Genomic DNA, 72089 nt, shown 5'->3' on the forward strand with positions numbered 1-72089 from the left:
TCCAAAACTATGTTGAATAATAGGGGTGAGAGTGGACATCCTTGTCTTGTTCCTGATCTTAGAGGAAATGCTTTGAGTTTTTCACTATTGAGAATGATGTTTGCTGTGGGTTTGTCATATATGGCCTCTATTACGTTGAGATAGGTACCCTCTATCCTCACTTTCTGGAGAGTTTTTATCATAAATGCGTATTGAATTTTGTCAGAAGCTTCTTCTGCATCTATTGAGATGATCATATGGTTTTTATTCTTCAATTTGTTAATATGATGCATCATATTGATTGATTTTCATATATTGAAGAATCCCTGTATCCATGGGACAAATCCCACTTGATCATGGTGCATGATCCTTCTAATGTGTTGTTGGATTCTGTTTGCTAGTATTTTGTTGAGGATTTTTGCATCTATATTCATCAGTGATATTGGTCTGTAATTTTCTGTTTTTGTAGTATCTTTGTCTGGTTTTGGTATCAGGGTGATGGTGGCCTGATAGAATGAGTTTGGCAGTGTTCCTTCCTCCGCAAAGTTCTGGAAGAGTTTGAGAAGGATGGCTGTTAGCTCTTCTCTAAATGTTTGATAGAATTCACCTCTGAAGCCATCTGGTCTTGGACTTTTGTTTGGTGTAAGATTTTTAATCACAGTTTCAATTTCATTACTTGTGATTGGTCTGTTCATATTTTCTATTTCTTCCTGGTTCAGTCTTGGAAGGTTATACCTTTCTAAGAATTTGTCCACTTCTTCCAGTGTGTCCATTTTATTGGCATACAATTGCTTGTAGTAGTCTCTTAGGATGCTTTGTATTTCTGCAAAGTGTGTCTGTTGTAACTTCTCCTTTTTCATTTCTAATTTTATTGATTTGAGTCCTCTCCCTCTTTTTCTTGATGAGTCTGGCTAATGGTTTATCAATTTTGTTTATCTTCTCAAAGAACCAGCTTTTAGTTTTATTGATCTTTGCTATTGTTTTCTTTGTTTCTGTTTCATTTATTTCTGCTCTGATCTTTATGATTTCTTTCCTTCTGCTGACTTTGGGATTTGTTTGTTCTTCTTTCTCTAGTTCCTTTAGGTGTAAGGTTAGATTGTTTATTTGAGATTTTTCTTGTTTCTTGAGGTAGGCTTGCATAGCTATAAAATTCCCTCTTAGAACTGCTTTTGCTGCATCCCATAGTTTTGGATCGTCGTGTTTTCATTGTCATTTGTCTCTAGGTATTTTTTGATTTCTTCAGTGATCTGTTGGTTATTTAGTAACGTATTGTTTAGCCTCCATGTGTTGGTGTCTTACATTTTTTCCCCTGTAATTCATTTCTAATCTCATAGCATTGTGGTCACAAAAGATGCTTGGTATGATTTCAATTTTCTTAAATTTGCCAAGGCTTGATTTGTGACCCATGATGTGATCTATCCTGGAGAATGTTCCATGCGCACTTGAGAAGAAAGTGTAATCTGCTGTTTTTGGATGGAATGTCCTATTAATATCAATTAAATCTATCTGGTCTATTGTGTCATTTAAAGCTTGTGTTTCCTTATTAATTTTCTGTCTGGATGATCTGTCCATTGGTGTAAGTGAGGTGTTAAAGTCCCCCACTATTATTGTGTTACTGTCGATTTCCTCTTTTATACCTGTTAGCAGTTGCCTTATGTATTGAGGTGCTCCGATGTTGGGTGCATATATATTTATAATTGTTATATCTTCTTCTTGGATTGATCCCTTGATCATTATGCAGTGTCCTTCCTTGTCTCTTGTAACATTCTTTATTTTAAAGTCTATTTCATCTGATATGAGTATTGCTACTCCAGCTTTCTTTTGATTTCCGTTTGCATGGAATATCTCTTTCCATCCCCTCACTTTCAGTCTGTATGTGTCCCTAGGTCTGAAATGGGTCTCTTGTAGACAGCATATAGATGGGTCTTGTTTTTGTATCCATTCAGCAAGCCTGTGTCTTCTGCTTGGAGCATGTAATCCATTGACGTTTAAGGTAATTATCAATATGTATGTTCCTATGACCACTTTCTTAACTGTTTTGGGTTTGTTTTTGTAGGTCCTTTTTTCTCTTGTGTTTCCCAGTTAGAGAAGTTCCTCTAGCATTTGTTGTAGAGCTGGTTCGGTGGTGCTGAATTCTCTTTGCTTTTGCTTGCCTGTAATGCTTTTGATTTCTCCATCGAATCTGAATGAGATCCTTGCCAGGTAGAGTAATCTTGGTTATAGGTTCTTCCCTTTCATCACTTTAAGGATATCATGCCACTCCCTTCTGGCTTGTAGAGTTTCTGCTGAGAAATCAGCTGTTAACCTTATGGGAGTTCCCTTGTATGTTATTTGTCGTTTTTCCCTTGCTGCTTTCAATAATTTTTCTTTGTCTTTAATTTATGCCAATTTGATTACTATGTGTCTCAGCGTGTTTCTCCTTGGGTTTATCCTATGTGGGACTCGCTGTACTTCCTGGACTTGGGTGGCTTTTTCCTTTCCCATGTTAGGGAAATTTTCGACTATAATCTCTTCAAGTATTTTCTTGGGTCCTTTCTCTCTCTCTTCTCCTTCTGGGACCCCTATAATGTGAATATTGTTGCATTTAATGTTGTCCCAGAGGTCTCTTAGGCTGTCTTCATTTCTTTTCATTCTTTTTTCTTTATTCTGTTCCACAGCAGTGAATTGCACCATTCTGTCTTCCAGGTCACTTATCCGTTCTTCTGCTTCAGTTATTCTGCTATTGATTCCTTCTAGTGTAGTTTTCATTTCAGTTATTGTATTGTTCATCTCTGTTTGTTCTTTAATTCTTCTAGGTCTTTGTTAAATGTTTCTTGCATCTCCTCGATTTTTGCCTCCATTCTTTTTTTTTTTTTTTTGCGGTACGCGGGCCTCTCACTGTGTGGCCTCTCCTGTTGCTGAGCACAGGCTACAGACGCGCAGGCTCAGCAGCCATGGCTCACGGGCCCAGCCACTCCACGGCATGTGGGATCTTCCTGGACCGGGGCACAAACCCATGTCCCCTGCATCGGCAGGCGGACTCTCAACCACTGCACCACCAGGGAAGCCCTTGCCTCCATTCTTTTTCTGAGGTCCTGGATCATCTTCACTATCATTATTCTGAATTCTTTTTCTGGAAGGTTGCCTATCTCCACTTCATTTAGCTGTTTTTCTGGGGTTTTATCTTGTTCCTTCATCTGGTACATAGCCCTCTGCCTTTTCATCTTGTCTATCTTTCTGTGAATGTGGTTTTTAATCCACAGGCTGCAGGACTGTAGTTCTTCTTGCTTCTGCTGTCTGCCTTCTGGTGGGTGAGGCTATCTAAGAGGCTTGTGCAAGTTTCCTGATGGGAGGGACTGGTGGTGGGTAGAGCTGGCTGTTGCTCTGGTTGGCAGAGCTCAGTAAAACTTTAATCCACTTGACTGCTGATGGGTGGGGCCAGGTTCCCTCCCTGTTGGTTGTTTGGTCCGAGGCAACCCAACACTGGAGCCTACCTGGTCTTTTTGGTGGGGCTAATAGACTCTGGGAGGGCTCACACCAAGGAGTACTTCCCAGAACTTCTGCTGCCAGTGTTTTTGTCCCCATGGTGAGCCACAGCCACCCCCCGCCTCTGCAGGAGACCCTCCAACACTGGCAGGTAGGTCTGGTTCAGTCTCTCCTGGGGTCACTGCTCCTTCCTCTGGGTCCCAGTGCACACACTACTTTGTGTGTGCCCTTCAAGAGTGGAGTCTCTGTTCCCCCCAGTCCTGTTGAAGTCCTGCAATCAAATCCCGCTAGCCTTCAAAGTGTGATTCTCTAGGAATTCCTCCTCCCATTGCCGACCCCCAGGTTGGGAAGCCTGATGTGGGGCTCAGAACCTTCACTCCAGTGGGTGGACTTCTGTGGTATAATTGTTCTCCAGTCTGTGAGTCATCCATCCAGCATTTATGGGATTTGATTTTACTGTGATTGTGCCTCTCCTACCATCTCATTGTGGCTTCTCCTTTGTCTTTGGATGTGGGGTATCTTTTTTGGTGAGTTCCAGTGTCTTCCTTTCGAAGATTGTCCAGCAGCTAGTTGTGAATCTGGTGTTCTCACAAGAGGGAGTGAGAGCACATCCTTGTACTCTGCCATCTTGGTTCAGCAGTTGGGGCCTTTTAGATGTAACTATCAGCCTAGGTATGGAGGTCAGAGTCTGAAATCAAGGTGTTAGTGGGGTTGAATCCTTCTGGAGTCTGCTCCACTTGGTTTTATACCCCTCTGAAATTAGCCACAATTATGGTTTTATGCAGCCCATGCCTAAATTCCTTGCATATTTATAACTTTGTTAGTTACCATTGCTTTATTTTTTATAATTTTATTTATTTATTTATTGGCTATGTTGGGTCTTCATTGCTGTGCGCCAGCTTTCTCTAGTTGCGGCTAGTGGGGGCTACTCTTCATTTTGGTGTGTGATCTTCTCATTGTAGTGGCTTCTCTTGTGGAGCAGGGGCTCTAGGCACGTGGACTTCAGTAGTTGTGGCACGTGGGCTCAGTAGTTGTGGCTTATGGGCTCTAGAGCACAGTCTCAATAGTTGTGGCGAACAGGCTTAGTTGCTTCATGGCATGTGGACTCAGTAGTTGTGGCTTATGGGCTCTAGAGCGCAGTCTCAGTAGTTGTGGTGCACAGGCTTAGTTGCTCCTTGGCATGTGGGATCTTCCCGGACCAGGGATGGAACCCTTGTCCCCTGCACTGGCAAGTGGATTCTTAACCACTGCACCACCAGGGAAGTCCCACCATTCCTTTTTAAATCTCACTCCTTTCTTCCGAGTTCAATTTCTATCATTTTGAAGTAGTTCCATTAATAGTTGTTTCAGTGAATTTCTATGGCTAGTGAACTCTCAGTCTTTATTTATTTGAAAAATATGTTCATCTTTACCTTACAAATTAGCTATAGAACACTAGATTGACAATTGTGTTGTTCCATTATCTGAGGTAATGATTTTATTGTTTTCTGGCTTCTATCACTGCTTTTGAGAAGCTTTAGCCTGTCTAATGGTCTGTAATTTCTTTACAGGCAGTCTTCCCTCCTCTGGTTACAAGATATTTCCTTTGTTGTTAGTCTGCAATTTCCTATTATATGTCTACAAGTAGTCTCAGTTTTATCTATCTTCTGGTGATTGATTATACTTCCAGTGACTGAGGATTCATATTCATAAATTCTAGAAAAATATTTGACTATTGCCTCATTGCTATTCTATTTTCTCTTTCTGGAACTTCTATTGTATATTGAAATGTCTCATTCTATCCTTCATGTCTCCTAATATCTCTTTCACATTTTCTACTTCTTTATCTCTCTGAAATGAACTCTCGATAATATTTAAAAATCTTCTAGTTCACACTTTCTATATAGATTATATACAGTTGTGCCCAATATTGTGATTTAAACTCAAAGACCATTTCTGGAAGTGCTACTTGGTTCTTTCAGATATACTCATTCATTTTCTTTTTTATTTGTCTTGTTATCTCATGAGTTTTATTCCAACTAGATCTTAATTATCATAAACATTTATTTTATAGTCTATCAGATTATTTTAAGATGTACTGAGTGGAATGAGGGAAGGGTATGAAGCTTCCATTTTGCTGTGTCTGCTGTTCTCACTCAGGATGGATCATTTCCTTCTGTGTTTTTAAATTTTGGATTGTGAGTTATTTTCTGTACAACTGTGTATGAAGGAATTGTGGATCACCTGGCCTGGAGGCATATCTCTTCAGGATGATTTTGTGTTTGCCAATGTCCAGGGGCAAAAGGAGCTTATCCCCAATCTTATGCTGATTTCTTGGCTTGGAACTTCTTGCATCACACAGGTGGAGGGGACCTGTTAACCCAAATCCACATGTGTTGCAGACCTAGCATTTTGAATTGTTAAGAGAGATATTTTGAAAATTTTCTACCCAGAGACACAGAGACAAAAATTCTTCCTGGGCTTTGGGAATCTTGATTTGTTTTGTGTCTTTTTTCCCCCCATAATTCATCCTTTAGCCCAAACTGTAGCTTTTCCATGGTCCTATCTTTAGATCACCATCTTAACTTCAAATTGTTTCCCTTGTGTGAGCCCAAGGCCTAATCTCCTCTCCTTAGATAAATGTTAAAAACCCTAACCCTTAGATTATTGACACTCATAACCCCTTATCATTCCTATCCCTATAATAGTTACAGCATTAAGTCATGTACTTTCTGCTCTGGTTATCAGGTTTCTCTTCATTTCTGATACCAGAAACTATGATCTCAACTATGTACATAAAAGAATTCTGTTATATCCAATTAAGCATTACTAGGTATTCATTACAGGAGTATTTTCATTTTTCTTTACCATTCTGCTGCAATCAGAAGAGTAATTGTTTATTTTGGCTGTCTGTCTTTCACAGTAGATGGAGAGTTTCTCTATGATACAACTAGAGTCAAGACCTCATGGAATCTGTGTCAGGGGCATTCATGGAATGATAAGAGAATGTTCAAAAGCATGGAATTTAAAAGTCTAAGCTGTTTTCTGAGAATAGTCCAGTGTGGTTTATATTTTGGTTATGTGAGGATAGGCATAAGAAGCTATGACAGGTGACAATGATGATGTTCATTTCATTCCATAATAAAAAATTTGAATTTCTCTACCAATAAAATTGAAGCCATTAAACAGATTTAAACAGTGAAATGTCATAATCTTATTTGTTACAGGCTGATCACTTTAATTTCTCTGGGGCTGGATTGAGTGTGAGAAAAAGTGGATGTGGAGAGACCAATGAGATTACCACCATAGTCCAGGAAAGAGTGAATTTTTAATCAGCCAATTTTCAGTACCACAGTTTGATCTCTAGGTTTCTGGAGAATAGAAGAGGTACTTCATAGAAATGTACTGTGCACACATATACCACCATTTCCCCCAAACTTTAAATAAAACTTGGAATGTTTATGTGCTCAATAAGTCATTAATTAATGCCTAATTGATTTGACAAAACAGTGTACTATTCCATAGCCTCACCCTAGCTACAACATCAAGTCTTTATGAATCATATTAATCTTCCCAATGACATGAAAAGAAACTGACGTTTAAAATAAATAAAAAATAATGAAATCCTCAAGATAGCCTAAGTCAGAAAAGTGGTTATGTGTTTGTCTGTGGGAATGGTACTCTCTCTTTTCTGGTGACTTTCAGCTAAGCTGCAGAGCTATTTTGGCATACTGTGTCACTAAATCAATTGCCTGTGTGGACAGTTAACACCATCTATCAGTGAATTAACAAGGGTGTGAGAGTTCTCCCCCCTATTAAATTACCCTAAGACCTAAAATAAAATCCCCCCTTATATAAAACTTACTGTCTTCCCTAAGTAACCCACGATGAGTGACTTCTGTAGGAGAGAGGTTGGCTGTCGAGATAAGTCTGTTTTCTGAAACGCCTATCTACCCTCCAGTGAATACCTTTTAGCACACACTCAGGTTTGACTTTCTCAACCAATTCCCTAGATTGTCTGATGGCATGGAGATCTAGTGGTGTCTAACCTGTTTTAGTCTCTTCAAACAGCTACTGAAGACAGGTGGAGTTCACATCAGTAGGCTCAGAAGGAACAAAGATATATAAAAATATACCCAGATGGGCACAACATAACATTTCCTTTCAAATATTCTGCACTCGTGGCCTGCCAAACATTTCAAGAATATTTTTCTACCGTCTTTGGACAAAGTTCTTCTGAGTAAATGAGCCTCATACAAAACAATGAATAGGATAAGAGAATGATAAGATATTAAGAATTATATGCGTAAGCAGGCTACTCATAACACTGTAATATATAAATCGCATACTGTTGCTTCAACTAAGAGTAGTGTGATGATTTTTTAAAATTTTCTGAGAAGAAAAATACCCTTTCCATCTCTCATCCTTATTTATTCCTTTCATTATTTTTAAGGTTCATGAACAATGCATTTTTCTTTTTCTGATTTACAATGATGGCCTTGTTACTTTCAAATAAGGATACTATGTCAGGAACAGGAAGGTTTCCTTAAGAATACTCTGCTAGTAATGTAAGCAGTGCTTCCAGGAAAGAAGAATATGGAACACCCAGCTAGTTGCGACGATCATGGAGAAAAATCAGGTGTCTATGGGTCACCCTTGCGTTTTCAGTGGGTGCAGAGTCATTGCCTACTGGCACAGGGGTCTTTTTAGCCTCTCTTGACAGATTGTCTTCCGTAAGTGCCATCCACTAAGCCTACATGTGCCCTAACCTCTGCATTCATTTAGAAAACCTGTATTGCAGTCTTAACATTTATCTTGCTCCAGAGGCAGTACAATATGTTGGTTTGGAGCAAGAGCTCTGGAGCTGGGCAGTCAGGCTAGGTTCAAATTCTGGCTCAAGCAATTATTCTTTGTGATCTTGGGCAATTTGCTTAATCTCTGTGCCTTGTTCTTTTCATCTGTAAATTGGGGAGTAATATTACCTGTTCAAGTGACTTGTTAGGATTAATCACTTAATATATAGTCAGTGCTTAGAAAAGTACACAAACACTAAAACACTGCTTATTATTTCCAGACACTGTGTTAATCACTGAGGATATGGCTCTCAGGTTCCCTGTTCTCAGGAACCTCGAAATCCACTTACGGAAACAAATACCTAAACTGACATAACAATAAATTATGGCAAACGTTTGACATGGAAGTTCAGGGGGTTATGGGAACCCCTAGGAGGGGGATCTAACACATTCTCAGATGAATCACTGCTCATAAGTGTCATTGGAATGAATGAAAAAGCCCTGAGGCAGACGTGTGCCTTGCATAGTAGTATGAAAACTAAGTAAAAGAGAAGGCAGTAAGCTAGGAGGGGTAGTAGGAGATGAAACTCAGAGATAACAAGGGGCTGTGGGACCTTTGTAAGCCATTGTAATGCTTTGAAGATATGCTTTGAAGACATGAAGAACCTTTGAAGGGTTTTGAATATGGGAATGATTCAATCTGACTACATTTCAGCAGTCATCCTGACTACAGTGTTAAGAATAGATGGTGTGATGGCATGTAGCAGGGAAAACAGTGAGAAGACTATTGCAATAATTCAGATGAGACCTGAGGGTAGCTTTGAACTGGGTGGAAGCAGTATTGGACAGGCCCACCCCTAAAATATGTGGTGCTAAGAAAAAAGTTTAAATAGAAGCCCACATATGTTAAATACGATATATTTTACCTCGGTATTTTACCTTCATGTTGAGAATTTTTTTAATGTATAAATATATGCTTTTTATATTACTAAAAGCAGGGAAAATATCAAATGTGACAGAATTAATATATTATTATACATGTCCAGATGTTCTGTTGGTGGGCTGACAATATATGCATGATTAATAATATAAAATAATTTATAGTTTATTGTATATCTGTTCTATAATTTTTTCTTGCCTTTATTTCAGTGAAATTATTGTTATTATAGTCAAGATTTTCACATAATACTTATTCTAGTCATGATAATGCCAGGCTGGATATCCCTTCTTTTCTTTGTTTTTCAGGTTTTATTGAATATTTTGCTCCCTATACAGTGGCTTTTATCTTTTTTTAATTCTTTAAACATCTTTATTGGAGTATAATTGCTTTACAAGGGTGTGTTAGTTTCTGCTTTATGACAAAGTGAATCAGCTATACATACACAAATATCCCTATATATCCCCCCTCTTGCGTCTCCCTCCCACTCTCCCTATCCCACCCCTCTAGGTGGTCACAAAGCACCCAGCTGATCTCCCTGTGCTATGTGGCTGCTTCCCACTAGCTATCTATTTTACATTTGGTAGTGTATATATATCCATGCCACTCTCTCACTTCATCCCAGCTTACCCTTACCCCTCCCCGTGTCCTCAAGTCCATTCTCTACGTCTGCGTCTTTATTCCTGTCCTGCCCCTAGGTTCTTCAAAACAATATTTTTTTTAGATTTCATATATATGTGTTAGCATACGGTATTTGTTTTTCTCTTTCTGACTTACTTCACTAAGTATGACAGTCTCTAGGTCCATCCACGTCACTAGAAATAACTCAATTTCACTTCTTTATATGGCTGAGCAATACTCTGTTGTACATATGTGCTACATCTTCTCTATCCATTCATCTGTCAATTCATCTTAGGCTGCTTCCATGTCCTGGGTATTATAAATAGAGCTGAAATGAATATTGTGGCACATGACTCTATTTGAATTATGGTTTTCTCAGGGTATATGCCCAGTAGTAGGATTGCTGGGTCATATGGTAGTTCTATTTTTAGATTTTTAAGGAACCTCCATACTGTTCTCCAAAGTGGCTGTATCAATTTACATTCCCACCAACAGTGCAAGAGGGTTCACTTTTCTCCACACCCTCTGCAGCATTTACAGTTTGTAGATTTTTTGATGATGGCCATTCTGACTGGAGTGAGGTGATACCTCATTGTAGTTTTGATTTACATTTCTCTAATGATTAGTGATGTTGAGCCTCCTTTCATATGTTTGTTGGCAATCTGTATATCTTCTTTGGGGAAATGTCTATTTAGGTCTTCTGCCCATTTTTGGATTGGGTTGTTTGTTTTTTTGTTATTAAGCTGCATGAGCTCCTTGTAAATTTTGGAGATTAATCTTTGTCAGTTGCTTCGTTGGCAAATATTTTCTCCTATTCTGAGGGTTGTCTTTTCATCTTGTTTATGGTTTCCTTTGCTGTGCAAAAGCTTTGAAGTTTCATTAGGTCCCATTTGTTTATTTTTGTTTTTATTTCCATTTCTCTAGGAGGTGGGTCAAAAAGGATCTTGCTGTGATTTATGTCATAGACTGTTCTGCCTATGTTTCCTCTAAGAGATTTATAGTGTCTGGTCTTACATTTAGGTCTTTAATACACTTTGAATTTATTTTTGTGTATGGTGGTAGAGAGTGTTCAAATTTCAGTATTTTACATGTAGCTGTCCAGTATTACCAACACCACTTCTTGATGGGGCTATCTTTCCTCCATTGTATATTCTAGCCTCTTTTATCAAACAAAAGGTAACCTTATGTGCATGGGTATATCTTTGGGCTTTCTATCCTGTTCCATTGATCTACATTTCTCTTTTTCTGCCAGTACCATACTGTCTTGATTACTATAACTTTGTAGTATAGTCTGAAGTCAGGGAGCCTGATTCCTCCAGCTCCATTTTTCTTTCTCAAGATTGTTTTTGCTATTCAGGGTCTGTTGTGTTTCCATACAAATTGTGCAATTTTTTTGTTCTATGTCTGTGAAAAATGCCATTGGTAGTTCGATACGGATTCTATTGAATCTGTAGATTGCTTTGGGTAGTAGAGTCATTTTCATAATGTTGATTATTCCAATCCAAGAACATGGTATATCTCTCCATCTGTTTCTATCATCCTTAATTTCTTTCATCAGTTTCTTATAGTTTTCTGCATACAGGTCTTTTGTCTCCTTAGGTAGGTTTATTCCTAGGTATTTTATTCTTTTTGTTACAATGGTAAATGGGAGTGTTTCCTTAATTTCTCTTTCAGATTTTTCATCATTAGTGTATAGGAATGCAAGAGATTTCTGTGCATTAATTTTGTATCCTGCAACTTTACCAAATTCATTGATTAGCTCTAGTGGTTTTCTGGTAGCATTTTTAGGATTCTCCATGTATAGTATCACGTCATCTGCAAACAGTGACAGCTTTACTTCTTCTTTTCAGATTTGGATTCCTTTTATTTCTTTTACTTCTCCTATTGCTGTGGCTAAAACTTCCAAGACTATGTTGAATAAGAGTGGTGATAGTGGACAACCTTGTCTGGTTCCTGATCTTAAAGGAAATGGTTTCAGGTTTTCACCATTGAGAACGATGTTGGCTGTGGGTTTGTAATATATGGCCTTTATTATGTTGAGGTAAGTTCCCTCTATGCCTACTTTCTGGAGGGTTTTTATCATAAATGGGTGTTGAATTTTGTTGAACGCTTTTTCTGCATCTATTGAGATGATCTTATGGTTTTTCTCCTTCAATTTGTTAATATGGTGTATCACATTGATTGATTTGCATATATTGAAGAATCCTTGCATTTCTGGGATAAACCCCACTTGATCATGGTGTATGATCCTTTTAATGTGCTGTTAGATTCTGTTCCCTAGTATTTCGTTGAGGATTTTTGCATGTATGTTCATCAGTGATATTGGCCTGTAGTTTTCTTCCTTTGTGACATCTTTGTCTGGTTTTGGTATCAGGGTGATGGTGGCCTCATAGAATGAGTTTGGGAGTGTTCCTCTCTCTGATATATTTTGGAAGAGTTTTAGAAGGATAGGTGTTATCTCTTCTCTAAATGTTTGATAGAATTCACCTGGGAAGCCATCTGGTCCTGGGCTTTTGTTTGTTGGAAGATTTTTAATCACAGTCTCAATTTCAGTGCATGTGATTGGTCTGTTTATATTTTCTATTTCTTCCTGGTTCAGTATCGGAAGCTGTGCTTTTCTAAGAATTTGTCCATTTTTTCCAGGTTGTCCATTTTATTGGGATATATTTGCTTGTAGTAATTTCTTAAGATCCTTTGTATTTCTACAGTGTCATTTTTTACTTCTCCATTTCCATTTCTATTCTATTGATTTGAGTCTTCTCCCTTTTTTTCTTGATGAGTCTGGCTAATGGTTTATCAATTTTGTTTATCTTTCCAAAGAACCAGCTTTTATTTTTATTGAACTTTGCTACTATTTCCTTCATTTCTTTTTCATTTATTTCTGATCTGACCATTATGATTTCTTTCCTTCTGCTAACTTGAGGGTCTTTTTGTTCTTCTTTATCTAATTGCTTTAGGTGTAAGGTTAGGTTGCTTATTTGAGATGTTTCTTGTTTCTCGAGGTAGGATTGTATTGCTATAAACTTCCCCCTTAGAACTATTTAGGCTGCATCCCATAGGTTTTGGGTCGTCGTGTTTTCATTGTCATTTGTTGTTAAGTACTTTTTGGTTTTCTTTTTGACTTCTTCAGGGATATCTTGGCTATTAAGTAGTGTATGGTTTAGGCTCCATGTGTGTGTATTTTTTACACATTTTTTCCTGTAATTTATATCTAGTCTTATAGCATTGTGGTCGAAAAGATACTTGATACGATTTAAATTTTCTTAAATTTACCAAGGCTTGATTTGTGACCCAAGATATGATCTATCCTGGAGAATGTTCCATGAGCACTTGAGAAGAAAGTATATTCTGTTGTTTTTGGATGGAATGTCCTATAAATATCAATATAAGTCCGTCTTGTTTAATGTATCTTTTAAAGCTTGTGTTTTCTTATTTATTTTCATTTTGGATGATCTGTCCATTGGTGAAAGTGGGGTGTTAAAGTCCCCTACTATGACTGTGTTACTGTCGTTTTCCCCTTTTATGGCTGTTGGCATTTGCCTTACGTATTGAGGTGCTCCTATGTTGGGTGCATAAATATTTACAATTGTTATATCTTTTTCTTGGATTGATCCCTTGATCATTATGTAGTGTCCTTCTTTGCCTCTTGTAATAGTGTTTATTTTAAAGTCTATTTTGTCTGATATGAGAATTGCTACTCCAGATTTCTTTTGATTTCCATTTACATGGCATATCTTTTTCCATCACCTCACTTTCAGTCTGTATGGGTCCCTAGGTCTGAAGTGAGTCTCTTGTACACAGCATATATACGGGTCTTTTTTTGGTATCCATTCAGCCAGTCTATGTCTTTTGGTGGGAACATTTAATCCATTTATATTTAAGGTAATTATCGATATGTATGTTCCTATTCCCATTTTCTTAATTGTTTTGGTTTTTGTTATTGTAGGTCTTTTCCTTCTCTTGTGTTTCCTGCTTAGAGAAGTTCCTTTAGCATTTGTTGTAAAGCTGGTTTGGTGGAGCTGAATTCTCTTAGCATTTGCTTGTCTGTAAAGGTTTTAATTTCTCCATCGAAACTGAATGAGATCCTTGCTGGGTAGAGTAATCTTGGTTGTAGGCTTTTCCCTTTCATCACTTTAAATATGTCTTGCCACTTCCTTCTGGCTTGCAGAGTTTCTGCTGAAAAACCACCTCTTATCCTTATGGTGATTCCCTTGTATGTTATTTGTTGTTTTTCCCTTGCTGTTTTTAATATGTTTTCTTTGTATTTAATTTTTGATAGTTTGATTAATATGTTTCTTCGTGTGTTTCTCCTTGGATTTATCCTGTATGGGACGCTCTGTGCTTCCTGGACTTGATTGACTATTTCCTTTCCCATATCAGGGAAGCTTTCAACTATAATCTCTTCAAATATTTTCTCAGTCCCCTTCTTTTTCTCTTCTTCTTCTAGGACCCCTATAATTCTAATGTTGGTGTGTTTAATGTTGTCCCAGAGGTCTCTGAGACTGTCCTCAATTCTTTTCATTTTTTTTCTTTATTGTCCTCTGTGGTAGTTTTTTCCAGTATTTTATCTTCCAGGTCACTTATCCGTTCTTCTGACTCAGGTATTCTGCTATTGATTCCTTCTAGAGAATTTTTAATTTCATTAATTGTGCTGTTCATCGTTTGTTTGCTCTTTAGTTGTTCTAGGTCCTTGTTAAAAGTCTCTGGTATATTGTCCATTCTATATCCAAGATTTTGAATCATCTCTACTATCATTACTCTGAATTCTTTTCCAGGTAGACTGCTTATATCCTCTTCATTTGTTTGGTTTGGTGGGGTTTTACCTTGTTATGTCATCTGCTGTGTCTTTCTCTGTCTTCTCATTTTGCTTAACTTACTGTGTTTGGGGTCTCCTTTTCGCAGGCTGCTGGTTCGTAGTTCCCATTGTTTTTGGTGTCTGCCCCCAGTGGCTAAGGTTGGTTCAGTGGGTTGTGTAGGCTTCCTGGTGGAGGGAACTAGTGCCTGTGTTCTGGTGGATGAGGCTAGATATTGTCTTTCTGGTGGGAAGGACTTCATCCGGTGGTGTGTTTTGGGGTGTCTGTGACCTTATTATGATTTTAGGCAGCCTCTCTGCTAATAGGTGTGGTTCTGTTCCTGTCTTCCTAGTTGTTTGGCATAGGGTGTCCAGCACTGTAGCTTGCTGGTCATTGATTGGAGCTGGGTCTTAGCGTTGAGATGGAGATCTCTGGGAGAGCTTTTACCGTTTGATATTACATGGAGCCACGAGGTCTCTGGTGGACCAGTGTCCCGAATTGTGCTCTCCCACCTCAGAGGCACCCATCCTCTGTGTGGGAATCTCTCCGCCCTGCCCTCTGCACCCCTGTTTCTGTGCTCTCCTCCATAGCTCTGAAGCTTCCCCTCCACCCACCCCCTGTCTCTGCCAGTGAAGGGTCTTCCTAGTGTATGGAAACTTTTCCTCCTTCACAGCTCCCTCCCAGAGGTGCAGATCCCGTCCCTATTTTTTGTCTCTATTTTTTCTTTTTTCTTTTGCCCTACCCAGGTACGTGGGGAGTTTCTTGCCTTTTGGGAAGTGTGAGGTCTTCTGCCAGCCTTCAGTAGATGTTCTGTAGGAGTTGTTCCACATGTAGCTGTATTTATGATGTATTTATGGGAAGGAAGATGATCTCCACGTCTTACTCCTCTGCCATTTTGAAGGTCTCTCTGGATTGATTTCTTTATTACCAATTCTTACTCTACAGAAAATTAAAGTGTGAGTTACCCTCCAACATGTGTGAAAACAAAAGAAAAATATTATCCTCAATATGTCTTAAATGTTATTGGATTGATTGTTCTTTCCCAGCTGCATGGTGAGCATATTAGGGGTGACATCTCTGTGTTTATACAATATATTTCAAATCCCCATTTGGAATGCAGTGACAGTCCTAGTGCTATAAAAGTATTATACTACTAAATAATTAACTAAGAAATTATGAAAAACAAAATGGAGAATAAAAGACAACTGCAGAGCATCTATCACAACAAAATAGTTGTCTTTTATAGTTGATTCTGTTTATTTTTTTGTGACTGAAGAACAAATATCAATTATGGGCAGATGGCCATTAGCATAATCCATAATGCCAGAAGACAAAACAATGCTTTGTATCTATCACCTTTGATTAGTAGCATAATGTTTTATTAGGCTCTGTAAAAATAACACAGAGTAACAGAATATGTGCTTTGACAAAGCAACAGTTTGTTTTCAATAGCAGCATCTCTGTTAGGAAATAAAAGAAATGAAGAAAATATCATCCAAATCTTCAAACATGGATCAAAGTGTGGGATGTTCCTGATTTGCTCAAAGCCAGGGTACAAACTCAGTATATAGCAATCCAGTTAATGATTAACATTTCCATGACAATCTTCTTTAACAAGATAAAACAATTTGGGCTTTCTAACATAAAAACAAATGGCTTAAGTAACATACCTATATTCTAAGTGTTTGAGTGAAAGTTTACAGTTTCAAACTTGGTGAGCTTTGGGATTCCTATCTTAGATTTCACCTAATGGGCCTTTGACAGCCTCTACTCTATGAGGTTTCTTTAACCTTCAGTGCCCTCCGATCTATTTCCACCAGGAGGGAAAGAAATCAAAGGCCACAGACAACAAAATCTAAGGAGCCTCCATCCCCAGGATTTAAGATGCTCCCATGCTTAGATTGGCTGACTTACAGCTAATAGCAAATTTAGGTGAACATCTTTCCTAAATAAAATCTCTGTAGGAGGAGTGGGCAAAGGCTATAAAGGATGAGACTGAAAGTTATTTAATTCTACTCAAGTACAAAAGTTACAACCACTTTTATAACCTGCATGAAATAGAGTAAAGTACCAGTGAACCTGCAAAGGGACCAATTTTAAATGGAACTATGTCAGCTAAGGGGATGACTTATGGTAGAAAAAGCAGAACAGGATCTCTAGGGGGGAACAGACTCTCAGTAATGGAGGAAAGTCTTCTAGGCAGTGCTCAGCAAAGATTGCTTCTTTTCTCTACCTATATCCAATGAGATAGCCATTTTGCCGCAGATGTGTTTTGCAGATGGCATTGGCAGAGCCAGTTTGCACTAAAGGAGAGTTGCAATGCCAGCATTCCACAAAGCTACGAAGATAGTAACTAGCGTCATAGAAATATAAAGACAGGATATTGTGCAACTTCCATTATATTAAAAACTCTTTGCAGTTAATATTTTGGAATTTAATGACTAGAACTTGCAGACCAAGTAAGAAGCTCCTCTCGCTGTCTGGTAGCAGTACCCCTAAAAAACCTCTATCTTGCTCTTTATAACATTTATGGTTTTATTCTGATCACAAGAACTATATTTGCTCATTATGTAAATTGTAAAATACCTAAAAATATAAAGAAAAGGAAAAATTCTATCATTGCATAATTATACAGTCTATATTGACATATAGTCACCTCGGATTTTTTTTTCATTTTGAATTTCATTTTGAATGTGATAGTGTATGTGCCTGTGTGTATGTGTCTCTGTGTGTGTCTGTGTTTTAAAACTAGATCATATTCCAAAAACAATTCTGTATTTTTTTAAATTAATGTGTGACTAGTATTTCCCATGTCATTAAGTATTCTCCAATAAGGTCATTTTTAACGGCTGCATAGTATTCAGATGATCTCTAAAACTATTGAGCATTAGTATAAAAAATATTTTCCTCTATCTGTTTGGAGTAGTAGGTAATGAAATAAGATAGCAAAGTTAAATATGTGGTATACATTTTAGAACGTGAGACAAAATTAATATTATTTAAGACGTTATAATTGTATACCTAGAAAATCCAAAATCTTACTTGGGTAAATCAACTATTAGGATAAGAAAATTTAGGAAGTTGGCTAGAAATAAGATAAGTTTTGTTTTATGCTAACAGTATACAATTAGAAATTGAAATTCAAGAAAGAAAAAGAAAATCTACTCAAAATTGCTGTAAAATCTATAAAATACCAAGGAGTAAGTGTTATAATGAAAAAATGTAAGAACTGATCAAAGCCATATAAAAGTACCTGAATATATGGATAGATATACCATGATTCTTGGAAATGAAGACAATACTTTAAACTTGTAATAAATTTCTAAATCCCAATTAAGTTTCTGTTGTTTGGATTGGATTCTGAAAAATATCATAGAGGATATTTAATACGGCATGAGATAAAATGTAGACCATGTGGCTTAGAGGAAACTTATTTTGGAGGGTTCAGGGGCTTACCTCCAGGAATAAAGCAAGTGTCCTCCACAGCAGTTGGCACAAGCACAAAATAGCCATGTGAGTACTCATCAGTAATGACATGTAGGAGGCTACAGATACAGAAAACATACGAGCAGCAAATCACAGGATCAGACATCATGAATTGCAAATTTTGATTTGCAATCAAGATGATTTTCCCACCTGAATAGCAGTCTCTATGGTTAAAGAGCTAAGAGTTATTTATTTAATGTTAGTTGATAATAGCAATGCTGAGCAATAGAGTTAGTTAGCATATTAACTTATTTTCAATCAAAATTTAAGTGGACTTTTTTGCAATTATAAAAAATTTAAAATTCTTATGATAGAAGAAATGTACAAGCGCCAAGACATTTTTGAAGAATAATATGGGAGGACTTGACCTATCAGATCTCAAAATATATTGTAAAGCCACTGTAATCAAAGGACTACGGTATTGACAAAAGAACAGACAAATGGACAAGTGGAACAGAAAAGAGAGTCAAGGGACAGATCCGTGTATATATAGGAATGAAACATATTAAAATGGGGGCAATCAGAGAGGTGAGGGAACAAAGGATTATTCAGTAAATCTAATTAAATCCATTGGAATACACATCTTTGGAAGAAAATTAATTTAGATTCTTACCTACATATATTTTAGAATGATTAAAAATTAAACTGGAAAAAAACCAGAAGTAGTAAGAGGATAATATTTTGTAAATTTAGTATGGGTAAGGATTTCCCATCAAGATAAAAAATCTAGAAGGGATAAAATAAAAAACGTGATCACTTTAACCACATAAATATTAAAATTTTCTATGCATCAAAAGATTCTATAAATTCAGATGACAATAAAGAGGATAAAGCATTTAAAAATATAATAACAAGCAAAACATTCACTTCTAATACACAAAAACCCTGCAAACAATAATTATTTATTATAGAAAATATAATTATACAATACAAAATAGGCAAAGCATGTGAATATAATGTTCACAGAATTAAAAAATAATAAACATACTAAAATATGTGCAACCTCAGTAGTTGTCAAGGAAATGAAAATTGAAATATCAAAGGGATATGATTTTTTGAAAATTAGAGTGGAAAAATTAGAAGATCTAATGATAGCTACTGCTAGAGAGGGTACAGGAAAAGGGCAATAGCTCAACGATGTTGGCAGGAGTATAAATTTGCTCTAACCATTTTGGAAAGTAATTTGGCAGTAACTATGAACTTTTTAAGAGTGCATACCTTTTGATCTATCAATTTTATTTGTAGAAATCTACCTCAACAATATAAATGGATGTATGTACACGGATGTTCATTATGGCACCCCTGAGTTTCCTAGACATTGCAAGGATTATTCATTGTCCCAAAACCCTTGAAATAATTTGCCTTTCTGAGCCAATAATTGACCTGTAACGTTTTACTGAAAAAGCAGGCATCCAAATAATGCTATCAGAGTTGCATATTCAACTTATTTGACCAAGGCAATTAATCGTTTTGTAAAATTTATTGAAGTGCACTGAACTTCATAGAAACACTTTCTTAAAATCCCAGCAGTAGACATGGGCTTTAGGGGTAGACAAAAAATGTTCAGTCTGGTCTGTACTATTGTTAGGTCTTTTATCCAGCTTCATCCTTTTAATTCTCTCCCTATGTATATATCTTTAGATGTGGAATCAAAATCTATGATACTGCATGATATAGTGTGATTCTGGTCTTCCACCAATTTTCTTACTGCCCAGTTAACAAAGATATAAGATGAGCTCAACTATTAAAGAAGTTCTGTTTTGTAATGCTTTTAATAAGTTAGTTTGGATAATTATTTATATCATAATATCACTAGTATACATTAGACCCTTGATAAATATTGATTGAAAGAATGGAAAATATCTTTTATTGTGGGGAGGAAAATGTGGAACATGAGAAGGGGAAAGACATAAATCATACATGCAAGTATTTGCTATATGTCTTAAATTCTTATTTTTCTCCAAATATTTATGAAGCGCACTTTGTGTTAGACACCATTCATTTATACAACAAATCTTTCTTGAGCACCTATGATAAGCTAGTGCTGCTCCAGGAACTGAGGACCTGACAATGAATAATATAGTTGATGGAGCTTGCACTGTATCAGAAAATTTCTTAGCCCTTATACACACACTGCCTACCTAAACATTTTTCCAGCATGCTTCAGAAAATAAAAAACAAAATAAAACAAAATACAAAAACCTCCCAGGGTTTCCCTGGTGGCGCAGTGGTTGCGAGTCCGCCTGCCGACGCAGAGGACGCGGGTTCGTGACCCGGTCCGGGAAGATCCCACATGCCACGGAGTGGCTGGGCCCGTGAGCCATGGCCGCTGAGCCTGCGCGTTCGGAGCCTGTGCTCCGCAACGGGAGAGGCCACAGCAGTGAGAGGCCCACGTACCACAAAAAAACAAAAAAAAACAAAAAAAACCAAAAACCTCCCAATAGGGACTTCCTTAGAGCTGAAAGCTGTTTTGTATTTCATTCACTCATTCAATTCAATTAGCACACATTTTCTGAATGCCTACTACTATGAGAGAGGCACTGCTCTAGGCACTTGGAAAACATGAGTAAATGAGAAAGACAAAGTCTGCCCTCAAGTGGACTGTGTTCTAAATACAGACAAGATAATTTCAGGTATTAATAAGTGGCATGAATAAAATAATGGGGGGTGGTGGCTAAAAGCTAGGGTGGTTTGTAGAGGTGACATCAGAGCTGAGACCTAAATGACCAGAAGGAGCTAGCCATGGAAAGATATAGACGAAGAGCTAGAGCTAGATCTCCAGAGAGAATAGCTTCTGCCAGAATGAATGAACTCGAGGTATTCGAGGAAAAAAGAGGAGCAAAATGATCAATGGAGGGAGTGGTAAGTGATTATTTCAGAGAGATGTCAGGAGGCCAGATCATGTTGGACCTTGTAGGCTAAGAGATAAGGAGCATGATTTTTACTCTATTATAGGGTAGAAAGTCATTGGAAGGTATTCAATGGCAGAGTGATGGAATAAGATTTACATTTTTTGAAGATCACTCTGGCTGCTTTTTAGAAAACTGGCTATATGGAAGTAAGGGTGGAATCACTGTTGCATTATCCCAAACTAGAGATAATGATAGTTTGGACTGGAGTGGGAGCAGCAAAGATGGTACGAAGTAGTTGAATTCTGGATATATTTTGCAGGTAGAGTGTTTCAGGAACCCCAAGACCACCTTCAAGTTTGTTAATTCACTACAAGGACTCACAAAACTCAATAGCTTAATCCGAATGATAAGGTTTATTACAGCAAAGGATACACAGCAAAAGCAATAGGCAAAGATATTCATTGGGCAAAGTCTAAGAGGCTAAACACAGGCTTCCATGTCCTTTCCCATCTGGGGCCACACAGTGCATGCTATGTGTCTAGAAGCAAACTATGGGGACATGTGTGGAATGTATCAGTCCAGGAAAGCACATCTGAGTCTTTGGGCCTGAGGCTATAATTAAGAGCTGGTCACATAGGCACATCATACTACATAACTAACCATGGCAATGGAAACTTGGGATTCCAACAATACAACCAGGTGCACATCATTGAACTTCATGCTTATGCAAAGCAAACTGTCAAGCTGGTACAGCAGAGTTCATTTCTCCAGGTGAACAAAAACACAATTAAATCATAAATCACTGACATAAAGAACATTCTGAGGGTCACATTTCCAAGGGTTGACCAAGGGTCAATGATGGTTCCAGTTTCCTTCGACACGCAAGGTATAAGCAACCAGATCTTCTGTGTTAATTCTTTCCTCACATAGAAACAAGAAGATTTCCTAAGGAATAGGATGTGGGGTGTGTGATAAAAAGAGGAGTCAAGGAGGTTTGTGGCCTAAGTAACTGGAATAATTGAGTTGGCATTTCTGAGATAGAGGAGAATATGAGAGAGGCAGATTTACTAGGGATGGGGAAGATCAGAAGTTCAGTTTTGGACATGTTAAGCTTGAGATGCTTATTAGACATCTAAGTAGTGATGGCGAGTAAACAGTTGGATCCACAAGCTCAAAGGAATGGTCAGAAATGGGGACATAAGTTTGAGAGCCCTTGCCATATAGTAGTTATCAGACCCATGGTTCTCAGTGAGACTACCTAGGGAGATTGTATAGATGGAGATGGTTATCCAGAACCAAGTTAGCAGAGGAGGAGGAGCCAGCAAAGGCTGAAAAGGAGAACCCATAAGGCAGGAGGAAAAGAGAAGCAAAGAAAAAAATATGTTATTCTAGAAAGAAGTGATCACATGAGACAAATGTTGCTAAGAGGTCAAGTCTTTGAAGACAAAAACATTGACTCTTGGTTTTTGCAAGTGGTAGGTCACAGTAACCTTGCTAAGAGTATTTCAGTTGAATGATAGAAATAAAAGCCTGATATAAAGGGGTTATAAAGACGATGGAAGGTGAGGAATTAAAGTGAGTACATACAAATCTTTTAAGACATTTTGGTGTGAAGGGGAACCAAGAAATGAGGAGTTTTCTGGAATGTGTCATATGTCAAGGAAGTTTTTTGGTCTTAAGGTTGAAGATACTACAGCATATTTACATGCTGATGGGAATGACCTAGTAAATATTCAAGAAAGAAGGAAATATATATAGGTCCTTGAGAAGGGAACAGGGACTAAGATACAGAACTCAAGTGGAGTGTGAACCTTAAATAAGAGCATGGTAATTAAAACCGTATGGTACTGGCACAAAAACAGACACATAGATCAATGGAACAGAATAGACAGCCCAGAAGTAAACCTACACATATATGGTCAATTAATTTACAACAAAGGAGCCAAGAGTATACAATGCAGAAAGTATACCTTCTTCAATAAAAGGTGTTGGAAAAACTGCACAGCCACATGGAGAATAATGAAACTGGATGACTATTTTACATCATACACATAAATTAACTCAAAATGGATTAAAGACTGAACATAAGACCTGAAACCATAAAACTCCTAGGAGAAAACATAGGCAATAAGCTCCTTGACATAGGCCTTGGTGATAATTTTTAAAATATGACACCAAAAGCAAAAGCAACAAAAGCAAAAATAAGTAAGTGAGACTACATCATACTTAAAAGCTTTTGCACAGCAAGGGAAACCATCAACAAAACAAAAGGCAACCAACTGAATGGGATGAAATATTTGCAAATCATATATCTGTTAAGGGGCTAATTTCCAAAATAAATAAAGAACTCACACAACTCAATAGCACAAAAGCAAACAATCTGATTTAAAAATGGGCAGAAGATCTGAATAGACATTTTCCAAAGAGGACATGCAGATGGCTACCAGGTACATGAAAAAATGCTCAACATCACTAATCATCAGGGAAATGTAGATCAGAACCAAATTGAGATATCACATCACACATTCTAATGGCTACTATAAAAAAGACGAGACAGCAAGTGTTGGTGAGGCTGCAGAGAAAAGGGAACCTTTGTGTACGGTTTGTGGGAATGTAAACTGGTGCAGCCACTATCGAAAAAAAAATAAAGTTTCCTCAAAAAGTTAAAAATAGAAGTACTATATGATCCAGCAATTCCACTTGTAGGTATTTATTCGAAGAAAACAAAAACACTAACAAAAAGATATAAGCACCACTATGTTCCTTGCAGCATTGTTTACAATAACCAAGACATGGAAACAACCTAAGTGTCCATAGATGGATGAATGGATAAAGAAATTGTGATATATACATACATATACATACAATGTAATATTATTCAGCCATAAAAAAGAATGAAATCTTTCCATTGTATAAAGATAAGAAAGAACATAAAATTAGTGAAATGTGGATTGTCAGACAATGTGGAAAGGTAAGGGAGTTTCCATCAGATTTTTACAAATACCTTGCAGGCAGTATAAAAGGAGATATAGATGGTGGTTAAAACCATGTGGTTTGGAGTTAGACTTGGGTTCAAATCCAAGCTCCACCTCTTACTGTGTGAACTTGGACACATTACCTCATATCTCTGGGCCTCGCCTTTCTCATCTGTAGCAACAAGGCTATTTTGAAGACTAAATTATATTAATGCAAAACATTTTTTTCTACAGTGCCTATCACCTTGCTGGAACTAAATAGATGGTCGTTTTAAACATTATTATATGTTTTCTCCCAACTCTGGTATCCAGCACTATACCTTGGCATATAGCAAATGTTTAGTAATTACTGAATGAATGAATGAAGTGATTGAATGTATGTTAAGGTGGAAATCTGGTGGCCAGAAATTGGGGTTTGTGAAGCATGACTGAGTAAGGACATTCAGTTAAAACCTAAGGTCCCTAAGATGTAAAGCACAAAGTGAGATTACTAATATTCTAAAACAGGGCAGATGGGGGAGAAAAACTAAAGCCAGTGAGCTCCTCCCATTTTTCTTGCTAGTAGCATCGTGTCCCTACCTGATAAGGGATTTGGCAGAAGTTCCTGGTGCCCACTAAATACTCTCATTTATTCATCTGATCCAATGCTAATGAATAAAGTAGATAAAGCTGTTATCAAAGATCATATTGATGGTGGACCCTTTTGTAGTGTTAGTTCTTGGTGGGACTGGGGCAAAGAATCAGATTTTCAAGTGTTGGAAAGGACCTCAGAGCATACCTCATGTAATCTTCCAAACAACACAGGAATTACCTCCACAGCATCATTGAGAAGCATTTATTGAATCTCTAACTGATACCCCAGCACTTCCATGAGTTGTTCTGGAATGGCCTCAGGCAGTGTTTCAAGACTAGAAACAAGGACTCTAACCAGGAGACTTTTGAGGATGATAGAAGATGAGGGCCTCAACTCAGAACTTTTTAGTTGAAATAGAAAAGAGGAAATCGATTTGAAATTTGGTGATATGAAGCTAAGAACGAGGAATGACTGGAGTATGATTCCCATATCTCTGGTTGGGTGATGAGATGGCTAGTAGTGCCTTTCCTGAGAAACAAAGGAAGAGGAGTACATTTGGGAGAATCTTTTACTCAGTGAGTTTGTAGTATGGGAGGACCGCACAAGGGTCTGGGGAGAATTCTGAGCGAGAGATACTTACACACACATGACACACTCACATACTTGTAAATACTCATTCACAAACACCTTCACACACTCATACACATACACACACATCATCACACTCACACACACTGACAAATACACACTCTCTCTGGCACACTAACTCACATATTCTGTCACATATATCTTTGCAGGTCTCACACACATACACACTTTCCCACGCTCAAACATTCACTCCAAAAATCTCTTACAAGTTGTCTAACACTAACCTTCACACATTCTCACTCTCATCCGCTACTACATATACTCACACAATCACACTCACACATAATCTCACACTGATACAGCCACACATTCACACAGACACACAGTCACACACATGACAGACATCCGTCATCATTGTTGCCATGCAGTGTTCTAGACTGAAGGATATATGAAGAAAATTACAAAGACCCTTTGGAGTTTATATTCTACTGGATAGCAATAGATAACCAAACAAATCATATAAAATCAAGTAGTGATATATATTACGACAAGTTGAGTAGAGTAAAGGAATAAAGTGCAGGAGTGGTATTTTAAGTACAATGGCTTGGGAGGTTTTCAGAACATTTGAGCAGAGATGTGATATGATCATATTTATATTTTAAAAAATAAATATATGATAAGAAGAACACAATTAGATGATAATCATAGAAGCAATTTTCTGGGCAAGAAATGATGGTGACTTGGACTAGGTAGATAGCAGTGGAAGCTCTAAGAAATGGTTATATTTTAGATATATTTTGGAGATAGAGGGAACAGAACTTGCTGATAGATTAGAAATGAAGGATTAGAAAAAGAAAGTACCTAAGGATGATTCTAAAGTTGTTGGTTAGAGCAACTGGAAAGATGGAGTTACCATTTACTAAAATGAAAAATACAAAGAGAAGCTGATTTGTCGTTGAGAGGACGGAGGTACAGTGGGAACCAAGGGTTTAGTTTGGACATGATAGGTTTAAGTTGTCTATTGGTCATTCAAGCAGAAATGAAGATTAGGACATAGCACACATGAGTCTGGAATTTAGGGAAACTTATTTATTGAGTGTTCATTAATTCATTCAACTAATAATTATTGAGCACCTCCACTTTGCAAGGCTCTGGAGATTCAAAATCAAGTCCCTGCCTTCATAGAGCTTGCATTTTGGCAGGGGAAAGTAGACTATATACAAAGAAATATATTGTATAATATAATGGTAGTAATAAGTGTTATGGATTAAAACAAACAAACATGTGCTTGAAACTATAGTAAGTACCTTGCATTCATTACCTCATTTAAATCTGCATAACAGGCCTGAGAATGAGCTATTGGTATTATTCCCAATTTAAAACTGGTGAAAGCAAGCCTCCCACAGGCTACTTAGTAAGTTGAGGTTTAATGAATAAATTAGTGAATAACTATTTTAATGTATCTGACTGTACAAGAACACCAAGGCTTCGTTGAGTACTGGCATGGATCATTCTATTTTGTTCTCAAGCCACCACGCCTACCTACCCATCTGTCTTGATTCTGAAAAGTAGCCACACCACAGCAAATGGGCACTAAAATATCATGAACACCTGAGGTCCTAAAAGTGTATCAGGTTGGAAATGCAACAAATGAAACCATGAAAAGGAAAATTTCAATAGCCCTTCGCATTTGAATGGATTTACAGCTTACAGAGCTTTTGCACTCATGTACAAATTTGCCTGATTTACATAGCTCAGGGTTTAAAATAGGGGTACATTCAACAAAGGAAACCATTGACAAGATGAAAAGACTACCTACTGAATGGGAGAAGATATTTGCAAATGATATAATATATAATATTATATATAATATATATAATAAGGGATTAATATCCAACATATATAAACAGCTCATACAACTCAACATCAAAAAAACAAGCAACCCGATTAAAAAATGGGCACAAAAACCGAATAGACATTTTTCCAAAGAGGAAATGCAGATGGCCAACAGGCGTATGAAAAGATGCTCAACATCACTAATCATCAAGGAAATGCAAATCAAAACCACAATGAGATATCACCTCACATCTGTCAGAATAGCTATCATCAAAAAGAACACAAATAACAAATGTTGCCGAGGATGTGGAGAAAAGGGAATCCTCATACACTGTTGGTGGGAATGTAAATGGGTGCAGCCACTGTGGAAAACAGTATGGAGGTTCCTCAAAAAACTAAAAATAGAGCTACCATATGACCCAGCAATTCCACTCCTGGTTATATATATATATATGTGTGTGGGTGGGTGTGTGTATATATATATATATATAAACACAAACACGAATTTGAAAAGATAAGTGCACCCCAATGTCCACAGCAGCATTATTTACAATTGCCAAGATAAGGAAACGACCTAAGTGTCCATCAACAGATGAATGGATAAAGAAGATGCAGTGTATATATATACAATGGAATACTACTCAACCATAAAAAAGAATGAAATTTTGCCATTTGCATCAACACAGATGAACTTAGAGGGCATTATGCTAAATGAAATGTCAGACAAAGAAAGACAAATACTGTATGATGTCACATATATGGAATGTAAAAAAATAAATCAAACTAGTGAATATAACAAAAAAGAAGCAGACTCAAAGATATAGAGAAAAAACTAGTGGTTACCAGTGTGGGGGGACATTACAGGGGTGGGGTAGTGGGAAGTACAAAATATTAGGTGTAAGATAGGCTCAGAGATGCATTGTACAAAACAGGGAATATAGCCAATATTTTGTAATAACGTTAAATGGAAAGTAACCTTTGAATATGGTATAAAAAGTAAAAGAAAAACTAAAGTTCAAAAAAATTTTTAATAAAATAAAATAGGGGTGCATGCATCATTTCATTGGTCCTTGTAATACTAGCCTCTGAAAATTGCCAACTAAGCATGGCCTCTTCTCCTGAACTAGAAAGCCCTACGCTGAGTACTACTTCATCCACAGATCACACCCACATTTGGAGGAACCCACTACCATTTCCATGGGGGCTGCATTCTCTCCCAGAAACAACTGGTGAGATCAATGTACTGGAGCTTTCAATGTGCCACAGCTGCAGTTCTGTGGAAAAATGGAGAAGATCACCTCTCTACCTTTCTACACTGTAATTAGTCAGAGAAGTCCCAGAGCAATACTTCCTGAGTCCCAATATATTACAGGCTCTTTAATGAAATACCCATGCCAGTTTTTGCTCCCAATTCTCTATTTCCTTTGGACATAGATATAAATCTGTTGGCAGGAGTGGAGGTGGAGTGATGTTCTTTCCCATGGTATCATGTTCCTAAATGGGGGGACATACACTGGAGTAATACTACTGGCCTTTCTCCCCAGGAGGAAGACAGTCTTCACTCAGCTTAACACTTCTTGCTTCTCCCTTTCGGACAGGCCTGCCGTCAGGAAGCTAATAGTCTTAGTTCTGCACACCATGAGTTTTAGAGATGCAGGGCCCCATTGGATGGAGTGTGCTGCATTTGTTGAGTGCTTCCTTTGACTAGGTAACTCTAGCTAATTCTGGGGTGCAGAATTAGGAGGTTCATTCTTGCTGCACACCTAAACTATGTTCTCTAAATCCAGCTGTTTTTAGGAATGAAGATGATATTGTTGATCTCCATCTGTCTGAATCTTTTAGTTCCAAACTGGGGTAGAAAAGAGGTATTACATTTACTGCGCCTCACCAAATCCCACAAAGTCTATGGGAACCAAGCTGGAGAGAGTTTTGAGTGACAGACTTTCCTTAAAACTACTGCTCTTTTTTGATATTGAGCTGTATGAGCTGTTTGCATATTTTGGAAATTAATCCCTTGTCAGTTGCATTGTTCGCAAATATCTTCCCCCAGTCCGTGGGTTGTCTTTTGGGTTTGTTTATGGTTTCCTTTACTTTTTCCTTTGCAAAATATTTTAAATTTAGCTAGGTCCCATTCGTTTATTTTCGGTTTTATTTCTATTACTCCAGGACACAGATCCAAAAAGATATTGTTGAGACTTATGTCAAGTTCTGCCTATGTTTTCCTTTAGGAGTTTTATAGTATCTGGCCTTACGTTTAGGTATTTAATCCATTTTGAGTTTATTTTTGTATATGGTGTTAGAGAATGTTCCAATTTCATTCTTTTATATGTGGCTGTCCAGTTTTCCCAGCACTACTTATTGAAGAGACTGTCTTTTCCCCATTGTATAGTCTTGCCTCCTTTGTCGTAGATTAATTGACCATAGGTGCGTGGGTTTATTTCTGGGCTTTCTATCCTGTTCCATTGATCTATATGTCGGTTTTTGTGCCAGTACCATACTGTTTTGATTACTGTAGCTTTGTAGTATAGTCTGAAGTCAGGGAATCTGATTCCTCCAGCTCCATTTTTCTTTCTTAAGATTGCTTTGGCTATTTGGAGTCTTTTGTGTTTCCATACAAACTGTAAAATTTTTTGTTCTAGTTCTGTGAAAAATGTTGGTAATTTGATAGAGGTTGCATTGAATCTGTAGTTTGCCTTAGGTGGTATAGTTATTTTGACAATATTGATTTTTCCAATCCCAAAATACAGTATATCTTTCTATCTGTTTGTGTCATCTTCAGTTTCTTTCAACAGTGTCTTATAGTTTTCAAAGTACAGGTCTTTTGCCTCCTTAGGTAGGTTTATTCCTAGGCCTTTTATCCTTTTTCATGTGATGGTAAATAGGATTGTTTCCTTAATTTCTCTTTCTGATCTTTCATTGTTAGTGTATAGAAATGCAATAGATTTCTGTGTATTAATCAAAAAATGGGCAGAAGAACTAAATAGATATTTCTCCAAAGAAGACATACAGATGGCCAACAGGCACATGAAAAAATGCTCAACATTGCTAATTACTAGAGAAATGCAACCAAAACTAAAATGAGGTATCACCTCACTCCAGTCAGAATGGCCATCATCAAAAAGTATACAAATAATAAATGTTGGAGAGGGTGTAGGGAAAGAGGAACCCTCCTACCCTATTGGTGGGAGTGTGAATTGGTACAGCCACTATGGAGAACAGTATGGAGGTTCCTTAAAGAACTAAAAATGGAGCTACCATATGATCCTGGGATCCCTCTCCTGGGCATACAGTAAGTCCCCCACATACAAACCTTCAAGTTGTGAACTTTCAAAAGATGTGAACGTGTGCTCCATCAATGTCAGGCATGAGTGAAACTGCAGCTTGCCTTCTATCTCCTATGGCTGATGATCCTTCACCTCTACCACCTCCCACCTCCTTTCCCTCCTCCAGTCAGTAACTCTTCTTGCCTGTCCACTCGATGCCACCCCCTATATGCCAGCTGTTGTACTGTACTACTGTACTTTTCAAGATACTATACTGTAAGATCAAAAATGTTTTCTTGGGCTTCCCTGGTGGCGCAGTGGTTGAGAGTCCGCCTGCCAATGCAGGTGACGCAGGTTCGTGCCCCGGTCCGGGAGGATCCCACGTGCCGTGGAGCGGCTGGGCCCGTAAGCCATGGCCGCTGAGCCTGTGCGTCCGGAGCCTGTGCTCTGCAACGGGAGGGGCCACAGCAGTAAGAGGCCCGCGTAATGCAAAAAAAAAAAAAAAAAAGTTTTATTTTTTGTGTTTGTTTTTTATGTATTTTTTGTGTGAAAAGTATTATAAACTTATTACAGTACAGTACTATATAGCCGATTGTGTTAGTTGGGTACCTAGGCTAACTTGGTTGGACTTATGAACAAATTGGACTTATGAATGTGCTCTCAGAATGGAACTCATTCATATGTAGGGGACTTACTGTATATCCAGAGAAAACCATAATTCGAAAAGTTACATGCACCCCAGTGTTCACCGTAGCACTATTCACAATAGCCAAGACATGGAAGAAACCTAAATGCCCATTGACAGATGGATGAAGAAGATGTGGTATATTTATACAATGGAATACACTCAGCTATAGAAATGAATGAAATAATGCCATTTGCAGCAACATGGATGGATCTAGAGATTATAATACTAAGTGAAGTAAGCCAAAGACAAATATCGTATGTATCACTTATATGTAGAATCTAAAAAAAAGGTACAAATGAACTTATATACAAAACAGAAATAGACGCACACACATAGATGACAAACTTATGCTACCAAAGGGGAAAGGGGGGGAGTGATAAATTAGGAGTTTGGGATTAACATATACACACTACTATATATAAAATAACCAACAAGGACCTACTGTATAGCACAGGGAACTATACTTGATATTTAGTAATGACTTATAAGGGAAAAGAATCTGGAAAAAGTACATATATACATATATATATATATACATACACATATATGTATATATATATAACTGAATCACTGTGCTGTACACCTGAAACTAACATGACACTGTAAATCAACTATATTTCAATAAAAACAAACAAACAGAAAAAACTACTGTTCCTCTCCTGTCACTGAATTCTGTTTACTGGGCTGATCAGCTGCCTATAACTCCTTAGAGGAATTAAAGTTTAATGATATTTGCAATGTTTGTTGAGCTCTTCATTTCTTTCTTCCTCCTTTCCTTCAGTAATATTTTATTAAATGCATGTTTTGTTTCAGGCTCTGTCCAGAGCTCTGACAATTCAACAGTGAACAAGAGAGACATAGCACCTGCCCTCATGAAGCTTACAGCCTAGCAGTCCAACAGATGTTAATGAAATGATCCCCCAAGTCTTATAATGTATAATGTCAACAAAATAAGTGCTACGAGTCCTCTGAACTCTGATATAGTCTGAGGAATCAAGGAAGGCTTCCTCTTGGAAATGGCTCTTTAGTTGAGATCTGAAGGATGAGCTGGAGACAACAAGATAGACACAGGGTGAGAGAAAGAGCGTATCTTAGACAAAGGTAAGAAACAACCAAAGGTCCTATGGTGGTAGGGAGTTACTGTGTTACTATGTGCCAAGGTTTGTACAAATCTGTTGTTTTAATTCACTCAACAATCATTTCTGCAAAATAGCTAAGCCCCCATTTTACAAATGAGAATATTGAAGCACAGGGGGTTACTAGCTGCATGACATTGAGTAAGTGAATTTAAAGCCAGTATTGAGTGCCTCTAAGGCAGTGGTTCTCAGTTGGGCCCCTACCACGCTAGAGCACATTTGGCAATATCTGGAAGCAATTTTAGTTGTCACAACTTTGAGGGGGGCTGGGGTGCACTACTAGGTTGAGGTCAGAGATGCTGCTACGCATCCTACAATGAACAGGACAGCCATCACAATAAACAATTATCTGACCCCAAATTTTAATAGTGCCCAGGATGAGAAACCCTGGCACTACTGAAATTTGGGTTAAACCCAAGCTCTTAACCCTTCCACAGATGTGCCTCTCTCCCTGGAGGCTTCTCAGTCCTTTGTACAAATAGACTTCTGGTCAGTCAGTTCCAATTAGCCGTACATGCCCAGTAGTGGACATGGATTAGACTTAAGCAGGGACCTCTGCTACTTGGCAATTCTTTCAATGATCCACACCAGCTTTGTATTGTCAGTTCCATCTCATAGATGAAGAAACAGAGGTTAAATAACATGCCTTGAGTCTCAGAGGTCACAGTGACAGAGCAACTGAGTCCAGCTCTTTTGAAAATGAATCTGTTATCATTTTCCTTCATAAGGCAGCCCTTCAAAGGACAAATGCTTAATCTCGGCCTCCTCATGTAAAACTGGCAAAGGCTGGAGATACAGCTCTGGATCTGGGCTGCAGGGGCGCTACAAAGAGTTTGTCAAATTTAGTGCCTGAATTATTTTTTTAGGAGCTTGAATATCAGCCCAGTGTTATTCAGCTTGAATTCTTCTCTTGGTAGGCTCAAACTCACACCAGACACACAATCTGCTGTTTGCGTAGAGAATGTATCAGGAGAGAAAAGAATAGCACCCACATGTGAGCATCTGCTCAAAAAATCCATTTCACCATTAACCATACAATTGAGTGAGAAAAACATAAAAACATCTGTGCCTGCTATTGCAGATGTAATCATATAACCCAAATGTAGCAATGGAACAAACTGGAAGAGGGGCAGAGGACAAGAAAAGGGAGCAACACATAGCTTTGTTGTCAGAAAGGGATGGGTCTGTGGCTGGGCTCCTGCACTGAATACTCGTCTTCACCTTTCAGACACCATCTATAGGAAACAGCAAGATCCTAAGCAGGCAAATTATGCAATACAGCTCTAAGGAAGCAATAAACAAGGCAGAGGAATCCCAGAGACTGCAAATCGACAGCAAAAAATATATCTAAATATATGTTGGCGGCATTTCAATGTTAAGGCAGTTGACAGAATTGTGAAACAAGAGACCGTAGAAAATGTCAAATCTGAAGGGCCCTCAGAGATCAACTGGTTCAATCCCCAGTCTTACTCATGAGGAAACTGAGGTGCAGAGAGGGATGTGACTGCCCAAGGTCACACAGCTAGTTAGTGGCAGATGATTCTAGGCAGTTCTGGGGAAACGATTTTTTTTTCAGACCGGCAAGAGAGAAACATTTTACAAAACTTTACAAATAACTGAGAACATCAGCTTGAAAGCACAACTCTGCTACAGCTATACAAATTTATGCCTTGATTCAGGGGGCCAAAAGCCAATGCTGATCTTCGCCCAAAGTGCTAAGGTGTAATTCTGCCACTCAGGGTGAAACAGAAACACCTACTAGATCTCAGCAACTAACACTGGCTCTACTTCTGCTGGACTGCCAGTTTTAAAGAACCACACAACTTTAATCTGAAGGTGGAAAGAAAGGGAAACCAACAAGGCCCACGGCACCCCAGGCCACACTCCTTTCATTGGCCCATGAAGAATCTGCACCCAGGAAGTCAGGACGCTAGGCTTTGGCTTCTGGTTCTGCCTACAACCAGCTGTATGACCTTAGGACAAATACAGACCACTGAACTTGAGCCCTCCAAAAGCTTTTCTCCTCAGGACAAGAGGATAATAAGAAGCAAAAGGAAAGGAGAAAATAGAGAAATGTATGGGAAGAGGTGGTGGGAAGAAGCAGGGTTGCCCTCTCTCCCTGCCCATCCCCTCAAATGCCAGCCTAACTGTTATGGGGTCCACACAACACCCCTCCTAAATTCAGCCTAGGTTGTATCATTCATTTGATGGCTATTCATGGCCATCTTCTTTCATGAAATATCTGTTCAAATCTTTTGCCCATTTTTATTGGTTGTTTTCTCACTAAGGAGTTGTAAAAGGCATTTATATATTCTGGATATAAGTATTTTGTCTGATATAAGTGCTGTGTATATTTTCTTCTATTCCAAGGTTTGACTTTTCATTTTCTCAACAATATCTTTCAAAGAGCAAAAGTTTTTAATTTTGATAACATTAAATTTATCATTTTTTAAATACTTTTGTGCTTTTTGTATTCTATCTATGAACTTTTACCTACCCCAAAGTCACAAAGATTTTCTCCTATGTTGTCTTCTAAACACTTTAGAGTTTGGGGCTTTATATTTAGTTCCACTGAGAATCCATTTACATTTATTATCCATTTCGAGGTGATTTTTGTGTATGGCACAAGGTAAAATTTCATGTTCACTTTTTTCCTGTATTGATGTCTGGTTGATCCAGCACTATTTGTTGAAAAGACTATTTTCCCTCCACTAAATTGCTCTGGCACCTTTGATCAATGGCCATATATGCATGGTATCTTTCACTTTTTAGCAGACCTATCCTTCAAGGACAGTACAAAGGAGGACACGAGTCTACATGTACATTTGCACTAATTCCAACTCAGTGGGACTCAACTCATGAGGTCAGACTGTTTAGGACTTCACAGTTCTGCCCATGGCGAAAGGTGGAAGGACAGAAGACCACTTAACGATAGGAATTATAACAGATGCACATGATTGGGACAATCCTCTTTTGCATTTCATATGCATCACATAATTGATCCTTCAAAACAGCCCTGTGAAAAAGCAATTAATATGATCCTCACGATTTAAAGTGAAGCTCTGAGAGTTAACTGACTTGTCTAAGGTCACATAGAGCTGGACTCTGAACCTAGACTCTACGATGCCAGAGCTATGTTTTCAATCACTGTTTCTATTGCTCCTTTTAGCTCCATTACTCTTATCTCCATAATTCGATGTGATGGTTCTCACCTGAAACAACCTCTTATGGTTCCCATCCATCCCAGATGTTGAGGGCTAACTAATAAAATAGTTAATATTTGTTGAATACCAAGGATTTGGTCTCTTTGTATATACACACTTTTTAGTGTATAGACATGTACCATATTATTACAAAGATTCTCACAAAAATGAAAACAGTATCTCAAAAAGGAAACTAGACTAATAATCTTCACCTGCAGAATTGTGGGAGGACAGAGAGGGCAGGCAGTGTGAGTTTCTTGGCTTACTGGGGGCCAGTAGAAAGGTATGAGAACAGAACCAATCTAAAAATGGCTGATGTTACCTTAAGGAGCCTGAAAAGACCAGGGAGTCCCTGAAGATCCAGTCACCCCTTCTAAAATGCTCAATAAGGGCACCTTTTCAAAGCTACTAAGCAGGCACTTCAAGATTTTGTCCTATGGGTGCTGAAGTGTATCCCTTCTAGCCAGACCTGGCACCCGTTATGGTTCAAAATTAAGAATTCAGGAGGGATGGGTGGTGAGGCAGCTACTAGAAAAGCTTCACCTAACACATGTGCCCTGAGCTCGGGGCCCTGGTTCCTGTCTAGTCCCTGGGGATATTTATATTTAATATATTTTTATATAAATACACAGAGAAATAGAAAATATAAAATCCGAGGGGGTGCAAGATAAAGGTGGGGAACTTGGCAAGAAGCCAGAACTGGAGAGGTCTGCTCAGACCCTCTTGGCTTCTTGCTTCTCCTCCTTGGTTTTCTCCTCTTCTGTGACTTCTTTCTTTTCTTCTGGGTCTTTCTCTTTCTCATATTCCGTTTTGACTCTCTTGGCTTTTTTGAAGTTGGAAGAGTTCTTGCGACCTCCTTTTCCCTCCCCATCAGAGTCGGAGAACTCTTCCTCACAGGCAATTTGTTTGTCCGAGGAACACAGTGAGATGTGCTTGTCAGGGTCTTCTTCATCCTCATCACCACTCTCCTCTGGAATGGCATCCTCAGGAATGGCCTGCATTTGGACTCCAGGTATGCGGGTCAGCATTCTCAGGTTCTCAAACAGTCGCTGTTTGAGCTTTTCCAGATACTCATTAGTGTTCTGGTTAGTCATATTGGAAAGACTGATGTGAAATTTGAAATCTGGTCCAAAGTATTCAAAGTAGTCGTTGTATGAAAGCTCATTAGGGATCTCCATGTCCAGGGCCACAGCTGTTTCATAAGTCCAGCACCGGGAGACATTATAATGGTGTAGCCACCTCCTCCCAGCATCAGCATAGGCAGGTTAAAGCTCTTCACAAATTCCACACACTTGGCTTGCCCTTTGATGGTCAAATCGAAGCAATCTAACTGATCCCCAGACAGGAAATCAGAGCCACAGTGTAAGACGACTGCACTGAGCTGGAACATCTCCATTACTTTGGACATGACTGGCTTGAAAATGGCCTCATGGAACTCGTCATCAATCCCATCTCAGAGAGGGTAGTTAACAGCATAATACTTGCCTTTGCCAACCCTAATATCCCGTAGGTCCCAAGTTCCTGGGAAGTACTCTCCATATTTATGAAAGGACACAGTCACGACTCGGTCTGTGGTATAGAAAGCCTCTTCCACGCCATCGCCATGGTGAATATCAATGTCAATATACAGCACTCTCTGGTGATACTTCAGCAGTTCCAGGATAGCCAAGACGATATCATTGACATTGACGTAACAGAAGCCAGATGCCTCGGACTTCTTTGCATGGTGTAAGCCCCCAGCCCAATTCACAGCGATGTCCGTCTGCTGTTTATTTTCAGGGCACTTGCCACAGAGCCACCAGGAGATAGCTGACAGAACTCAAACAGGCCATCAAATACCAGACAGTCCTCACCAACGTAGAATCTCTGCATCTGCTTGCTGTACTCGGACATGTTATCTGGGCAGATGGAGCGCAAGAATTTAATGTAGTCATCAGTGTGGTACTTGGTTCTCTCCTCAGCATTGGCTTTGCGAGGGTGATAAATTTCCATCTTTCGGTCGAGGCCATAGTTAAGGAGCAAATTGTGAGTCATGCAGATTCAGTGAGGCTTCATTGGGTGGCCTTGTCCATAATATACAACATAATTGGAAACTACATCCAATGTAATTTCCAACGTCCCCTCACTATATCTCCAGGGAACTCACTCCCACAACAGAAAACTAACCATCACTACTCAGAATTGTTGTAAGCCACAGCTCACCTCTTGCACGTCATTACACTTTATGGTGTCAAAGCACATTCACATTCATTTTCTTACTGGATTCTCACAAAAACCCATCGTAGTAGTAACAGACTTTCCCCCTGGTGCCCTGAGTCTGCGCCATCTTGCTCCCCTCCGTAGGTCCCTCTGCCCTCCTGCCAGCGGCTCTGCTCAGCCTCTTTACATATATTAACTCATTCAATCCTCCCAACATCCCTAAATGAGTTGTATACTACTGTCATGTCCATTTTAATGGAACCTGGAACCTCAGGCTCAGTGAGTTTATGTAACTTACTCTCGATCACACAGCTATCAAATAGCAGAGCCAGGATCTAAAGCAATTATTTACCTTCCCTTAAATCTCTTGCTCTTGGCCATTACAATATACCACCCTCTAGACTTCAGGTAGATTGTCCATATAAGATAACACAGGGTAAGGACACTAGCCAGTCATTAATGTGCTATCAAGGCCCACAACACATTGAAAAAAAAAAAAACATAAGTCACCTTGGCCCTGTCAGCACACAATGGCTACTGTGTTTGCCAATTCTGCCTTGTATCTGCCTCTTTTATCACCCAAAGCCATGGGAGGATATGAGCATTTGGGATGTTCCCACAGCAGATTTAGAGTTTCTATGGAAATAACTACCTTCAGAAGATCAAAGGTTTCCATATTATAAAGGGACATAATTTGCTCTATTCTTCTTTGAACTTCAAGAAGAACAATATATACAAAACAATTCACTTTGATAAGCTGGTATGACCTAACCTAACAACATAAAAATTAGTCAGGATTTTCCTAATAATCCTTTAATGTTTAATCGTTATGGTCTTTAAAAGCTTCCACTAGTGCTCTTTTATTTGGTTTTTCTCAACCTTGCAAGATAAGCAGAGGAGATCATATTATCTCCAATTTACTGAAAAAGAAACTGAGAATCACGTGGAGATAAGTGACTTGTCCAAGTACACAAAGCTAACATGCAGTGGAGCTAAGATTGAACCCTAGGTCCTCTAATAGCCTGCTACTAAGTTTCAAATTAAAACGCACTAATGTTACAATCATTGTTTCTTAATATTATGTCTCAGGATGTTCAGAGGGAACATATAACATCGCCAAGGTCTCTAAGTATTTTCTTTAATAATTCTTTCCTCAAATTATGAGTGTCCCAGTATCACTCTCTGGACACGAGGATAAAGACAGCTGCTCCCATGACCTTTCAAGTGATGTCACTTTAGCAGGCTTTTAAAAGACTGGGCCAAAGAAAAAGATTCCTGAGAGGAAGAACATGTTACCTTGAAGAGTAATCAGTTATGCGAATGGTTTCATTGCCTGTTATACCATGGATTATGCTTTCATTTTTCTTATTAATGTTCTTTATGTTTTTCTATTAGTCACGGCAAATTACCTGTCCTTCGCCTTGGCAAGGACAGCTCAGTGGGGCTCGGTGGAGTATTTTCCAAGTTCTGTCTGGTGAATTCTTGCTCACATTCTTCTTGAGGCATTAAGATGTAATTTTTTGAATGAATGAATGTGTTTCATTTGACACCATCTCATTCATGTAGGAAATTACCTATTGAATAAGGAATTGGAAATTTTTTCCTTTCTTTTTCTGTAATGGTGCATTGCAAAAAATTAATTTTAGTTAAATATTAAAAAAGAATTGGAACATTAAAGAAAATTAAAATTCATTCAGCATTTCTTAGTCATTCTAACAGAGAGGACTTGTGGCACAGAGCATACAAAATAGCAAATTCTCCAAAATCCATGCCTACCTCCATTTTCCCCTGCCCAGTCCTGGCAAAGCGCTTGCCCCTCCTCTGTACTCCATCCCACTGTCCCTATATTTCCCATATGGAAATACCTGACTAGCTGCATTTTAATCACCCGTTTACTAGTCAGTCCCCACCCCTTACCCAAGCGTGTAAGACCTTCTAGGACAGGAATAATGTCTTTATCAGGACTGAATCCCTAGCTCTTAACACACTGCACAACACAGAAGTACTTAGTAAGTAATCGGTGAATGAAGCCATTTGCCTTTGGAAAACATGAATATATCCTTGTTAGCTATAGCCTTATCTCACAAATTAGGCTTTGTTCAGTCTATAATTTAACCATTATGTTGCATTCCCATAATCCTCTATGGGGAGGGAAACCAAATAACTTCTCTGCCCTTGAAGATCTCACAGTCTAGCCAAGCTCTGCCAAATGTTAACTTTCTAAAGACCACATGGTAGCCTCCCTTTAGAGTACTTTGTCAAAAAGCTACCATTTTCCTTTCCTTTGATGTGTGGCATGGTCCTTAAGATTAGCAAGCTCCTTCAAACACTGCTAGGATGGTGTCTCGGAGGTCAAATACTTTGTTCCCACAGGCTGGTCAAGTCTTTTGAAAGACATCTGCATATGGTGGAGATGAGGGGAGGCCTTTTTTTCCTTAAACAGACTGGTTTTATTATATTTTTTTTGGTTGGTGGGGGCACTGTAGAAACTCCAGCCCAAGGCCTACCCACAGTTACATCTCTGCTCTTCATCAGAGGATAGTTTAAATTTCTTTACACTCCACTTCTTTTGCTACTGTCATTTTATGACTTTGGAGAAGGGAGGGGAGAGCCTCTGTGGACTCCCTGAGTCTCTTTAAAGAACTCTGAGTTATTATTAAACCAATATCTTCACTATTGAAATCCCTTGTTGCTATTAATAATTATTGCAATCCCCAGGGTGGAGAGCCATAAAAGAAAATGCTATTATTTGTTCAAACTTCAGGCTAATTAAGCCCAACACGTGATATATAAATAGATCCAAAAGTATGTCTGATTTTTATGCATTGTGCAAATAAGTGAATATCCAGTGAGGAAATGTTTACTCGACTTGAGAGACAACTAAACTACAAAAGACCTGGAAAAGAGCCTACAAGGTCTCTCTTTCCAGAGAAGTCTTTAAGTGATACTTGCCGCCAATGGAGTAGCATTTGGAAATCATCAGGAATAGCAGAGTTGAAGAGTTGTAAAAAAGTCTGAGAAAATTTCTGTTTTCCTCAACTTTGGTACAGTGTAGGATCAGTACAGTTTGGTACAATGTAGGATTATTTGCCCTTCTCTAGAGCGCTCCAGGAAGCAGAAATGCCACTTACCCTCAGTTACCCATTCTTCCAACTTAACATACCAACAAGCAAAAAAGTTCCTTCCTATGACTAAGGAACAATTTTCCTGCTTAGATGTAAATTCAGTTCCTTGTATTGTGATGTTCTGCTGCAAAAAGAACAACTAATCCCAATTCCTTTTGTAGAAATTGTTCATGCCCTTTAAAACCTTAAAAAGATGGCTCCGATCCTCATATCTCCAGACCAGAAAAAACCTAGTTCACTCCATTCTCAGTCTCTTTAATTTTTCTTCCTTTAATCCTGTTTAAGGATCAAAACAGGAACAGCTCCAGAATCTACAATACTTTCTCTATTCCTGGTTCTTAGAACTACTTGGAGACTGATACAAACTGAATTCTCCACCCACAAAGTCATTATATCATGCCCACAATTGCACATAGGTAAATTGCCTGGTTAAAAACAAAACAAAACAGATACATAAAGAATCCTGGAGAGAGGCAGGCTGTATATGTGCATGTGTGTGTGAGTGTGTGTGTGTGTGTGTGTGTGTGTGTGTGTGTGTGTGTGTGTTTCGTTGAGGGTTAGAATTGAGTAGACATGCAAATTTTGTGGCATTAACTCTGAAGTAGACAATTTCAAAAATGAATGACAAGAAATTAAAGGTAGCTAATTAGACATACAAATTTTATGTCAAAAAAGTAGGGTTTTCAAATTCCTAGAGAAAGGCAAATCACTATGAATCAAAATTTCTACCAGACAGAAAGTTCAACAGTATAATGCAGATGTGGTAGAGTAGGAAAGAGGAAATTAAGGTTCATATTTTGTTTGATGTTGGTTGTCTCTTAACCTCTATCATCCTATAGTAAACACCTCTTGGAATGGTGCCCCAGCTTACAATTCTCCTTTCTCTGGGAATGGCCCCTATATGCAGAGGCGATAGGCCAACAGTGGTCATGTTAATTCTATGAGATCCTAATCCCTTGGCCACAGTTGTTGATCCAGGGGTGGGCACAGGATCCACACCAAGTAAATAAGATTCATTCTTTCTTTCAGGAATTGAAAATCTTGAATAGAAAACACAGTGCACTGTATGCAGTTTCATTCTGTCTAGGCCATCTGAAATGAGTTCTTTACATGTTTTTCACTTGACATTCATTTCCTTCAGGGAAGGATCTTTGTCATTTATCCCTCTATGGAATAACAGAGAGAACATTTTATGTTGATGTAAATATTAATTATCTTGATTATGGCGATGATTTCATGAATGTATACATATGTCAAAAATCATCCACTTTTACACTTTACACATGTACAGAATATTGTATGTCAGTTAAACCTCAATAAACTTATTTTAAAATGTTATGGAAGCCCATAGGAAGGAGCAATTAATCTTAACTGGTGTGAATATGGGAAATATTGGTTTCAGATAAGGAAGTTTTATGGCTTTTCAGTTAGCTCTGAGTACTTTGTGCCAATATTGTCACTCTCATTGTCCTCTTCTAAGGGAAACTGCTCTTTCCATAGCTCCTGCTAATGAAAGCATCACTGGGAGGCTGCTTGAGCAGGGGATAGCGCTTACTGTATCACAAGTGGACCACCTGATTCAAGGAGGGCTAACCCCATCAGGTAATTAGCTAGATCAATCAAACTCTTTCCTGCTAGTAATTGATTGGATAATAAGATAACCTTCTTGTTGGTAGCAGAAGAAAATATTTGTAATTGAAGAGAAAGAAGTCAAGATTCCATGAGAGAGAGAGAGCCCTGTATCAACAGTGACACTTTGGTGGCCCAGAGAAACAGAGCCCCAGAGCAGGGTTACTATGGTAACTTACAATAACTCCATGATTTAGGGTAACCTGCGTGAGACTAACTTGCAATCAAAACACCTAAATTATCCCAATGTGGCATTACATTGTCAAGATGCCCAGTTGGGTCAGGAGCAGTATGGTATCTGATTAGACTTCTCTCTCTTGCCATTCCCATTTCTTGCCAAATAAGAACATTTCTTTAGCAGCAGCAAACTTACTGGTGGCATGCAGCATTAAAGCAATCTGCCCTGGGCTTCCCTGGTGGCGCAGTGGTTGAGAGTCTGCCTGCCGATGCAGGGGACACAGGTTCGTGCCCTGGTCTGGGAAGATCCCACATGCCACGGAGCGGCTGGGCCCATGAGCCATGGCCGCTGAGCCTGCGTGTCCAGAGCCTGTGCTCTGCAACGGGAGAGGCCACAACAGTGAGAGGCCCGCGTACCAAAATAATAATAATAATAATAATAATGTAAAAAGATAGTTATAAATGAAAACCATGACATGAGTAATTATTTTTCTTAAAATCCAAGAGGAAAATTAATTCAAATATTACTCTACTTAAAGTGCACAATTAGCAAAGTTTTGGAATGGCCCCAAGTGACAATTTCAATCTTAGCTCTTCAAATAAAAGCTGACATATTTTTAGACAGTAAAACTAAGATGCAAGTGGCTCACAGTTAAAGTAATTGCATATCTGGTGGTGGTAAGTGAATTACAGAAGTGACAAATGCTGTACTTAAATAATTTGAAGCAAACAACGTCTCCCTTCTGCACAGAGCAGATTCAAAAGAGCAGAAGTCAGGAAAACATCTGCCTCATTTATTCTGTTCTTGCATACATGGCTGAGGCCCAGTTCCTAGTTTTAGCTGGAGTTATCCAAGCGCACAGTACAGGCAGCAGTGCTGTCTAACCAGCAACCTGAAAACAGCAGATATGTCAAGACTCTGATTTCTAGTAGCAGTCAGCTTACTTTTTATAAAATGAAAAAGTGATGAAAGTATCTCTAAATGTACATTTAACCTTGACAAAAACCTTTTTTCCAGTTTCAATGAAAAAGGACTCTGCTGTTCAAGAAATGTGAAGAATACCACTCTGCCTGGAATGCCTGTCATTGCCAGTTATTGGAGTCAGCAACCTTTCTAACCTTCAAGGCCCACTCAAATTTTACCTTTTCTTTCAGCCCCTCTCACAAGCATCCTCTATGTTCTATAACCCTGGGTTATATTCTGTTGCTTATCATTCTGTGTTCTATTAGCTATGCAAGCATCCATCTTCCTAAATAATTTGCTAAAGTATAAGGTCCTAGAAGACAGGTAACAAGATCACAATACCACCTCCAATATCTAAAATAGTTTTTGGCACATAGTAGTATAATAGAGGCTTGCTGAATTAGATATCAGAAGTTAAAACTTTCTTTAAGCCAATCACTTGAGATTTTTGACGTAATACCCTGAAAACTGACTGCATCAACATGTGTAGTGAAGAAACTATTCCTGAACCATTCAACTGACCCTCTTAGTCAGAAATCAATCAGCCTTGGTCCAAGTATGGTCTACATCCCTGAGTCTCTGTCAATCATGTTCTTCTAGAAGGTCCCCAGTTGCTATGTTTGACAAATCCATGGTTGGATAGGTTTGGGGATAGTTCTGCTGCCCATCTGGTAAACAGAGTTTCTGTGTTAATATCTGGAGACTTTTTCTGGGGGGAGAGGGAGGATTAAAAAACAAAAATTGCAGAAGAATAATTCTGGTATTTATCTCTTTTTAAGTTCACAAATATCTATTTACTTTGAAAATACCAGCCTAAAGAGCACTAATTTACTCTTCAGAATAAACTAAGAATATAAATTCGTTTGATATGTATTTTTTGATTATCACAGTCATTGCACTGGTTCCATTAAAATATGCAAACTGATTATTGATTAAACTTTTTATGCATTCAGCTAAGCTAATAACTTATGTGGCTTCATCATCTATTCTGCAGCTGGATCTCTGAAACATGAAATTGGATCAGCATGATATAACTTTTTTGTTAATAAAATATCCAGAAAAGGTAGCAAAGCGTACATCCTGAGTATTAAGCTTGTGGAGTCAATCAGCATAAAAGTATGATTATGCAAGTACAGGGAAGAATAAATGGTGTGCCACACAAGCCATGCATTGTGCATCATTGTTCTCAAATTACACCCCTTTGTCACTAGGTCTGTCTAGCACCCTACAAATTGAATTATAAACAGGAAAAGATACCTGTCCATGTGACTTTCATGGGTCTTCCAGAAGAGGAAGTTCTTTCAATCTTATTTCTTTCCTCTTGAGCTTTTACTTGGCAAAATACTGACACTTAGTGAGATTACCAAAGTTGTATCTAAATATACACACAATTTAGCTGGAATTAGACATCAATTTTTTAAAACTGATTTCATAACACCATTTTTTTGTTCCCTGCTCCTTTTTACATGAACACAGATATTTGTAACTAATGTCTCCCTATTTGTATAGGTTACTAATAAAAGGGAACTAAAACTACCCTAAATATTTCACCTAACATGTTATTGTAGACTAATAATTTATTTTATAAAATCAACACTAGAAATCACCTCTCCCATTCTTATATGAGAGGTTCTTATACCTCTATGTTCTTATGTTAACATGTGTTATTTATTTTAAAGTTCATAACAGCTTTTTCATAACACCATTTTTAAACCTTCTTTTTGATCAAAGGAGGTAGGAGCTTTTCACCACTCCACCCACATAAAGAATTTTTTGATGGTTACTCTGTCAACCAGAGGCTTTAGTCTGACAAACTATTCTTAAATATGTAATAGATTGTTTTCCTTGAGATTAAGTGATGCAGTGGGACCATACTACTGTAACATAGGTATTGATCTTATTTATTCATGGAATAAACTTGGGAACAATGGAAGCAGAATTCTTTCCCTCTTTCATCAAAGATATAACTCTCTCCTTGACTTCTACCTTGCACATCACTCAGATAACACACAATTGGATGGAAAATTAGATATGTTACCCCAGCCTGAGGAAATTTAGGAGTACAAATAAATTCCAGATATCTAGCATTTTCTCCAGCCTAGACCATCATATTATAACATTCTTATCCTAGGATTCACATTTTCCTTTTATTTACTTACATATTTTATAGCTTCATTGAGATATATTTGACATATTACATTGTGTAAATTTAAGGTGTAAGACATGTTGATTTGATACATTAATATATTGCAAAATGATTACCTACCACCATAGCATTAACTAATACCTTCATCCTATTATGCAATTACCATTTCTTTTTTGTGGGGAGAACATTTAAGATCTACTGTCTTAGCAACTTTCAAGTATATAATGCATTAGTAATTAGCTATGATCACCATGCTGTACATTAGATCCTCAGAACCTGTCAATCTTACAACTAGAAGCTTGTACCCTTTGAACAATATCTCCACATTTCCTACATTCCCCAGGCCCTGGTAACCACCACTCTACTCTCCTTTTTAATGGGCTGGGCTTTTATTGGATTCCACATTTAAGTGACATCAATTTGCTTTTCTCTGCCTGACTTATTTCACTTAGCATAATGCCCTCAAGTTTTACCCAAATTGTCACAAATGGCAGTACGTATATCTATAACACTTTCTTTAACCATTCATCAACTCATGGACAAGGTTATTTCCATATCTTGGCTATTGTGAATAGAACATGGGGGCACAGACATCTTTTTGAGATCCTGTTTTCACTTCCTTTGGATATATAACCAGAAATGGGATTGCTGGATCAAATGGTAGTTTGTTTGTTTGTTTGTTTTTTTTGAGGAAACTCCATACTGTTTTCCATAGTGGCTGCACCAATTTACATTTTCCACATCCTCCTCAACACTTGTTATTTCTTGTCTTTTTTGATGCTAGCTTTCTAACAGGTGTGAGGTGATTATTTCATTGTGATTTCGACTTGCATTTCCCTGATGGTTAGTGATGTCGAGCATCTTTTCATGTGCCTGTTGGCCATGGGTATGTCTTCTTTGGAAAAATGTCTATTCTGTTCCTCTGCCATTTTTTAATCAGGTTTTTGTTTGTGTGTTTGTTTTTTCTATTGAGTTGTATGAATTCTTTACATATTTTTGGATATTAATGCTTTATCTGATATATGATTTGCAAATATTTTCTCCTGTTTTGTAGGTTACTTTTTCATTTTGTTGTTTCTTTTGCTGTGCAAAAGCTTGTTAGTTTGATGTAGTCCCATGTATTTATTTTTGCTCTTGTTACTTGTGCTTTTGGTGTCATATCCAGAAAATCACTGTCAAGACCAAAGTCAAGAAACTTTTTCCTATAATTTCTTCTAGAAGTTTTATTTTCAAGTCTTTAATCCATTTTGAGTTAATTTCTGTGAGTGGTGTAAGATAGGGTCCAATTTCATTATCCTGCATGTGGTTATCCAGTTTTCCCAACACCATTTATTGAAAGAGAGTATTGTTTCCAACTGAGTATCCTGAGCCCCATGTCAAATGTTAGTTGACCGAATATACAAGGGTTTATTTCTGGGTTCTCTAGTCTGTTCCATTGGTCTATGTGTCTGTTTTTATGCCAATACCATACTCTTTTGATTACTATAGCTTTGTAGTATAGTTTGAAACCAGGAAGTATGATGCCTCCAGCTTTGTTCTTTCTCCAGCTTGCTTTTGCTATTCATGGTTTTTTGTGACTTCATACTAACTTTAGGATTGTTTTTTCTATTTCTATGAAAAATGCTCTTGAAATTTTGATAGAGATTTTATTGAATCTATAGATGGCTTTAGGTAGTACTGACATTTTAACAGTACTATTCTTTTGATCCATGAATACCAGATATCCTTCCATTTGTTTGTGTCTTATTAAATTTCTTTCATCAAAGCCTTATAGTTTTTAATGTACAGATATTTCACCTCCTTGATTAAATTTATTTCTAAGTATTTTACTTTTTTGATGCTACTGTGAATGGGATTGTTTTATTCATTTTTCAAATGTTTTGTTGTTAATGTATATAAATACAACTAATTTTGTGTATGTTAATTTTGTACCATGCAACTATACTGAACGTATTGATTAGTTCGAATGGTTTTCGGTTGAGTCTTTAGAATTTCCTATATATATCAACTACAAAAAAGACAATTTTACTTTTTCCTTTCGTATTTGGATGTCTTTTATTTCTAATAATTGCCTAAGTGTTCTGGTTAGTATTTCCAGTACTATTTTAAACAGGAGTGGTGAGAGTGGGCACTCTTGTCTTGTTCCTGATCTTAGAGGAAAAGCTTTCAAACTTTCACCATGGAGTACAATTTTGGCTGTGAGTTTGTCATATATGGCCTTTGTTATATTGAGGTATGTTCCTTCTATACCCAATTTATTGCACATTTTTTCATGAAAGGATGTTGTAATTTGTCAAATGCTTTTTCTGCACCTATTGAGATGGTCATATGATTTCTTTCATTCCATTAATGTGGTGTATCACATTTATTGATTTGTATATGTTGAAGCATCCTTGCTTCATAGATAAGTCCCATTTAGTTGTGGTTTATAATCCTTTTAATGTGCTGTTGAATTCATTTTGCTAATATTTTGTTGAGAATTTTTGCATCTACATTCATTAGAGATATTGGTCTGTAGTTTTATTGCAGTGTTCATATCTGGATTTGGTATCAGGATAATGCTCACCTTATAAAATAAGTTTGAGAGTGGTCCCTTCTCTTCCATTTTTTGGGAGGAATTTGTGAAGGATTGGTGTTAGTTCTTCCATAATATTTGGTAGAAGTCACCAGTGAAACCATCTGGTCCTGGGCTTTTCTGTGTTGGGAGGTTTTGATTAGTGATTCAATCACCTCCCATTGGTCTGTTCAGAGTTTCTACTTCTTCATGATAGAAAAAACTCTTACTGAGTTAGTATGTTTCTAGGAATTTATTTCTTCTAGGTTATTCAATTCATTGGTGTATAACTGTTCATAGCGATCTCTTCAGACCCTTTGTAATTCTGTGTATCAGTTGTAATGTCACCCATTTTATTTCTGATTTTATTTGAGTATTCTCTTTTTTCAGAGTTAATCTAGCTAAAGGTTTGTCAATTTTGTTTATTCTTTCAAAAAAACAGCTATTTGTTTTGTTGATATTTTCTATTGCTTTTGTGCTCTCTCATTTATTTATATGTTGATCTTTGTTATTTCCTTCCTTCTGCTAACTTTGGACTTTGTTCTTTTTTCTAGTTCCTTGAGGTGTAAAGTTAGGTTGTTTATTTGAGGTCTTCCTTAATGTAGGCATTTATTGCTATAAAATCCCCTCTTAGAATTGCTTATGCAGCATTCCATAGGTTTTGATGTGCTGTGCTTCTATTTTAATTTGTTTCAAGATATTTCTTCATTTCCCTTTTGATTTCACCTTTGGCACTTTGGTTGTTCAGTTGTGTGTTGTTTAATTTCCACATATTTGTGAATTTTTCAGCTTTCCTCCTATTATTGATTTCCAGTTTAATACCAGTGTGATTGGAAAAGATACCTGGTATGATTTCAATCTTCTTAAACTTGCTAAGTCATGTTTTGTGACCTTTCATTGATCTCTCCAGGAATGTTCCATGGGCACTAAGAAGGATGTGTATTCTGCTACTGTTGGATGCAATGTTCTGTATATATCTGTTCCATTTGGTCTAAAGTATGGTTCATATCCAATGTTCCTTTGTTGACTTTCTTTCTGGATGACCTATCCATTGTTGAAAGTGGGGTATTGTGGTACCTCACTATTACTGTATACTGTCTATTTCTCCCTTCAGATCTGTTAATATTTTCTTTTCTTTATTATTTAGGTTCTCCAATGTTGGGTGCATGTATAATTGCAATTATTATTTACTCTTGATGGATTAAACTAGGTTTTTTTCCTCCAGATTGATAGTAATTATTGTGTATAGGTGTGGTATTCTCCCCTAGCTAAAAAGAATGCTGAATAAAGAGAGGAAAAGCTCTACTAATCATTTGTTGTCCTGAGATATAGTTTTTAAGGAATAAATACATTGCTAGATATAGGAATCTGTGCCTACAATGGCAATGTTGCTAAAACATCATGGTGTAGAACCCCAATGAATTCCATTTTGGATTTTTATGTATTAGCACTTAATCTATGCTCTGTTATACTTCAATTTCTTTCAGCTATTTTTTTCTTTGTCTCCCCATTGGATTGGATACATGCATTTCTACTGGTACCTAAATAACACCAGCCTTCTGAACAGTCTTATACAAAGATTAATTGAAAAATATGTGTATATTTCCTGTTCTACTCCTCACTCCCCTGCTTGGATGGCCTGACCCAGGGTGATGATAGTCATGGAGAGCAGACTAAACTTTGTGACCTCCATGCAGTGTATCAGGAGAGTGAGCATCTCTTTTCCTAGTCCAAGTTCTCTAGTTTCTCGAGTTTCTTCCCAAGTAGTGGTGCCAGAGTAGGCCAGTGACACAATGTGGATATATAATCGTATAATTTTTACCTCACATGGATTCTAGCAAAATCAGAGAGAGAAGCAACAGTCCCCTAAGTATGTGGATGTCCTCTCAGAAGCATAAGCCCAGGTAAACTCTTTATTAAGTACCTACTCATGATACCATTTTTCTTTGCCTTATGTACCTCTCCAAAACTCCCTTCTCCTACTTCCCTCCAGGAGGAGTTAGCTAGGATACGTCACTCTAGCCCCAATTATTGTTTACTTTGTTTACTTGTAGTTTTTTTCTGATTTTTCCATTTGATTTCCATTCTGATCGTTATTTTTTCCTTCCTTCTACTGACTTCGGGCTTTATTCTTCCTTTTCTAATTCCTTTATATGGTAGGTTAGGTTGTTTATTTGAGATTTTCCTTCTTTCTTGAGGTAGGCCTGTACTGCTATAAATTTCCCTCAATATTATTATATTGAGAATGGTTCAATATTAAGAAATTTCTTAGTTTATTTTATACCAGTAATAGGTCAAAGGATAAAACCCATATCATCATCTCAATAGATGCCAATATGATAAAAATTCAAATATTTGATAAAATCTAACATCCCTTCCTGATAAAAAATATCTGTTCATATGTAGTAAAGAAAGACAATTTCTTACCATATTTTTCTTAAAAATACCTATGTCAAACATACATCTAACTTCACACTGAGTGATCAAACAGTTGAGAGATTCCTATTAAAGTATGATGAGAAAAGACCATCACTATCTCTATTTCTATTTATTACTGGTGTAGAAGTTGGAGGAAGAAGTCAACCAACACCATGGTCTTGGTTCCTTGATTCCAGTAATCTTTACCTTTACTTCACACTCTAGAGTTTGTCATCATCTGGAAAAGGTCCACTGCTGACATCGTAAATTCAAATATGTGATTCTCTAACCATTACTTTCTACCACTCCTACTCTCTTATTCCAATGCTCCCTTTCCACTCGTTCTTTAACTTCATTTCCTCCATTCCTTACCCTCTTCTATTTCCTCCAGTGCTTTTATCTCTTCCCTCATCACACTTCTTTCACTATCTAACTTACCTAGACCCTTCTGTGTATCACTTAAACCACTATTTGCTAGCATACTCCACTCTATTTCTTTGTGCTGGTACTGTGCCTATTCAGCAAACCTCCAATCCAAACCAATTCAACCACCTGCCCTCTTTGCCCCTACACACACAAACCCTGCACTTTACAGTTAGGTGCCACCACAAACCCATGGTCTCCAACCTTAGCTGGCCACCAACACTACTTGGAAGCACGTCCCTGATCAGATCTCTCAGTATCATTGTCTACCTTTCTTTCTCAACAAATAACCTTATTTCTTACTTCACTGATTAACTGGAAGTAATCAGTCATCAGACATAGGAAGTCCTAAACTTAGAATTCCTTCTTCTAGTCCAAGATGAATTCCTGCACCTGAGATATTCTGCCTTTAAAGTGTATCATTAATAATAACTAACAATTATTAAGTACTTAATGTGTGCCAAGCACTGTGCTAAGTGCTTAACATTTATTAATCTACTTAATCCTTCCTTCCAGCAACCCTATGGCTTAAGAACTATTATCATCTCCAAGTTACAGGTAAGGAAAATGAATCCTAGAATGAGTAAAGTTGCCCAACTCACAGAGTTAAGAAGTAGTGGAGCCAGGAATTAAGCCTTAAGTCTGATGTATTCCCATGTCTATGCTTTTCTATAACCACTCTATCATTTATCAATGATAAACTTTCTTCTTTGTCTTTAACATTTTCCCTATATTGGCACTTTACTTTTAATATATAAATACATTGAATTCCTTCATATATAAAAATGCTTTCCTACATTGATCCTACATTTCACTCTCTTCACTGTATCCACATCCTTGCTTACTTTTATTTCTAGCCCAATTTTTATCTGCCTAGATCAGCACTGTCCAATAGAATTATAATGTGAACCATACGTGAGCCACACGTGTACTTTTTAAATTGAAGTATAACTAATTTACATTGTGTTAGTTTCTGGAGTACAGCAAAGTGATTGTTATATATTGGGCTGGCCAAAAAGTTCATTCAGGTTTTTCTGTAAGATCTTATGGAAAAACCTGGATGAACTTTTCAGCCAATCCAATGTTTGTGTGTGTGTGTGTGTGTATTCTTTTTCATATTCTTTTCCATTATAAGTTATTGCAAGCTATTGAATATAGTCCCCTGTGCTATACAGTAGGTTCCTCTTATTCATGTATTTTATATATGGTAGTTTGTGGGACTTTCCTGGTGGTCCAGTGGTTAAGACTCCAAGCTCCCAGTGCAGGGGCACAGGTTCAATCCCTGGTCAGGGAACTAAGATCCCGCATGCTGCATGGTGCAGCCAAAAAATATAGATTATATATACTAATTTGTATCTGCTAATCCCAAACTCCTCATTTATCCCTCCCCCTGCCCACCTTCCCCTTTGGTAACCATAAATTTGTTTTCTATGTCGTGAGTCTGTTTCTATTTTGTAAATAAGTTCATTTGTAGCATATTTTAGATTCCACATATAAGTGATATCATATGATATTTGTCTTTCTCTGACTTCACTCAGTATAATAACCTCTAGGTCCATCCATTTTACTGCAAATTGCATTATTTCATTCTTTTTTATGGCTCAGTAGTATTCCATTGTATATATACCACATCTTCTTTATCCATTCATCTGTCCATGGACCCTTAGGTTGTTCCCATGTCTTGGCTATTGTGAATAGTGCTGTGATGAACATTGGGGTGCATGTATCTTTTTGAATTATGGTTTTCTCCGGATATATGCCCAGGAGTGGGATTGCTGGGTCATATGATATTTCTATTTTTAGTTTAATAAGGAATCTCCATACTGTTCTCCATAGTGGCTGTATCAATTTACATGCCCACCAACGGTGCAAGAGGGTTCCCTTTTCTCCATACCCTCTCCAGCATTTATTATTTGTAGTATTTTTTTAATGATGGCCATTCTGACCAGTGTGAGGTGATACCTCATTGTAGTTTTGATTTATATTTCTCTAATAATTAGTGATGTGGAACATTTTTTTCATGTGCCTATTGGCCACTTGGATGTCTTCTTTGGAGAAATGTTTATTTAGGTATTCTGTCCATTTTTTTATTGGGTTGCTTGTTTTTGTTGCTGTTGTTGTTATTGAGTTGTATGAGCTGTTTGTGTATTTTGGACATTAAGCCCTTGTTGGTTACATTGTTTGCAAATATTTTTTTTTCCAGTCCTTAGGTTGTCTTTTCATTTTGTTTATGGTTTTCTTTGCTATGCAAAAGATTGTAAGTTTGATTAGGTCCCACCTGTTTATTTTATTTCTATTCCGTTGGGAGACTGATCTCAGAAAATATTGCTATGATTTATGTCAGAGAATCTTTCGCCTGTGTTCTCTTCCAGGAATTTTATGGTGTCATGTCTTATATTTAAGTCTTTAAGCCATTTTAAGTTTATTTATGTGTATGGTGTGAGGGTGTGTTCTAACTTCATTGATATACATGCTGCTGTCCAGCTTTCCCAATACCACTTGCTGAATAGACCGTCTTTTCTCCATTGTATGTTCTTTCCACCTCTGTCAAAGATTAATTGACTGTAGGTGTGTGGGTTTGTTTCTGGGCTCACTATTCTTTACCGTTGATCCATACGTCTGTTTTTGTGCCAATACCATGCTGTTTTGATTACTGTAGCTTTGTAGTATTGTCCGAAGTCTGGGAGGGTTATACCTCCAATATTGTTCTTCTTCCTCAGCATTGCTTTGGCAATTCTGGGTCTTTTATGGTTCCATACAATTTTAGGAATATTTGTTCTTGTTCTGTGAAAAAAATTTCATGGGTAATTTGTTAGGGATCACATTAAATCTATAGATTGCTTTGGGTAGTATGGCCATTTTTAAAATTTCTAATAGCCACATTAAAATAATAAGAAGAAACAAGTATAATTACGGTTAATATATGTTAATCCAATATATCAAAAATATTGTCATTTTAGCATGTAATCAGCATCAAAATTACCAGAGAGATATTGTACTGGGCAGCACAGGCTAAGAGCACTCCACAGTAACCATGTTTGAGGTGGTCAACACTGATTACTTACATGCTAAATCCAGTGAGCATATTTTTTTTAGGCCACACTGTGTGGCTTGTGTGATCTTAGTTCCCTGACCAGGAATTGAACCCAGGCCCTCAGCAGTGAAAGCATGGAGTCCTAACCACTGGATACCAGGGAATTCTCCAGTGAGCATTTTTAATATTCTTACTTTACTGAATGTTATAGAACAGTTAAGACCGTTAACTACTTCCTTCTTGAAACTCTCTGCCTTTAGCTTCTAAAACACCAGTCCTTTTTGGTTTTTCTTCTACCTGTTTACTGCTTCTTAATGTCTTTTCCTTCATCTCAAACCTTACATTTTAGTCTTCCTTGGGGTTCTGTCCTTATGCAAAGGCCTACCACTGGTGGATCTTAGGCTAAAACTTTCTGAGGACTTCTAAAGTCTACCTCTGTGCTTTACTGCCTTGTTATTCCCAAGTGGGTTCCCAGTACAGACAGCATCAGAATCACCTGGGATCTTGTTAGAAATCCACAATCTCAGGCCCTACCTCAGACCCACTGACTCAGAATCAGCTTTTTGATAAGCTCCACAGGTAATTCATGTGCATGTTAAAGTTTAAGAAGCACAGATCTCTTGGGCTATTCCATCTATTATGCCTTCCCTATTATGTCTTCCTGACAATTGTCTTGTTATTCTCTACAATTTAGCTCAGTTTTCATTTCTTCTGTGAAGTTTTTTTTTTTTTTTTTTTGCGGTACGCGGGCCTCTCACTGCTGTGGCCCCTCCCGTTGCGGAGCACAGGCTCCGGACACGCAGGCCCAGAGGCCATGGCTCACGGGCCCAGCTGCTCTGCGGCATGCGGGATCCTCCCGGACCGGGGCACGAACCCATGTCCCCTGCATCGGCAGGCGGACTCTCAACCACTGCGCCACCAGGGAAGCCCCTGTGAAGTCTTTTTAAAGATCCCTCTACTTTCCCCCAAATATAGAGCTAAGTACTCCCAGTTCTCTTTGCTCCCTGTATATTATATCTCTATTATAGCATCTTTGTATCGCAATTACTTTTCTACTGGTATCTTTCCCAATAGAAGATGATGTCTTTGAGGACAAGCATTTTAATCATGTTGTCTAGGCTTTTTGGAGTCGTTCATCTTCATATCTGCATATCACAGTTTCTTACATTAGAGGCTCAAAAACGTTTGTTGAATAAATTAACTGTGGGGCCAGGGCAAATAGCTCGCCCTCTGTGAGCTTCAGTTTCCTCAACTTTAAAATGGATATATTAATGAGAGTTACCTTAATCACAACAGGTTGCTGTGAATATTAAATTAGAATATTAGCTTCTTGTTTCCTAAGTAAGGAAAATTACCTCTAAAGTCAGTAAATAGACAACTCAAGTCAATCTAAATAAGGATCTCAAAATACTTGCATATTAGTTGGTTCTTACAGATATATTCGCATTCCAACTCTTTCTGTGACAAACAGTTATTAGGCCAAAATGCAACTCTGTTGAAATTCTGGAGTTCTTTACTTCCGACCCCTTCCCAAATTATCCTGAATTTCTTGACTGGAAATAAATATATTTTGATTTATTAAATTTTGTCACTATAAAAATATCTGGTGATGAAGAACATGATCATGACCAGTAATCTTGGACTGAGTTCCTTTCCTTAGAAGCACTGCTAAATCCTTCCCCTGCTTAAAAAAGTCATCTTCAGCCACAATATTTTCAAGAATTTCACAAAGAACGATGTCATATTTTGTTATCAGCTCCCTCTGAAACTTTCAGAAAATGAATAGTGAAGATTTTCCTCTGATTTTCTAGCACCTTTGTACTGCAAATTGCGCAATTATTTCTTAGAAATTTGTTTTGCACATTAATGTTTTCTTCCTCCTGGATTTAGAGATTTGCATCATTTTCTAGAAGTTGTAACTTTATTCCATCTATATTTTGTAGTGGAATAGTTTACCTCCTATTGGTCTTTTCATTTTCCATTGATGAGTTTGTATGATATGTCTTCCTGGCTTTGTCTGCTATGAAACAGAAGGGAGCTAATGATCAGACTGGGCAAACATCCTGATCTCTAAAAGGGTTATGCATGCTGGACAGTAGTGTTGCCAAGGCCAACCTGACTCTTTCTTTGTCCACTGACAATCATGACACACAATGTTTTTCTTCCTGAGGAGAGACTGTGAGTACATTGTAAAAGCTTTCTTTTCTAAAAGTTTAAATTGTTTTTATTTGATAACATAAGCAGCAAACATGCTTATCCAACACTGCAAACAGGTTGCCTAGCAATCTGTGAGAACAATGAGCAGATAAAAAAAAACAAAAAAGGATACAAGTTTTCCAGGGCCTGAACCAAAATGGCAGAGCAGAAGGATGTGCTCTCACTTCCTCTTGTGAGAACACCAGAATCACAACTAGCTGCTGGACAATCATCAACAGGAACACACTGGAACTCACCAAAACAGATACCCCACATCCAAAGACAAAGGAGAAGCCACAATGAGACGGTAGGAGAGGCGCAATCACAGTAAAATCAAATCCCATAACAGCTGGGTGGGTGACTCACAGACTGGAGAACACTTATACCACAGAAGTCCACCCACTGGAGTGAAGGTTCTAAGCCCCATGTCAGGCTTCCCAACCTGGGGGTCAGGGAAAGGGAGGAGGAATTCCTAGAGAATCACACTTTGAAGGCTAGTGGGATTTGATTGCAGGACTTCGACAGGACTGGGGGGAACAGAGACTCCACTCTTGGAGGGCACATATTAAGTACTGTGAGCATTGGGACCCAGGGGAAGGAGCAGTGACCTCAGGAGAGACTGAACCAGACCTACCTGCCAGTGTTGGAGGGTCTCCTGCAGAGGCGGGGGGTGGCTGTGGCTCACTGTGGGGACAAGAACACTGGCAGCAGACGTTCTGGGAAGTACTCCTTGGCGTGAGCCCTCCCAGAGTCTGCCATTAGCCCCAACAAAGAGCCCAGGTAGGCTCCAGTGTTGGGTTGCCTCAGGCCAAACAACCAAAAGGGAGGTAACCAGGCCCCACCCATTAGCAGTCAAGTGGATTAAAGTTTTACTAAGCCCTGCCCACCAGAGCAACAGTCAGCTCTACCCACCACCAGTCCCTCCCATCAGGAAACTTACACAAGCCTCTTAGATAGCCTCATCCACCAGAGGAGACAACAGAAGCAAGAAGAACTGCAATCTTGCAGCCTGTGGAACAAAAACCACATTCACAGAAAGATACACAATATGAAAAGGCAGAGGGCTATGTACCAGATAAAGGAACAAGATAAAAGCCCAGAAAAACAACTAAATGAAGTGGAGATAGGCAACCTTCCAGAAAAAGAATTCAAAATAATGATAGTGAAGATGATCCAGGACCTCGGAAAAAGAATGGAGGCAAAGATCGAGAAGATGCAAGAAATGTTTAACAAAGACCTAGAAGAATTAAAGAAAAAACAGAGTTAAACAATACAATAACTGAAATGAAAACTACACTAGAAGGAATCAATAGCAGAATAACTGAAGCAGAAGAACAGATAAGTGACCTGGAAGACAGAATGGTGCAATTCACTGCTGTGGAACAGAATAAAGAAAAAAGAATGAAAAGAAATGAAGACAGCCTAAGAGACTTCTGAAACAACATTAAACACAACAACATTTGCATTATAGGGGTCCCAGAAGGAGAAGAGAGCGAGAAAGGACCAGAGAAAATATTTGAAGAGATTATACTCAAAAACTTCCCTAACATGGGAAAGGAAATAGCTTCCTAAGTCCAGGAAGTGCAGCGAGTCCCATACAGGATAAACCCAAGGAGAAACATGCCGAGACACACAGTAATCACATTTACAAAAATTAAAAACAGAGAATAATTATTGAAAGAAGCAACGGTAAAATGACAAATAACATACAAGGGAACTCCCATAAGATTAACAGCTGATTTCTCAACAGAAACTCTACAAGCCAGAAGGGAGTGGCATGATACACTTAAAGTGATGAAAGGGAAGTACCTACAACCAAGATTACTCTACCCAGCAAGGATCTCATTCAGATTTGATGGAGAAATCAAAAAATTTACAGACAAGCAAAAGCTATGAGAATTCAGGACCACCAAACCAGCTCTACAACAACACTAATGATGAAAAATCTGAAAGAGAAATTAAGGAAAAACTCCCATTTACCATTGCAACAAAAATAATAAAATATCTAGGAATAAACCTACCTAAGGAGGTAAAAGACCTGTACTCAGAAAACTATAAGACACTGATGAAAAAGTGAAACATGATACCAACAGATGGAGAGATATACCATGCTTTTGGATTGGAAGAATCAATATTGTGAAAATGACTATACTACCCAAAGCAATCTACAGATTCAATGCAATCCCTATCAGATAACAATGGCATTTTTTACAGAGCTAGAACAAAAAATCTTAAAATTTATATGCAGACACAAAAGACCCCAAATTGCCAAAGCAGTCTTGAGGGAAAAAAATGGAGCTGGAGGAATCGGACTCCCTGACTTCAGATTATACTACAAAGCTACAGTAATCAAGACAATATGGTACTGGCACAAAAACAGAAACATAGATCAATGGAACAAGATAGAACGCCCAGAGATAAACCCACACACCTATGCTCAACTAATCTATGACAAAGAAGGCAAGGGTATACATTGGAGAAAAGATAGGCTCTTAAATAAGTGGTGCTGGGAAAACTGGACAACTACATGTAAAATAATGAAATTAGGACACTCCCTAACCCCATACAAAACAATAAACTCAAAATGGATTAGAGACCTAAATGTAAGACCAGACACTATAAAACTCTTAGAGGAAAACATAGGAAGAACACTCTATGACAGAAATCACAGCAAGATATTTTTTGATCCACCTCCTAGAGTAATGGAAATAAAAACAAAAATAAACAAATGGGACCTAATGAAACTTAAAAGCTTTTGCACAGCAAAGGAAACCATAAACAAGATGAAAAGACAACCCTCAGAATGGTAGAAAATATTTGCAAATGAATCAATGGAAAAAGGATTAATCTCCAAAATATATAAACATCACATGCAGCTCAATATTAAAAAAACAACCCAATCCAAAAATGGGCAGAAGACCTAAATAGACATTTCTCCAAAGAAGACACACAGTCAGCCACGAAGCACATGAGAAGCTGCTCAACATCACTAATTATTAGAGAAATGCAAATCAGAACTACAATGAGTTATCACCTCACACCAGTTAGAATGGGCATCATAAGAAAATCTACAAACAACAAATGCTGGAGAAAGTGTGGAAAAATGGGAACCCTCTTGCACTGTTGGTGGGAATGTACATTGATACAGCCACTATGGAGAACAGTATGGAGTTTCCTTTAAAAAGCTAAAAATACAATTACCATACGATCCAGCAATCCCACTACTGGGCATATACCCAGAGAAAACCATAATTCAAAGAGACACATGCAGCCCAATGTTCACTGCAGCACTGTTTACAATAGCCAGGTCATGGAATCAACCTAAATACCCATCGACAGATGAATGGATAAAGAAGATGTGGTACATATATACAATGGAATATTACTCAGCCATACAAAGGGACAAAATTGGGTCATTTGTTGAGACGTGGATGGATCTAGAGACTGTCATACAGAGTGAAGTAAGTCAGAAAGAGAAAAACAAATATCGTATATTAACGCATGTATGTGGAACCTAGAAAAATGGTACAGATGAACTGGTTTGCAGGGCAGAAGCCAAGACACAGATGTAGAGAACAAACGTACGGACACCAAGGCGGCAAAGCCACAGGGGGGTGGTGGTGGTGGTGTGATGAATTGGGCGATTGGGACTGATGTGTATAAAAATGATGACTAATAAGAGCCTGCTGTATAAAAAAAATAAATAAAATTCAAAAATTTTTTAAAGAAAGAGAAAACAAAAAAGAACAAAAGAAAAAATACAAGTCATGTAATATGATGTGACCTCTTCTTTGGGTCTTAAAGTCTAGACTTGAATTATTTACTCAGTGGGAAAGAGGTAAAAGCTTATTTCAGTTCTTCATTAAAAATAATCTAGGAGTTTGTTAATTTTTTAAAAACATACATCACACTCATTTCAGTGCGAGGTAAAGAAAGAACTCAAAATCAAACCTTTATCCTTAAGTTCTGAGTAGTTCTTAGGAACACTGACTATAAATATCTTTTCCTCTTCTTCTTTTTTAATTAGACAAACTCAATCAATTTTCACCTATGCGGTTTACTAGGTATAAGAGTGTGGCCAGTTAATTCACTCTCTGTACCTGAGTTTCCTCCTGAGTAAAATACAGAAAGCAAGAAAACCTTTAGGATTTTCATGAGGATAAAACTAATGTTTTAATATTTTATAACCTGGGGGGCTATACACGTTTTATTAGTAATAGCAGGCCCTCATGGAGGAGGTAGCAGTTGAATTAGAAATTAACGGATGGGCTAGATGAGCAGGATGAGGGTAACAATGCTTGAGAACATTCACATAATGCCTGCTATGTGTCAGGTGCCATGTCAGACACCTTCCCATGTCACATTTTCAAAAATTTTGAACAAAAGCAAGGAGGCTGAATTTTTAGAAAGGGTCACTGAGTAAAAGAGATTAAGGGAATAGAGCTAGAAATGTAGGCTGGAGCCAACTAGCTATGGTCACAAGTACCAAGCTAAGGACTTCCATTTTTATCCTGACAGGCAACAAGAACCGTATCACTGACACTTGGCTCAGTGCAGTGGCTCACCACTATAGTTGACTCTTTAACAGCAGGGGTTTGAACTGCACAGGTCCACTTATATGACAGATTTTTTTTCAGTTTTCAATACTACAGTACTACACGATCCGTGATTGGTTGAATCCACAGATATGAAAATATGGATATGAGGGAACCATGGATTCGGATGGCTGACTCTAAATTATTCTCGGATTTTCCATTGCGTGGAAAGGTGGCACCCCTAACCCCGCCATTGTTCAAGGGTCAACTATACCACTAGTGGTGTTGATGAAGGTGAATTTGCTTGCTAGGGGATGGGGAGAGTCAGGGGAAACTGGTACATATGGGAGGCTCTTGCATTAGCCCAGGACTGAAGTAGCTTGGCAATCCTTTAAGATAAACAAACAAACAAACAAACCAGAACATTGAGTGTAAGGTAGAATTACTTTAGTTTTAATTAGAAATAAAACCTTGTATTTTTCTTTACAGACTGCTTCTTAAAACTCTGTGGAAATGTCATCATGTGAAGTCTCCTTAGACTAGCAATCAGTTGGGCCTGGTTCCAGACTTGACATCTATGCCGAGAGAATTCGGGATGCACGCTTAACCTCGCATTTCTGTATTGTTCCTCATCTCTTATTGTCTGAACCCCTGGCTTTGTCATGTATGGAACAAGAAAATGGCAGTTTCTGGGAGGAATGATCTTTGAACAGCATTTAAGGACGGGAATGAAGATTCTAAGTTGGCATGGATAAGTTTTATTCATTCTTCAACTGTTCCACCTAAAGCTCTGTTTACGGGTTGAGAATTGTCACCTTTGCAAATAGGCCACATTTGAAAAGCTCATCTGGGAATCTGTAGAGTCTTTTCACAGTCCTCAAGTGAACATCTTGACAGGCCGTGAGGAAGCAACAGGACAGAGAGTCACGCCTCAGCAGTATACTTGGTCCAGTGTGACCAGAAGTCCCTCAGACACAGTCAAATAGCAGAAGCGCAGTACTCCAATCAGCAAGATGATCAGCCATCATGTAGCTGCCTCCTCACACCACATCCAAAAATGTACCTAACAGATGGCTGGTTACCATATAGAGACGGGTACACCTGCCTTCCTGAGCTGCACATAGGAACATGTGCTACTGAATATGCAGAACATTTCAGAGCCAGCCTGCTCCAGGGCCCAGCAGTTGCTTACGGCATGCAAATTTGAAAGGGAGATTCCAAGAAAGAAACCTTTCATTTCATTAGTGCCGACAAAGATTCTCCCTGATGGTTCTCTTTATTAATTTTGTATCCCATGCCCTCACCAAGATGTGGAGACTTCGGCACCACTAATAGAGAAATGTCCACTTACACAGCAAAGCACTATTTGAAGCCCAAATGCCTCCCTGAGAGCTGCTTTGCATTGACCCTGAGAAAGTGGAATGGATGACTTGTTTTTTACTTTAAGAAGATTTTATACACTTTTGCCAAGGTCTTTAATGAGTGGCAGTTGGTCTTTGCTTTAATGGAAGATCAGTGGAAAGTCTTTGTGTCGTGAATATCAGCACTTATATTTTGGCTTTTGAGACTGAAAAATTGCTTTACCAAACTTCTCTGTCCTTCCACTCAAGGCAGTGGCAAGGGCAGGCAGTGTGTGTGGGGAGGGGTGGAAAACTACTGTATTTAAAATAGTATACTATTTTACTATACTTATAGATAACCAACAAGGACCTACTGTATAGCACAGGGAGCTCTGCTCAATATTCTATAATAACCTAAATGGGAAAAGAATTTGAAAACAAATAGATACTTGTATATGTATAACTGAATCACTTTGCTGTACACCTGAAACTAACTTAACATTGTAAATCAACTATATTCCAATATAAAATTAAAATTTTAAAAATAAAAAAAATTTTTAATAAAATAAAATAAATGTCAGCGCCAGAGAGATAAGGATTCATGTTGATTTTTCAGATCATAAAACCAGCTATAAAACAAAATTTGATAAAACATGCAGCATTCTCCACATAAGAACACAAATAGACTTAGCATGGTGCTTTTTCCTTCTCCTATTAAGGGCAAAGGGAAGACCTATTTAGATGTTCTAAAAGGAATCAATAAAAATGAATGAGCAAGGGAAAACATAGCACACAGTCTAAGCACACACAATTTGCCGAAATCCAGCTCAAGGTAATTACATGAAGCCCTTTTCTTCTCTACATCACCCCCTAATGATAACACATTAAAGCCAGGCCTCTCACACTTATATGCCTAGACATGGCCCTCAAACATATACATGGAGTAACTTCCTAGAATGTTACATTAACTTGAAGATTTGGATTGGAAAGGCATTTTTGTATTAAAATAAAAATAGACATAATGTGAGATAGAATTTTTAAATCATGTATTTTTTAAAATAATGAAAATCTTCAAAAAGCTTGGGGCTTACATCTGCTGCATCAGGTCATATGTAAGTCCAGCCAAGGTACACATTCTCATTCCTCTGCGTGGAAGAATTTTCAAATCACTGCAATGAATATAATTCCCCAGTCCCTGGGGATTCTCTTGCATCTTTAAGCCATACAAATGTTTTTCTGATCTAACCTTTATCAGACTACCATTGGAAAAAAGCCTTCTCTAAAATGGGGTTCAAACTGGAGAACTTGGAGTCTGAAAACAAAATTCTCTTTAAGCATGTATAGCAGTTATTTACTCATTATTCTAATTTTATAGATGAGAAAACAGAGGCTTATAGATATCAAATGACTTACCCAGCTAGTAAGCAAAAGAACTGTGACTCAAACCTACGTTGTTTCCCGGAAAGGTGTGCCCACAGCATTCTGCTCCACAGGGAATGTGCTGCCTCATGTCAAGGTCACAGCTAGTCAGGAACCCTTTCAAAAACTCCATTTTTTTTAACATCTTTATTGGAGTATAATTGCTTTACAATGTTGTGTTAGTTTCTGCTGTATAACAAAGTGAATCAGCTATATGTATACATAGATCCCCATATCCTTTCCCTCTTGCGTCTCCCTCCCACCCTCCCTATCCCACCCCTCTAGGTGGTCACAAAGCACCGAGCTGATCTCCCTGTGCTATGCGGCTGCTTCCCACTAGCTATCTATTTTACATTTGGTGGTGTATATATGTCCATGCCACTCTCTCACTTCGTCCCAGCTTACCCTTGCCCCTCCCCATGTCCTCAAGTCCATTCTCTACATCTGCGTCTTTATTCCTGTCCTGCCCCTAGGTTCTTCAGAACACGTTTTTTTTTTTTAGATTCCATATATATGTGTTAGCATATGGTACTTGCAAAAACTCCATTTTAATCCTGAAGTGATATGTCACGATGCTGCTTCTGACAACAGACTGACCTGAAGGACATAGAGATTGTCTCTGAAGCAAATATCTCCTCAAAGTTTCATCTTATCCTTGGAGAGTCAGTACAAAGATAAGACAGCAAAGAAAATTCCTTTGCCCAGTAGTTAAAAGTTTTACCCTAGCTTCACTCAAAGCTTTTGCCTCTAGTTTCTCATTTTAAAAAATAAAGTTGGGGCTTCCCTGGTGGCGCAGTGGTTGAGAGTCTGCCTGCCGATGCAGGGGACACGGGTTCGTGCCCCAGTCTGGGAAGATCCCACATGCCGCGGAGTGGCTGGGCCTGTGAGCCATGGCCGCTGGGCCTGCGCGTCCGGAGCCTGTGCTCCGCGGCGGGAGAGGCCGCAGCAGTGAGAGGCCTGCATACCGCAAAAACAAAAACAAAAACAACTAAAAAAACAAAAAAATAAAGTTGAAAATAACCACAGCTGATACTATGATTGGATAATAATAATGCTTGCCTTTATGTTCTAAATATAGAACAGGTTTTGTGCTAAGTGCTAACTAAGCCTAGAAAATTCAGGAGGGGCTTCCTGGAGGAAGTGACATTAGATTTGTGTCTTAAAGTAAACAAAAGGATTTGATATAGAAAAAGGGAAAACACTCCAGACCAATGAAATAGCATATGAAAAGGCATGGTATACTGGGAGAAGTTCAGTGTTGAAAAGGTTAGAAAGGTAGGCTAGAATCAGTTTGTGAAAGGTCCTGCTCACTGGGTAAGGATTTTGGATTTCATCCTGAAGAAAACAGAGAATGATGAATTTTATGCAGGTTGGTGCCATGTTCAGTTTTGCTAGTTCAGAGCAGCACTCCATGAGTGAGATGGAAAATGAAATGGAAGGGTACGAGAACATGGAGATAGAGGAGCAACTGGAGGCAGGTAATCAGACTGAAGGCTACTATAAGTAAAACACCATAATAATATAAGTAATGATTACACCAATATTTACTTGAACTCTAGCTATATGCCACTTGCTATGCTAGGGAAACAGCAATAAACAAAGCAGACCTTTTGAATGGAATCTCCAGGACTGAGTTCCTGATAACTGAGGATTTTAAAGTTTCCTGGGTAATTTCTGATCCATAGCTAAGTTTGAGAAATGCTGGATGAGGGCACTGCCTGCTAAATCTCATCTGTGAGTAGCAGATATTAATTCATTTAATAAATATTTATTGAGTACCTATTATGTAACATCTAGCAGAAACTGATTCCTGGAAAAAATGGCTCAGGGCATGCGGCATGGTGTGGGAAGTACTCTAGATCTGGTGACTGGTGACTTCTGAAAGGAGGTAACATTTGATCTAAAAAGAGAGCTGAATGGCAGGAAGGCATGATCGAAAGGCGGTCACATTTTTTAGCTCTTTGTAAGCATATCTTCATAAAGTGTTATGTTTTACATGCATGCTTGTTTATTTGCAAATGTATGCTTCTCCCAAAATCAAACTTAATGTGTGACTATACATGTAGGCATACAGGAGTACAAATGCACATGCATGTAAGCACATTCACAGACACACACACACACACACACACAATCATCTCATACTCATAAATTTAAGGTAGCCAAAACTGATTTCTTATGGAAGTATAATTTTGGAAAATTTTTAATAATTAAAGCTAATTTTTCTAAACTAGATTATTTCTACAAATAGTCTGGTAAACTAATGCCATTGTTAGTATAGACTTTGTAGAACAGACTACTACTCATAAACTTCAGGAAACATATAGCCATGTTATAAAGTTTTAGGGTATTATAGAAGAGTCAGATAATCATAACTGTTATTAGTAGTGAAAAACTTAAAATTATTTGCCATGCTAAAATATGTAATAATTTTACCATTTAAATCATGCATGAGTTATGTTAAAAGAGAAACCCAAGTAAAGTTCTGTGATTAATACTGAACCTTCAAAATTAAAACACAAGCCTTATGTTCTTACAAACTTTTATGAAATGTGGTCATAAGCCATTTAAAATACATGTATTTTGTAGTAAAGGGAGTTGTCACTTTTAAATATATAATATTTTATTAATTACTACAAAGTATAGCCTTTAAAGATGCTATATAATGCAAATGGATTTTATATTTATCTTCAAAGGGTGTAGAATATAAGTAATCTGATGCCAAAATGCAATCAATTACAGATTGTTATCTAGACATCTCAATTTTATAAAGCACTTTCTTTCCATTTGGGAATAAACAGTAAGAAACACACAGATATCACCTAGGAAATAAAGCTTTTTTTTTCAAATATGATAATTATACAAACATTCAGATAAATGATTGAATTTAATTTAATATTTGAATAGGAAAAAAACCTGATACCTTATAAACCTTAGTGTTTTTCCAATAAATTTAATAAACCATTTGCATCCCTAATGATAATATTAGTAATTATGACTATGATAATGAAAGCTAAATTTATGGAGTGCCCATTATAGTATAGACATTGTGGTAAATGTTTCATACGTATGATCATGTACATCCTTGAATATAATCTTATGAGGTAGGCACCATTAGCTGCCCCCATTTTGCAAAGGAAGAAACTGAGGTTAAATATTTCATGCAAGATCACAACAGTTACCAAGTGGGATTTAAACCCATACTGTCTAATTCCACCACCTAAATGTTTAACAAGCATACTCTACTGCCTCCTATGAGCATGTCATTTGCTAAGTGCTACAGAGGACACTAAGATGATACCGCATATTTCTCTAAGAACTTGCAATTTTGTGGTTATGATACTAGAATCAATACTTGTGACTCAAAGCAGAATGCAATAATTGTCAAAACTGATGCCCTTGTTTGCCCCTAATTGTTCTCTTAGAACAAAAATGACTATTTCATATAAAACATTAAGCGGTGTAGTTGTTTCAGACTTGGGAATACAGGAATTCTTATGGAGGAAGTGAGATTTGAGTGAGGTTTTCAAGAAAGAATGTAAACGATATCCACAGAAAAATATGAGGGGGCAAATAAATGTCAGAAAAAGGGAACAACCAGAGATAAGACATGAAAATGAGAGTACAGAACAAATTCAGGAAATATATTAATACATTCAACAACTACTGCAAACTAGAATGTACTACACACCAGTCACTGTTCTACACCTGGAGGACAAGTTACAAACAAGATTGCCAAAGATCTGACCTCACGGAGCTTCGTAAATTCTAATCAGAGGAGACACTCAACAAAACAAATAAATAAACAAGAAAACATGCCGTAACCATAAATAACACACAGAGAATTAAAATATTGAGAAAGACAGAGATGGAAGGGGTGCTAGTTAGATTAGGTGGGTACAGAAAGCCTTTCTGAAAACATTGATCTAAGTAGGGTAAAAAGAACTGCACCTGGTGAAACACTACTTTATGTGCTTGATCCTAGGAAGAAGTAAAATACACAGTAGATGAGATGGACTGATGTGTTTGGGGTCTCAACAGACCCAGGTTCATGATGTTCTAGGAGTGGTGCATGTGGAGCCCATACAGTGCCTTAAAAAAGGTACATTTGGGGCTTCCCTGGTGGCGCAGTGGTTGAGTCCACCTGCCGATGCAGGGGACATGGGTTTGTGCCCCGGTCCAGGAGGATCCCACATGCCACGGAGTGGCTGGGCCCGTGAGCCATGGCCGCTGAGCCTGCGCGTCTGGAGCCTGTGCTCCGCAACGGGAGAGGCCACAACAGTGAGAGGCCCGTGTACCGCAAAAAAAAAAAAAAAAAAAGGTACAGTTGTTCTGGCCAAGTCAGCCAAGTACATAACAGCAAAGTCTTGCTACATGCCCAGTGTTGGAGACGCGATCTCCTCTCAGCACCAGGAGTCACACTCCATACTCAATTACTTCTTGTTTCTCCTGGCTTCAAATCTTCAACTTGTTCTTACCATGATGCTTTTGCCTTGCCCATTCAATGCTACACCCTTTTGTTCTCTCTTCTGCTTAGGATCTAGGCTTTCCCCAAGATAACATTATTCTCTCCAGTGTAGTTCAGTAAAATACCTTGGGTTGTGCCTCTTCAGGCTTGATCCATCCCCAAGTGCTCTCTCTCATATGCTGACTCCATGGAGACAGCTTTCCATCTGGCCTGTCTCAGCCTTGCTGAACACTCTGATGATAATTGTAACAATATAACTATTAACATTTGTTTACTGAGCACCTACCATGTGCCAATCCTCTCAACAGCACAGTGAGATAAGTATTATTATTATTCCATTTTCTTATAGCTGATGAAATAAGGCTCAGACAGTTGAGGAATCTTCTCCAAGATCACAGAGTTTATAATCAACAGAATTTAGCATGGGTCTGAATACAAAGCCTATGTTATTAACCACTGTGCTATATCAGAGCTTCTCAAACTATATAATGTGCCACTTCATCACCAGGGAATTTTGTTAAAATGCAGATACAAATTCAGTAGGTCTGGAGTGGGACTTGAAGATATTCATTTCTAAAAAGCTCTCAGGAGATGCCAATGCTGCTGGTTCCATGCAGCTGACTTTGTGGAACAAGGGACTACATGGGGTGGAGCATTTCAACGAAACAGGTGTTTTGGCAATGTCTTCCATATGCAATTTACAGAAGAAATGCTATAAATCCACCCTTCCACATCTGAGTATTTTTTATGGTAGGTGAGCAATGAAACTGTTGGCAGTTCCAGGTAATAACAAATGCCTCCACCATTTAGTGAGTGCTTCCTCATTTTCAGTCACTTTTCTAAGTGCTTTACATACATTAACTCACTTAACATCTACAACATTCCTATGCAGAAAGTCATACAGTAGTAAAAACAAAGGAATTGGAATTTGTATGTAGAGAATCTGGCTCTAGAGCCTACACATAAACAATATGCTGTTCTTCATCACACTCAATGGTGAAAAGCTGAAAGTCTTTCCTCTAAATTCAGGAAAAAGACAAGGATATCCATTCTTACCACTTCTATTTAACATAGTTTTGGAAGTCTTAGCCACATCAATCAGATAAGAAAAAGAAATAAAAGGCTTCCAAACTGGAAGGGAAGAAGTAAAACTGTCACTATTTGCAGATGACATAATACCTTATATAGAAAACCCTAAAGTCTCCACCCAAAAACTATTAGAAATAATAAATGAATTGAGCAAAGTTGAAGTATACCAGATTAATATACAGAAATCTGTTGCTTTTCTATACACTAATAATGAACTATCATAAAGAGAAAGCAAGAAAATAATCCTGTTTAAAATCGCATCAAAATGAATAAAATATCTAGGAATAAACTTAACTAAGGAGGTGAAAAACCTATCCTCTAAAAACTATAAAACACTGATGAAAGAAATCAAAGATAACATAAACAGATGGAGAAACATACCATGTTCTTGGATTGGAAGAATCAACATTGTGAAAATGACTATACTACCCAAAGCAATCTACAGATTCAATGCAATCCCTATCAAATTACCAAGGGCATTTTTCACAAAATTAGAACAAAAAATTTTACATTTTGTATGGAAACACAAAAGACCCCAAATACTGAAAGTACTCTTGAGAAAGAGAAATGAAGCTGGAGGAATCAGGCTCCCTGACTTCAATCTATACTACAAAGCTACAGTCATCAAAACAATGTGGCACTGGTAGTAAAAACAGAAATATAGATCAATGGAACAGTATAGAAAGCCCAGAGATAAACCCACGCACATATGGTCACCTTATCTTTGATAAAGGAGTCAAGAATCTACAATGGAGAAAAGACAGCCTATTCAATAAGTGGTGCTGGGAAAACTCGACAGCTATATGTAAAAGAATGAAATTAGAACACTCCCTAACACCATACACAAAAGTAAACTCAAAGTGGATTAAAACCTAAATGAAAGGCCAGATACTATACAACTCTTAGAGGAAAATATAGGCAGAACACTGTTCGACATAAATCACAGCAAGATCTTTTTCAATCCACCAACTAGAGTAATGAAAATAAAACCAAAAATAAACAAATGGGACCCAATTAAACTGAAAAATTTTTGCACAGCAAAGGAAACAATAAACAAAACGAAAACACAACCCTCAGAATGGGAGAAAATATTTGCAAATGAAGCAACTGACAAGGGATTAACCTCCAAAATATACAAAGAGCTCATGCAGCTCAATATCAAAAAACAAACAACCCAATAAAAAAATGGACAGAAGACCTAAATAGACATTTCTCCAAAGAAGACATACAGGTAGCCAAGAAACACATGAAAAGATGCTCAACATCATAATTATTAGAGAACTGCAAATCAAAACTACAATGAGGTATCACCTAATACTGGTCAGAATGGCCATCATCAAAAAATCTACAACCAATAAATGCTGGAGTGGTATGGGGAAAAGGGAACCCTCCTACACTGTTAGTGTGAATGTAAATTGGTACAGCCACTATGGAGAAAAGCATGGAGGTTCCTTAAAAAACTAAAAATAGAGCTACCATATGATGCAGCAATCCCACTCCTAGGCATATATCTAGAGAAAACCAAAATTTGAAAGGATGCATGCAAATAGCCAGGACATGGAAGCAACGTAAATGTCCACCAACAGAGGAATGGATAAAGAAGATGTGGTACCTATATACAATGGAATATTACTCAGCCATAAAAGGAATGAAATAGTACCATTTGCAGAGACGTGGATAGACCTAGAGACTGTCATACAGAGTGAAGTAAGTCAGAAAGAGAATACCGCTCGTATTATACGCTGAATATTGTATAACACTGCTTATATGTAGAATCTAGAAAAATGGTACAGGTGAACTTATTTGCAAAGCAGAAAGAGTCACAGATGTCAAGAACAAACTTTTGGTTACCAACGGGGGGAAGGGTGTGGGTGGGACGAATTGGGAAATTGGGATTGACACATATACACTACTATGTATAAAATAGATAACTAATGAGAACCTACTGTATAGCACAGGGAACTGTACTCAATGATCTGTGGTGACCTAAATGGGAAGGAAATCTAAAAAAGAGTGGATATATGTATACATATAACTGATTCACTTTTCTGTACAGCAAAACTAATGCAATATTGTAAAGCAAATATACTCCAATTAAAAAAGAAAACAGAAGAACAAAAAAAAAAGAAATAGAAAGCCAACTGGAGGGGCTTCCGTGGTAGCACAGTGGTTAAGAATCTGCCTGCCAATGCAGGGAACACGGGTTCGAGCCCTGGTCCGGGAAGATCCCACAAGCTGCGGAGCAAGCAAGCCTGTGTGCCACAACTACTGAGCCTGCACACCATAACTACTGAAGCCCACCCGCCTAGAGCCCATGCTCCACAACAAGAGAAGCCACCGCAATGAGAACCCTGCGCACTGCAACAAAGAGCAGCCCCTGCTCACTGCCACTAGAGAAAGCTCACGCACAGCAACTAAGACCCAATGCAGCCAAAAATAAATAAATAAAAATAAATTTATTAAAAAAAATAATAATAATAGAAAGAAAACCGACTGGTGCTTACCAAAGGGGAGAGGGAAGGGGTGAGGCGTAAGTTAGGGGTATGTGATTAACAGGTACGAACCATTACGTATAAAATAGATAAGCAACAAAGATGTACTGTATAGCACAGGGAATTAGAGCCATTATCTTGTAGTAACCTACAATGAAATATAATCTGTAAAAATCCTGATTCACTATGCTGTATACCTGAAACTAATATACTACTATAAATCAACTACATTTCAATTTTAATTAATTAATTAATTAAATGCCCATATAAATTTTTAAAAATATGCAGTTCTTAAGTATTGAAGAGTGATATAAGAGCAGTTTAGGGCAGTGGTTGTAAGAGTGGACTCTGGTACTGGATTTAAGTCTAGATTGATGACTTCTTAGCTTTATGACCTTGTATATGTTCTTTAATCTTTCTGTGCTCATTTTTCCTTTCAACCACTTTCAGTTCCCTGTCCAGCATGTAAGGAAATTGAAGTTGCTACCACATCCTAAAAAATGTATAAACCTGAACAAACTGAAAAATCAACACCTCTTGTTAGATTCATCAAAGGAGTGAGGTCATAGGGCAAAACACTTCCCCAAGAACACAGAAAGGGAAATACAGAAAAATCACAACTTATAGGAGCAGAAACTCATGTCCAGAAAAATCTCTATGGGAACCAGAGCAAGAATAGGAAAACCTAAATAACTGATAAATTACCAGAGGCT

At 37.9% G+C, this 72089-nt stretch overlaps 1 pseudogene; it reads right to left on the minus strand.

Annotated features, from left to right (window-relative positions):
* Positions 1-35881: 35881 nt before the first annotated feature.
* On the minus strand, positions 35882-37494 carry LOC113612520 (histone deacetylase 1-like; annotated as a pseudogene).
* Positions 37495-72089: the final 34595 nt, after the last annotated feature.

Source organism: Aethalodelphis obliquidens, unplaced genomic scaffold, assembly GCF_003676395.1.
Source record: "Aethalodelphis obliquidens isolate GAN/ISIS:26980383/991018 unplaced genomic scaffold, ASM367639v1 scaffold78, whole genome shotgun sequence".
Taxonomy (NCBI): domain Eukaryota; kingdom Metazoa; phylum Chordata; class Mammalia; order Artiodactyla; family Delphinidae; genus Aethalodelphis; species Aethalodelphis obliquidens.